The 55,000-nt window shown below is 32.9% G+C and overlaps 1 protein-coding gene across 1 annotated transcript; it reads right to left on the bottom strand.

The window, feature by feature from the left end:
• Positions 1–12,149: 12,149 nt before the first annotated feature.
• LOC130447099 (zinc finger protein 62 homolog) lies at positions 12,150–28,250 on the bottom strand. Its single transcript, XM_056783756.1, has 3 exons — positions 28,139–28,250; positions 18,238–18,959; positions 12,150–15,910 (listed from the first exon to the last, which is right to left on the bottom strand). The coding sequence occupies exons 1-3, from the start codon at positions 28,248–28,250 to the stop codon at positions 15,338–15,340; spliced, it is 1,407 nt and encodes a 468-aa protein (XP_056639734.1). The 3' UTR covers positions 12,150–15,337.
• Between the last annotated feature and the right edge of the window lie 26,750 nt (positions 28,251–55,000).

Genomic DNA, 55,000 nt, shown 5'->3' with positions numbered 1-55,000 from the left:
CGATAATAGATGAAACTAACGAAAAAAGGAATAATAACAGAAGTTAACATTGAAAAGAGCATTATTGGATCTTCTTGTAGTTTTTTTTTTTATAAAATAAGGAATAAATATATACACAGAGACAGATTAAAAATATTTTATTGCTTCTGGGACTAATGTGAACGTATAATGATATAATATATAGATGCTCTAAATAAATAACATGCATACGCTATGCTATCTAATTTTCCTAATATGAAAACTACAAGTAAAATTTATTTCCAAAAACGTTATTGCTTCATTTCAGCGCCAAAAATATACAGCAGCGTGGTCCAAAACTAATTTTACATATAAAAATTTTAAACATACTTTTTTTGATTTATTATTTAGACCAGTCAAACTAGATTTTTACCTTTCAATGAATTCCATATATCGGATATGAATTTTTTTATTTTTTTTTGTTTTGTTAGGTAAAAAATAAATATTGTTATATGACGTTTCGATAAATCGTATTGCTTACATCTGCAGAAGTAGCCGGATTCGGTAACTCCTGAAGATAACAACCACACAAGTTGACGAAACGTCGAAAGAAATAGTTTATAATCGTATTTTTTTATTCACACATATTATTTTTGATGAAATACAATATAATAAAAATCATTGAATCATTGAAATTTCGTCAAAATTCTAGTCATACAAAGTGTATGTGCAGTTTTGCTCACCCAATTAAAAATAAATGACAGGAGAAACGTAAATCGAATCGAAAATAAGGGGTATGGATATAATTAGAGTGAATAAAGGAGAATAGAATTTCTTAAAATTATCCTTTAATTCAATTAATTGAAACCAGTAAAAAAATATTATATTTTAGACGCAATATTCATTCATAAACACTAGCGGGAATCAATTGCACTCGAGATTTTTTAGATTTGATAAATTTATATTGAGACTGCTACATTTTCAATTGTTGAAAGCTGAATGTACATGAAAATAATCATTTGGAAAAAGTGTCATACTTATTTTCTATATTTTTCCAATTAGTTTTATCAGAAATTGACTTTTCTTAACATACTTTTTAAAGATTATGTATTATTTATCTTTAAGGATATTTGCAACAACAAATCTTACAACTTTATAATTCCTTTTTCGAAAAGATGTTTCTCAATAGTAGTTTATTTGCTTCTTCTTAGAATTTTTATTTTATGAAAAGTTTCACCACACAAAAAACAAATCCACCATCCAACGAAAGATTCGAATAAGGTTGAATCCACTTCAATATTTTCAAACTCAAATGCTCAAACTCATTCATATGTTAAATAACTACTCTTGTGGATGATCGTTTTGTAAAATCATTAAGAAGAAGAAGCTCCGTTCATCCCTCTTACAATTTGAAAATGTTTAATTCCAAATTCAATATTATTTTCAATTCACAATCTTCTTTTTATGACGGTTTTCCTCTCTAAACCAAAAGCACTACGTTCATTAAGCTCAATGTACCACGACCTTAAGACTTACTGCAACTTGTTGGATTTTGAGGTTATAAACATCATGTCACGTGGCTCATTTACTCAAGGTATCTCCACAAAAGCTTGCAGCGTAGAATATCAATTTTCTTCCATTGGAGAAGTGCAAGACTGTGGAATCGGCTACAAAGACACGTGTTTGCTTTTTACATTGGTTTATGTTCCTGGAAATTACTAGGTTAGGTTTGTATGTGATGAATTGACGTCAAAACGTCGTCTCATGAATTTCGGTAGATTCTTTAATATTCAGGTCACAGAAAATAAGCAAAAATTGCTTAAAATATGTACGTTTTGGAATAAATTCATGACTGTACACATGTAGCATATCTCAATACAATATTTCGAATTTAGAATCCACAAATCTTCCTTTCGGCGTTCATATACTTTTAATCCACACCGTATATTCATAATTTTGACAGATGTCTATGATTTATCATAAAAAAAAAACAATATAAATATAGGTATTACGGTTTTTTGTTGTTTTTATTTTAATACAACACACATTGAAAAAAATATAAAATCTATCACATTGTTTTTATTTTTATAAAAAATTTTAATTTCATATTCAACCTTATTGACTTTATCTCTCAAATAGAGTATGCATGTCTTACAAAAATGTTTCGGGAACCCATTTATCATTTAATTAAGGTTATTATCATCATGTATAGATATATCAAAAAAACAATTTTTCAACTAAATATGGATAATTATTAATTATTATTCAAAAACGAATCTAAATAACTCAGAGATAAAAATGATTAGTTGAGTAAAAATAGCTGGGAATGGGCATGAACACCATAGAAATTTCTTCATCTAGACAAGCATCGAAAGGAGTTTACTCATAGTAAAATTATTGATTGTTGTTAAGTATACAACAGTCGCAGTAGCTCAAACAGTCTTAGTTAAGCATCCTCCATATACTCCAGATTCGGTATCCATCTATCTATTATTGTATTGATTTAGATATGTCGACCAAGCAATAGAACGATCGACTGCTTATTACTTTATGTTATCATAAAGAAGATGTTTGTACTGTAAGTGATTTGCTCGTACTGAAACATTGCTGAAAAAACGTACCAAATAAGGTGGGTTACGTCTATTTTCATCCATCATCCATTCCAACATCTAATCCTTCCAGAAAAAGTTCCACTGAGATCATCTACATCGTATTAAAGGCTCAAACCTAGAGAGCAGCTTGAACCAGAACCAGAAAATCTATTAAATAACCAGTCATTTGACTGATGATTGTGTTCACCAGGATAAGAGAGATTTGCTGTAAACCTGTAACACCAATTAAGGGAGGTTTAGGAATGGATTTCATCTAGTTTTCGAAAAAACATAAGCAATTTGCTTAGTTGCTAGTGATTCGAAGAGGATGCGGATGCGCGTTTTTTCCTCTTTTTCAGCCAGGACAGCACAACCCCACGCAACCACTACAACTCCAGCTCTGCGGAAGAGCAACTCCTATATCAGGGCTCCAACGAACCTTTCTCCTATAGACATTTTCCATTATTTTACTTAAAAATCATTCAACGAATCTCTCTTTTAATAGTATGAATCACTTATTGTGCTTGTGGATCATTAGTCCAGTCATTTAAGCTTGAATTAGGTAAGAATCTCGGAATTCGAGATACCCAGATGTAAGTCTGTAAATACTTGTATATTGACACCCTAAAAGTTTTCTCAAAACCTACATATGGTAGAGTGTAAGCAACTATTAAATTTCAAGGTCAAAGGTCACAAAAAACGGTTTTTGCGCTTTTTTTGGAAATATCTCATTTCCTATGGGTTTTTTGCTATTTATATCCATGATCAATATTGTAGAATATAAAATTCTCTTCAAATTTTGTTTAAAAAAAATTTTTATACGGTGAACCGTTTTCGAGATAGAGGGCGGAGAGCGCATCACTTCAGGTGCCTCCGGTCGAAAACGCGCCATATATAGTTGATGAACTATCGATAAATCAATGATTATAAATATTTGTTAATTTTTATTAATTATTATATTATATTTTATCATTTTTTTCCTAACTTATCCATTTTTTATTGAGTATTAATCTATTTAACAACACTGACCTGCCCATGTAATTGCAGAATTGTTAATGAAAATATAGGAATTATATTTGAATTTTAACCTAATTAATATTAATAACTTCTTACATGATGAAAAAAAAACAAATAAATTATGAATTAATCTTTTTATTAAAAATACCATTGAATACATTTATTTTTATTGAAAGTAATGAAATGGAATAAAGGGTACAAAAACTACAATTTATAATTTTAATCATCTTCTTTCTCTTCATTATCGTCGACATTTGTCTCCCATGATTTCGGGGTCAAAGGTTCCATCTTCGTTAATGTCGCTCTGATATGGTAGAGCATTGAGACAAGCTTGCCCATTACATTGGCCACAAGCTAAAGAGCATTGCAAGCCCGCTCTCCTGCATCCGCATCGCGAACCACAACCACTCTTGCAGTTGCAGAAAATTGTATTTAGCAAATCTTCTGGAGCAGGTGGTGAAGTTGTCATGATAGGCTCCAGAAAATCGTTTCGCATTGCCCAACCCCATACCTGGGGTTCCTAATCATGTCCTAACCAAGTTTGAACTTGATAATATACACGGTTGAAATGTTGAATGGCAGCTGCACTTGTTGATGGAATATTTGAAAGCTGCACAGGTTTATTAAGTTTTGTAGACTTGACGTAATGCAATATAACGAAGATGATCGAGACTTTTCACAGATTTCGGAGCATTATAGACTGCCAATAAGGTTTGAGTTCCACTCTCTAATTATCTCTGGGCCATTTCTTCCTCAAATGCTGCAGCTAGTTCATCCAATTTTGTCAGTTTCTCAAAAACTTTTAAAAATGATTTTTTTCCCTTTTTAAAAAGTGCAGAAGTTGTGTCACAGCCACTTAATGCGTGCAGAAATAAAATATGTTTTTTAGAATGAGGATAATTATCAAAACTTTTAGTCGAGTATATCTTCGTTTTTACATTACCTTTTCCAACTTTTTTAAAGAAAATTTCTTGTTCGTAAGACAGTGTACGCCCAATTAAAATGACAAGTAAATCAATATCTTGTCCTATTATAACTGCAGCTTTTTTAAACTTTGATTCTTCAATTGCAGTTTCAACAATAAGAATATCCGCATCATCTATGACTTGTTTAGTAGTAATATTTGCAGCTTGTAATTTTTCAATTAACATATTAATGAACTTATCTTTGTTATTATAATTATATTATGATTTAAGTTTTTCTCTTAATTATTTTTTAATTTTAGTAAACGGTTATCAGTATTATTGAATATAGATTTAATGCATGAAGAAAATGATAAAATATAATATAATAGTTGATAAAAATTAACAAATATTTATAATCATTGATTTATCGATAGTACATCAACTATATATGGCGCGTTTTCGACCGGAGGCACCTGAAGTGATGCTGTGACCGCGCGCTCTCCGCCCTCTATCTCGAAAACGGTTCACCGTATAAAAATTTTTTTTAAACAAAATTTGTAGAGAATTTTGTATTCTAAAATATTGATAATAAATACAATTAGCAAAAAACCCATAGGAAATGAGACATTTCCAAAAAAAGCGCAAAAACCTTTTTTTGTGACCTTTGACCTTGAAATTTAATAGTTGCTTACACCCTACCATATGCAGGTTTTGAGAAAACTTTTAGGGTGTCAATATACAAGTATTTACAGACTTACAGCTGGGTATCTCGAATTCCGAGGTGAACTTACTATAATGACTGGACTACATTAAGACGGTTCAAAATTGAAGTTATGTCTGTTACTAGTGCTAAATTGGCACTTTAATAGACAGTACATGAGAATTGACTGCTCGCAAGACCAGAAATTGGGAAGATTATTGGGTAATTGTTCGCTCCATATTCAATTCCTAGCGCCTTTGTACTCTGTTCCGAGTAGCGCTCTAAGTATGCGTGTAAATCACATTCCCAAAAGAACGGTTTCTTTAAGGATCTCGAAACGTTGTCCTCAAAATAACGGGAGGAAATTACGTGGTAGAAATCTAAGTATTGGGATGGATTAAGTTTTCGGGTATAGTGAGTGCTCTTCAATTACCCAGTACCAATTTGAAATTTAATTGAGCAGATTTTGGGATCGAACGTGGGAAAGAGGCGGAAGCTTAAGAGCTAGAGTTGTTTCATGTATAGGTGCCAAGTGGGGGCTCTTCGTATCGACTTAACTTACCTGCACCTTCCATAGCAAAAACTTGGACCTAGTAATTGAGGGGGCTAACTTAGCAGTTTAATACTGGACTTCAAAATAAACAGCTAAGTAAGTATCTTCTGGTTTTAGCAGCAAGAAAAACGTGTATCTGGTTTTTGGAGGAAGACCAATGAATATTTTTGAGAGGAAACTGATTAACAACAGAAGCTTCAAAAACAAGAGTCATTCCACAACTCTCTGGTGAAGTAAAAATGTTTTTTTGGAATTCCACTGGTAGATTTTCGATAATTTGGTTGTGTATGATTCATGTATTAAGCAATCCATGGCTTTTTTTACGAAAATTAGACTGTTTAGAGCTAGAAATAGTTATAATACGACTGATCGCCTTTATACAATGAATATCGTTTTGATATTTTTGTACTTTCAAGATATGTTTAGAAATATCGTTAACTCATAATTATTATTTGGTCCCATGTGTTTTTTTTTATTACAAAAAAATTATTAGGATTCGTTTTTGAATAACGTAATTAGTGAAAAGATCGAATGCTTTCCACCACGCTTATAAATGGTTATTCATTTTAATATTCAATGTTTTTTTTTAAATGGATCCGATTTTATAATACATTGAAAGTTCGTTGTTATAAATACTTACAACTAATAAAACAAAATGTTTTTATTAATATTATTATGGCGTTTTTTCGCATAATCAAATATTCTTTTTTCTTATGTCTACCAGACAAGAGAAATGTGTTACAAAAACTCACAATAAATTGAAAAATATGTTGATAAAACAATCTAATAACGATTCTGATGAGATGATAAGTAAAATTGAAATATTTTTTTTATTATTTAATAGACAACAGACAAGCTAGTCCGGTTTTTTGCTTAGAAATTCTCAGGGAAAGTTATGACCTTTTTAACTAACCTTAAAAATAGACGATTGAGTTAATTCTAAGGAAAAAATTTTCTATGGATATTCCACGGTTGAAACTGCATCCAAAATAACACTACATCAAAAACGGCGGTTGAAACTATAAATTTTTTGAATATTCATATCTCAGAAACGGTACCTCTTTTAGAAAATGTATTAAATAGTTATTAATGTAACAAATATACAGGGTGTTTCTATATTTGACCGACAACGCTCTAGTACATGCGGCGGGTGTAATTTGGGCACTAACCATCCTTCTTTACCTGTCTGACCAAGAAGGGTAGATAATCCGACATGTATTTTCGGCGCTAAGAAGTGCAGGTAGGTCGAGTCATAAAATAACCCAATAGAGGGAAAGTTGATAGATTTTTAAGTAGGCTAGGCTAGGTTAGGTTATGTAAATCTCTTATTTTATATCTAATATGTACTTAAGTACTAAATAATATAAAGAAAATATAAAGAAATATAAAATTTACTTTATTCTGTAGAGTGTTACAAAAATGTTGCGAGGAAACTTTATTCAGGGCAGATTTTTCATTTAAAAAAAGTGCAAAGTAGCCCTCTCTAACGGTAAATTTTTTTCAGACCTCAAGTGATAATAGATCATTTCTCTTATAGGAAAATCTAAAAATACCAAAATATATCGGCGATTTAATAAATAACTGTATTTCATAAATCATGTACTTCAGTCGGTTAGCGCCCAAAATACACATAGGATTAAACTGACCCTTCGGTCTTGGCGCCTAGTTTACATGTTGTAAAAAGTTCATTAATCCTTTAGCGCCCAAATTACATTTGCCCAGTACATGGAGATCTCAATATTAGAGGATGTACCTTTAAATATTAAACGACACATATGGTTCTTGAATTACGGCAAATTTTTGATTTTGATTTGAAATTTTAAGCACCCTATATCTCAGCAAATAGGTCCCGTATTGAGATCTCTCTGTGGTAGAGCGTTGTCGGTCGAATGTTGAAACACCCTGTATAAAGTAGCCTCCTATCGACGAATGTGAATATTGCAGGTGAATGCGACAATCACATGACCTTTACACTCGAATTGCATACAATAATTTTTCTACAGTTGGACATCGTCAATCCGGACTCCTAAAATCTGGACTGATTCGTTCGTATTGTTATTTTTAGCTTCATTATATGACACTAGATGGCGACACCATACTAAACGATAGCATGAAGGTTATGTTTATAAAGTAGTTAATCTTTTTTTATTATTATTATCTTATAAATATGTTTTTTGTGTAATATTCAAGGCAACTTTATTATATTTTATGCATACCCCTGCCTCTGGTTTCATTATTACGTAATGATATATGATTCCTATTTAGCGCGATAGATGGCGCCACAATAAAATGCTTTTTAACTCTTCTTTTCGGTATGTATAAATGTCATCTGCATCTAGAGTAGAGAATTTTTTTATGGGTAATTAACTGATCTACAATATTTGTTATAACTGATTTTATGATAGAATCCACTATTTTGATAGGAATCGTGGATAAGAAAGATAAAATGACTTCTCACTGGTGATTAACGTCTTCATAGAAATTCACAAAAAAATTTTTTTTTGGTAATAAGTCATATCTAGAGTGTTTTCTTTATCCAAAAGAGAAAAATCGATATTAGACTTTAGAAAATAACGACTGCATTTTTTGAGTTTTGTTTGCAATAAACTATCTCATCTATATTCATAAAAATAATGAAATATTTGATTATGACCCTATAAAGCTAATGCGTTATATAAATAAATATCAATAAATTATTTAACTACTAGGACATATTCATATATCTCAGCTGGAGCTTTAGGTTTCCTAATAAATACATTTAATGAGTAAATATTATTTTTTGTCAAAATATTTGGACCTCAACCAGGCGTTTTTCTTTGAAATATTGATAATTTCATTTTTCATAATCAATTTTTGTTTATAGTACTGCACGCGCCAACTAGAATGAAGTAAAACCATGTATTAGAGTTAAGTAATCCAAAACAACCCTTTTAACAACGGCCCATCATCATCAATTACTTATTTATTATTATGAACTCTAACCTCATTAAGTTATCGTTGCTATAAATTGTCTGTGTTTAGTCTTTCTGTCAGTTTTATAGATTCAACTTCAATCCCATTATAGTATATAAAAAAGCCTGTAAAACTAATAATCAGATTGATGTAACTGATCGCGACTAGTTTTGTTACATTATTCAAAGTATTATTGTTATACATTAAAGTGAAAATCATAGATAAATCGACTTACTGTACGTCAAAAAACAAAAAACTATTTAACTATGTATAAAAGTCTCGTTCAAATATTTGTAATGACACATTATCAACGTAATTTCTTACTAGTTAGCGTGTGCGATACAAATATTTTATAGTATAAAGAATTAAATAGAATTTCAACACGTTCGCTGCCGTTAATAGGCCAAGCAATTAATTTATTTCATAAATAAGTGAAATCATCAATAAAAAAATAAATTCGGTTGAGTTTAAAATTGACATCTACCACTAGTTTCGTTGCTGTCTCTAAATTCTTCATTTGAATTTTTGCTCCATCATCAGGTTATAGTTTACGTAGGGATATAAGCGCTTTATAATATATCTTTTTTGTATTGCTTTTTATTGCCGGTGTCAGAAACAAGTCTTCTGTTTTATTAAAATCAATCAATGATGTATTTTAAGTAAACTAATATGAAAATTAAACTACAAAATATGTTTTAGATGAATGTATGAGATGACGTAACGAAAATTATGCTTTATTTCAATACTACATTCTACATTTGACGTTCTCTAGTTAAAAAACATGTTTTTACTAATTTTAATTTAGTGTTAGTAGAAAATTTCATGACTGAGATGAAATCAGTGCTTAAAATTATTGTAAAATATTGATATTTTCTAGTTTTGTGAAAATATTTCATAAAAAATGGAATGAAATGGAATTATGGAACAAATCAAGTTTATTTCAAACGATTTACATCTTGAAATTCGAGCAAGATTGGTAGTCGGTCTGCTGAAGTTGATGATAACCAAATCAAAGTCTTGATTGAAGAGGATCGTCTATCGTATAACACTACAATAAGTTGCGAACTGACTCTTTCATGAAAAAAATCATCACTGGTGACAGTGACCATGACATAGTTTGATAAAGATCATGGATCACCAGCACCAGCACCAGCAAACCACAAGCTGTCATATTGTTGGAGATTTTTTGAGCTGCTTCCAAGGAACCAAACCATCAATTGTTTATAGTCAGCAATTGATGAAAATGGATGAGGGAATCAAAGAAAAACTGTCAGAATTGTCAATCAAATTAGTGTTCCACCATGATAATGCACACATCTTTGGCAACTCGTGGGAAACTATTTGAGCTTGGTTGGGAAGTTATGCTACATCCTTCATACACCCCCGATCTCGTACCATCTGATTACCATTTATTTCGAACTTTGCAGAAATCTTTGATTGGTTAAACTCTCACAAATCTTGATGACCTAGTTCAGTTGTTTGCTGATAAAGACAAGACAGGTAGTCGGTCTACTGAAGTTGATGATGACCATATCAGAGTATTAATTGAAAAGAATCGTCTTATAATGGTTCTAGAGGTTGCGAACTGACCCTATCTTGAAAAAAATCATCACTGGTGACAGTGACCATCACATAGTTTCATAAAGATCATGGATCACCAGCACGAACCACATCGAAAGTTGAAAAGCAAAAAAAACTCAAGCTGTCAGTTTGGTGGGTGTTTTTTGAGCTACTTCCAAGGAACCAAACGATCAATTCTGATGTTTATAGTCTACAATTAATGAAAATGGATGAGGGAATCAAAGAAAAACCGTCAGAATTGTCAATCAAATTAGTGTTTCACCATGATAATAAACACATCTTCGGCAACTCGTGGAAAACTATTTGCAGAAATCTTTAATTGGTCAAATGCTCACAAATCTTGATGAAGAAAGATGCCAAAAGATTATGAAGCAAAATGGAAAATATATAATTGATTAAATTGATTGAACCAATAATAATTTGAAAAAAACTCGACTATACAAGAACGTGGAGTCGCTCGGTGGGAGTGAATGTCAATCCCTACGTGGTCATCTTCACTAAGAAGACAAAACTCAACACAATTTCTAACCTACGGAGTGGAAAACATTGTGGAAATATCTAGCATTAACCCTGGATACTAATCTCATCTGGAAAATTATGGAAAGCTCTGATGGTGTACAGAAACTTCGCAGGAACTGGGGTTGACCCAAAATCTTCACATATGGGGTTTCAACACCAGAAGGATCAGCGTTTTGAAGTTACAATCAGGTCCTGCGCTAGAAGTGATTTGATGTCTTCTATTTTCTTATAATTTGTCATATTGTCAAATTTCATATTTTTTCATAATTTAAATGGCAAATCGTAGCATCTAGCATCTAGCAAAACATAATTTTCTGAGTCATCAATTAACAGAAAAAGTTTATTGTAACTGTGTTAATGTTGTCATTTGCTAAAAGAAATTAAACGAAAATTCTGAGCATTTTTGGCATACTGAAACATATTTTTGGTAAAATCGTGACCAAATATAAAAAATAAATATAATGGACCTTGTACTAATCACGAGTTTGGTATGTAGAAACAATCTTACGGATTTTCAAATGAGAGAAATTGGTCGATGACAAAACCACGTGAACCAAAGAGATCAAAGAATGAGGAACAAACATAAAAAATTCAAATCAAGTGAAGAAACTTCGAAGTGAAAGGGTTTCAGTGAGTCGTACAAATATAGAAGGGTCCCTCCTTGGATGATGATTACTAGAAAACCTCATCAGCTCCTTTGCTCGTTGCTTCAGTTGGTAGCACGTAAGATGAATTTGCAATTTACCGCAGACTATTTGCCCAGTTCGGGAAAACCTTTCATTGCAAAAATTGTACTTTAAATTTCGGAAAAATTTGGTGTTAGATATAAAAGCAGCTGAGCTTCAGCACATTGATTTCGAAATTAAGCCACACGAAATAGTTTTCTTAATTTCCTCGAATGGGTTTTGGGAAAAAAGAGAGGAGAGTTTCTTTGCATGGAATAGTCTTTATTTCCAAAGGGTGGGAGTGTATAATGGAGAAGCGAAGATTGTCAATTGGTTTCTTGGATAAAATTGTGCTCTATATCCAAAATTTTAAGTTGCAACAGAGCAAAACTGATTGAAATTCAATGAAAACCATTTTATTACAATGCAGATTTATCGATACGTATTATTCACTTGTTTGGACGTCTAAAAACAGTATCAATCTAGTAGAAATACGAAGCGAGATTTTATTTTTTATTGTTAGATATATAAAATGTTCTACGAATCTAAAAGATACGAAATTTATATATTTTTTATATTGGTCACTATTAACAAAAACAAAATACGAGGTGTGTTTCCAAAATATCCTTTATACGTCATATCTTTATACAAATTTCAACTTCCAGTTCCGGTTCCTTTTACAGAATTTTTTTTTATGAGTAATATTGAAAGTGTTAAGTTATATAAGAAATTTGAAAGTTTAAATCAATCGATTGAGGATGAATAATACTCGAAACGTCATCACGATCATCAAAAATTGATGAAAACATTGAAGGAAAATTTTTGGAATATTATTGTTTAATAAAATAATTTTTTCATCACACCTCGTTTAATATTGAACAAACTATCAAGTTTCCAATTACCAAACGATATTTTTTTGTATAAATCGAATAAATAGGGTGTAATGACAAGCTAGTAATAATTTCTACCATATAATTAATATCTTTCTTCAATCCGCTTCTTACTTCACTTTCTTAGGCAATTTCTCATTTTCTTTTTATAAACTTGACAGTCTCTTGTGACTTAAGTCATTATACGAGAGTTGTTTAGAAGATTATCGTATACAAAAACGCATTTTTTAAAGAGAAAACTAGCAGATAATATTTGAAAGGGTTCATGTCAGGCCCGCTTCTTTTAGAAAAAAAAATAGACACTTACTTAGGCAATTCCTCATTTTCTTTCTATAAACTGGACAGTCTTTTGTGACTTAAGTCACTATACGAGAGTTGTTTAGAAGATTATCGTATACAAAAACGCATTTTTTTAAGAGAAAACCAGCAGATAATATTTGAAAGGATTGATGTCAGGGCTGCTTCTTTTAGAAAAAAAAAATAGACACTTATTTAGGCAATTCCTCATTTTCTTTCTATAAACTGGACAGTCTTTTGTGACTTAAGTCACTATACGAGAGTTGTTTAGAAGATTATCGTATACAAAAACGCATTTTTTTAAGAGAAAACCAGCAGATAATATTTGAAAGGATTGATGTCAGGGCTGCTTCTTTTAGAAAAAAAAAAATAGACACTTATTTAGGCAATTCCTCATTTTCTTTCTATAAACTGGACAGTCTCTTGTGACTTTAGTCACTATACGAGAGTTGTTTAGAAGATTATCGTATACAAAAACGCATTTTTTTAAGAGAAAACCAGCAGATAATATTTGAAAGGATTGATGTCAGGGCTGCTTCTTTTAGAAAAAAAAATAGACACTTACTTAGGCAATTCCTCATTTTCTTTCTATAAACTGGACAGTCTCTTGTGACTTTAGTCACTATACGAGAGTTGTTTAGAAGATTATCGTATACAAAAACGCATTTTTTTAAGAGAAAACCAGCAGATAATATTTGAAAGGATTGATGTCAGGGCTGCTTCTTTTAGAAAAAAAAAATAGACACTTATTTAGGCAATTCCTCATTTTCTTTCTATAAACTGGACAGTCTTTTGTGACTTAAGTCACTATACGAGAGTTGTTTAGAAGATTATCGTATACAAAAACGCATTTTTTTAAGAGAAAACCAGCAGATAATATTTGAAAGGATTGATGTCAGGGCTGCTTCTTTTAGAAAAAAAAAATAGACACTTATTTAGGCAATTCCTCATTTTCTTTCTATAAACTGGACAGTCTCTTGTGACTTTAGTCACTATACGAGAGTTGTTTAGAAGATTATCGTATACAAAAACGCTTTTTTTGAAGAGAAAACTAGCGGATAATATTTAAAAGGGTTGATGTCAGGCCCGCTTCTTTTAGAAAAAAAAATAGACTTTATTAGGCAATGCCTCATTTTCTTTTTATAAATTGGACAGCCCCTTGTGACTTAAATCATTATACGAGAGTTGTTCAGAAGATTATCGTATACAAAAACGCATTTTTTGAAGAGAAAACTAGCAGATAATATTTGAAAGGGTTGATGTGAGGCCCGCTTCTTTTAGAAAAAAAATAGACATTTTCTTAGGCAATTTCTCATTTTCTTTCTATAAACTTGACAGTCCCTTGTGACTTAAATCATTATACAAGATTTGTTTCAACAGTTTCCAAACTCAATCTAAGATATTATAATATAGAAAGTGGCTAATCTGCAATGAAGAAGCACATTTGGTATGCACTTACCTAGAATCAAAAGTGCATTCGAACGAATATTGACGCCGTTCATGCAAAATAATTCAAAAAAGCCCAATTGCTTGATGATGTAGAGGGAGAATCAACAAAAAAAAATACCAAAAGCAATAAAAAAAGACAATAATGTTACACTAGGGGAACGCACTCTATTATACTTAAGTGGATTGATTAACCACTGAACATATTCACTAGATCTGGTGCTAACGACTCTATAGTAGTTCTTAACCTCAAAGTTTCAATTGTAAAACAAAATTTATCATCAGAACATTTTTTGAAGAGAAAACCAACAGCTTATATTTGAAAAGGAATATCCACACATAAAAGTTCATGAATATTTAAAAAAGAGAACTTGAAAAACCTTGCATACCAACATAAAACGTTGTAGAAACAAAAATTTAACTATTTATAAATGTTTAAAACAAAGATAGAAGGCACAAAACTTACTATAACTTTAAATGAAGTTGGTATCATCGTGCTTTCACTGGACTTACTTTCTAATCCGACATAGTTGACGACACCCAATTAATTCTCGTTCTCACCACCATACGCGCACCCCCAGAGGTCAGTTGGTGCGTAGAGTTAGCAGCAAATATAAATGAAGGGCGGTAACAAAACCCTGTCTCCTGGACCAGCACGAACTTGGTTACTGTATAGACTCAAAAGAAGTTTTGCTTCTTTGTTAGGTCGGAAACTTTTCATACAAACCTCGTATCTCGATTTTTAGCAGCCTTGGGTATTCCCGAATAACGATGGTTCATAAATTATTGTGTTTGTCGAACTATAAATGGATCTACATGATGAAATTAAAAACTATATTTTCCTCTTCAGTTTCTTTTACGAATTTTCTTTGATTCTAATTTCGTATCAGTGTTTCAAATCGATGAAAATGAGTCTTGTTCTTCAATTTTCCTATTCTATCATCAATTTTAGTGGCTATAGCCACTTCGCAAGGCACATTTCACAGTCTTCTTTACCAAACCTTATTGCTTTTAATTTTGTTATACATATAAATTACTTCCACTACTGTTTTAGTCCAATATAGGGAATAAATGTAGGTAAAGTTGCAAAAAATGGTGTGTGATTGAGCATTTTTAACACAATTGAGTTTTAGTTAGCATACACTCTAAGTCTAATGTTTTAATTTGGAAAAAAAACTTTTTTGGTTATTAAAATCTCAATAGATTGTTCAATATCTTTCAAAATATCATAAGAACTTATAAAAAAGTACGAAACGTACAAGTTTAGTCGACGGTAATGGCGAAAGTTTGCGTTTCAGCGTGTACAGTCCTTTTATACCGTTGCGTTTTCGAATCCCACATCGTACAAGAAGATTCGAGATGTTTATTTAGATAAGATTTCAACGCGAACGTTTTATGACATTTATTACAACTATAATTCTTATCGTTCGAATGCGTTTGCATGTGCGCTCTCAAATTCGATCTATCTGCGAAAGCTTTACCGCAATGCGCGCAACCGTACGGTTTTTCGCCGGTGTGCGATCTCAAATGACCTTGGAGTAGCCAAGGACGTGAAAATTGCTTACCGCATATGTCGCAACTGTGCGCCAATTTGTGTGTGAGCAGGTGCATCGCTAAAGCTGGCATGCTGACGTAAGCTTTACCGCACGTCATACATTTTTTAGCCGATTGGGAATCTAGACTTCTGTGGGTTTGTTTGTGTCTCGAAAGATTGCTCGACGTGGCGTATTGCTTACCGCATTCCACGCAAACGTAACGGTTTTTTTGTAGATCGTCTGTTGTGGTTTCTACGTCTATTTCTTGATCTTCGTCATCTTCAACCACTTTATAGAATTTCTGTAAATAAAAAAAGTATGAAACAAAATTGTAACCAAAAGAAATGAACGAACTATAAATATTCGATCCCTATTTTCCCCGCGTCACTACCCTCAAGGAATAATTCCCGGGAAGATGATCTAGTAATCATCCTCTTCCTTCAGGTTCTTGTAGTCCACAGCTTCTGTTTCTTCAACCTTTAAGCTGCACGTTCCATTTTAAACAAATTTTTTGAGAATCTTAGTTGCAAAAAGGTACTTCTATGGTGAGTGCTTGATAGACACCGAGGTTTCTGGACGAAGAAGCTTCCCAAGTACTGCGTGATGACTCAAAACAAAAAGTACATGCCCAGCATCTTCATTTGCACCGAAACAAGATGGACATTTGGGAAATGTGTCGTGTTTAAAACGATACAGGTATTCCAGGAAGTATCCATATCCTGATATCATCCGCGTCAAGTGATAATGCTCATAGTTCACCAAGGTGGATATTTATGGAATAAGACAATAATTCCTTCGGTCATTTTCCGAGGAATTCCTCTGTTTTTGTCTTGGTTATGGGCTGTTTTGCGCTCTTCACACGTGAATACTGCTTGGGTTAATTCTTTATAAACTTTTCACCGGTAGAGTGCATTTTTCTTTTCAGCAAGGAAGCTTATAAGCAGCATACACATCGCATCTTGAGACACAGTGCGGAAAGCACTTGCAATTCTCAATTACCTTCCTCCCATAAAGGTTACTGCAGATGATAGTAGTTCCTTCTTTTTTCTGCTGTTGATACTGATTGACCTTCGTCGCTTTGTCGCTAAAATGTTTTACTTGCTGATTGTAGTTAACCCGATCGTCCATCATTACACAAAGATAGAAAATAAAACGCTTAGATGGTATTTCATGCGCACCGATGTGTTGTGTGCTCGTTTCCAGCTGCTTTATACTAGTAAAAAGCATTGGATCACTAAGTTTGATTGAGTTCCCCTCCCTCCCTCCTGTACACTTTTGGACCGGTCTTGGAGTCATTTTCATGGATACTACCACATAAGTAGCTTGACATCATCTCCAGCAGGTATTTCGGTACGTTTTTGTTGCTTAGATCTCTCCATATACAATTCCATTTAGCAAAATTGAAAGCGTTCTTGATATCAAGTATTGCCACCAAGCAGTACCATCTATTTCCTACAATGTGGGGTGTGTGTTTGTGTGTGGTACCCCTCCAGAGATTCTGTACTTTTTTGGACCGGTATTGGTGTCGTTTTCTTGGATACTACCACATAAGTAGCTTGACATCATCTCCAGCAAGTATTTCGGTACGTTAATGTCGCTGAAGTCTCTCGATATACAATCCCATTTAGCAAAATTGAGAGCGTTCTTGATATCAAGTATCGCCACCAAGCAGTACCATCTATCTCCTACAATGTCGGGTGTGTGTTTGTTTGTGGTACCCCTCCAGAGATCCTGTAAAGTTTTGGACCGGTCTTGGTGTCATTTTCATGGATACTACCACATAAGTAGCTTGACATCATCTCCAGCAGGTATTTCGGTCCATTTTTATTGCTTAGATCTCTCCATATACAATTCCATTTAGCAAAATTGAGAGCATTCTTGATATCAAGTATTGCCACCAAGCAGTACCATCTATTCCCTACTATGTTATGTGTATGTGTTTATGGTACCCCTCCAGAGATCCTGTACTCTTTTGGACCGGTCATGGTGTCATATTCCTAGGTACTACCATAGAAGTCACTTGACACCATCTTCGGCAGGTATCTTGGTACGTTCATGTTGCTGAAGTCTCTTGATATACAATCCCATTTAGAGAAATTAAGAACGTTCTTGATATCAAGTATTGCCACCAAGCAGTACCATCTATTCCCTACAATGTCGGGTGTTTGTTTGTGGCCTGGAAATATTGCAAGAGCTGTAAGGTCATTAGGGAAACAGGAAGACCAAAATATTTTTCTGAAAAGCATCCCTAGAACTTGCTTCAAAACCTTTCTTTTGTGTAGAAAAATTAATCTACAAAAAAGAATTCTAGAAGAAGGAAATTTTCGGAAGATAATTACCCTTCCAGTGAGTTTATTGGAAACTTTAGTACTGATAGATTTAATAAACCTGTAGTACATTTCTTCACTAGCGTTTTTGTAGAAGATTACCGCCGTAGGAAAAAAATATTGAGACTAGATTTATTGGAAATTGCAGATTTTATCAAAAGGAAAAGGAAGCTTCTCATCAACTAGTTATAGATTTTTCTGTTATCTCTAGTCAACGTAGAAGAAATTTTTAACGATAAGAAACTATTAAATAAATAATTTTTTATATAAATTGTGGTAGAGAAGTCAAAATTCCACTTACCGTCTTTGTATTACTAGTTTCGAAAACAAATTCGTTCCCCGAATTCTCGATCGATTCATTCGATTCTCCTCGATTCTTATTACACATTTTATTCTTCTTTTTCCGCCTATCGGGTATATTCATATGAGACGCAGCTACCGTCGTTCTACCGTTATTCTGATCCGAAGTTTCCGGTTCCGGCGATAGCGGAAGTATAATAATATCATCGGTTTGCTCTTGTACCACGGCGACGTCTTGATGTAGCCTTTCCATTGTACACAACTGCACGTTTTCCACGTCCGAAGAACATTCGGATATCGGCGGGGTAGGCGCCGTCGCCGGTACTTGTACCACGTATACTATAGGCGAAGCAGTGTAGCACGGTAGTACTACTTGTTGGGGTACTATCACAGGTTGTGTGGGTTGCGAAACTGGAGCATGTTGGATCACAGATACGTGTCGTTTTTCTATTGGTTCCGGTTTTACTTGGCGTACGGTAGTTTCCGGTGACGTAGGTCGATAATTATGTTTCGGACTCGGAGGATCGTTGTCGGGAGTTACGGTATGATGTATCATGACAACGCTAGGCGCCGGTAGAGGTGGCAGACTTTGGGATAAGGAGAGAAGATCGTGAGCGGCTTCGGTTTCCTCAGCGCTGCGCTTTGAAGGACAATGCGCCGTCGGATCATCGTTATCTTTTTTTCCTAGTGTGGTACCGTTTGAAATGAATTCTTGGAATGAACCTGGAACATAAAAAAATTGTTGTAAATCATATATTGCCAAGATACTTGGAATAAATTAGTCAACTGTGTCCTAGGAAGAATTCAACTTCAATAAGAATCAGCTGAAGCTTGAAATGTAAGAATAACATCACTAACCGTTAGAAATGTTTCAAGATATGCTGCATTTAGAGTTAGAATAGTTCCTCAACTAACCATTGAATAATCTGCAGCTAGGTTAATCTACTTTTTACGAACCAGACGCTTCATCATCAATTTCAATAAAAATCAACTCTGTTTTAGATTCCATTGAAATTCCCGTTCAAACCATCCAAGAAACTCTTCTGAAATCCAAGTTTTTCTTTATGCAACACTGCACGAAACCCTCTCCAAGTCGACTATAAGCTCGTTTTCTTCTATAACTACCATACAGATACCTTCTGCTTTCGTCCAAGAAAAGAACGGATCCCCATTGTTATTTACTCCATTAAACGTATTCTAGAATTAATTTGAGGTAAGTAGCTGGTATTTTTGGCTCACGATTAGCTGCTTTAAGTCTTCTTCTAACTGTTCAGCCACAGCAACTCCTCGCGTTTCTCTGCGCTCTTGTTGTACTTGAACACCATTGAAAACCCGACTTCTCGTCAATGAATCGATCATCTCTTTCGGATGCGCATATTTTTCTCATGGTTACCAGTTTCTCGACAGTAAACTATGGCAACAGCAAATTGACTTATGATTATCGCTAACTCTGGCCTTGTCGCAATAGGACGACTGTTTGAACAGCTTAATCACTTGTTGAATTAAAAAAAAAATGAAATTTGATTATATGATTTATTTTATATGTTTGAGATATATCGAACTGGAGGAGAAAATATGATGTTACTAACTAAAATATGAGAAAACTAGAAATATATAGAGAAAGACACTTTATCTATTGAAACGTTGGGTAAGTCTCGAGAGAATATTCCACTATTTTAGTCCCGTCTACGTGGAACGTTTACGTCAAATTACATGACATTTCACGTCTTTCTTAGATCGGAAAATGTACTATATATTTCTAATTCCAGAGAGTGATAAATTAATTGGTTACTGGTTGTCAGTGTTAAGTTATTATGTTTATGAAAAACATTGATTTAAAAAGAAAAAACCATGAAAGGTTCACTATAAAATCAACACAAGAAAAATCAACAAATATATTAATGTATGAATGAATAAATCTCGAAAAACAATTGAATTAAGAAGGTGATAAACTCGAAAAATCGCCAGAAATACTTCACTTGTCAATGTTTATTGTGTATATATCCGAATCCATCCGAAGCAACATCAGTTTTTGTATGGCGTTTAACGCAGTTAAATAGTTATTGAAATGTCAGTTTCTTTGGATTCGGAGGGTGGTTCAAGTATAAACCTCTTTTAATGGATCAAATAAATAATAGTCGCATGGTGACATGATATCTCGACAAAAGGAAATCACGTTGTATCCATATTTGAATCAAGTGTAGCGAAGGAGCATCAACGCGAAAAATCGCCAGAAATACTTCACATGTCGGATATACCCGAAACCATCCGAGGAAACATCGGTTTTTGTATGGGGTTTAACGTCAGATAGTAAGATAGTTTCTTTTGGGTTTTTTATTTAAACAAATTGCTTGTCAAAACTTTTCAGAAACTCCTTTATTAGTTCTCATTTGAAAGAACTTACTTGTCTTTGTTCAGAGCTACTAGATTGGCAAATATCAGCTCGTTAAACATAATTTTGAACATATTTTGAGGTTAGTTACTCAATAAAGATATTCGGTAATACAAATTGAAAAATATTTCAACTTATTTTAGTGGATAAAACTATAAGTAACATCATATGTTGATATAACCTCATTCTTTCAAGTACCTCAATCTCTATACTACTTTCAGTCTGGCAATGTTGAAATATGATCTATAATAATTAATATTTTAATTTTGGAAGAATAATACTAACATAACCTCATAATTATTTCATATTGTTTGTTTACGAACTGGCCTATATTCTGTGCAACCCTCTTGAGAATAGTCACCCACCACTAGTATCAAACAGCAAATTTGGACCTTTTCAGGGCTATTCAAAGGCGCAACAAGAAGCTAAATTGAACGGAAATTTCTCCATGCCTGTAATCGAGCGAGGCAAATGCCAAGAGTTGCGTAAAATACAGTAACAGTCTCTAGATTGGTTGGAACTTTGTAATAAAAACTTGTTAATGTTATTTTTCAATAAATGTTCTTGATTTTCAGTTGAAATCAATGAATAAAGGTTTTTTCTTTTAAATATAAATGATGTTTTATTTAGGTCTTTATATTTATGGGGAAATTTTGTTTTTTATTGCTAATCGATGACGTGGTGCTTTCCCTTCAAGACACAACCTCTTGACGACGTCCCAGCCGAGTAGTTTCTCAGTTGAATATACTAGAAGTTGATCATAGTTAAATAAGTATAAGGAAATTTTGATAAAAAAGCTGCTAATCGGATATATTTGGTCCTTCGAGCCGGATTATCTTATATCTACTTTTATATTCATGAAGTTTTGTTTTCTGTACGTCAATTTATCTTATTTCAGTTGGTTATATTAGCAGTTAATGATAACTCAATAAATATAAGCAACTTTTGATAAAAAATTAGTTAGTACAGTCTGTCAACAGAAGAAATCCACATATTTGGTCCTTCGAACCGGATTATCTATTTTCTTGTATATTTATGAACAAATTTTGCCTTTTTTATAGCCATTCGGTAACATGATGCTTCTCCCTTGAAAATTGAATAGTTGACGGGGTCGAAGCTAATATGAATCAATAGTAAATAAAAAAATCCCATAATTTAGCTCAGACACAGAAAAAATATGGATGAATGAATATGGATATGAGCAAAGTTTGATGAAAAAAGAGTTAGTACATTCTGTAAAACGAAACATTCCCATATTTGGTCCTTCGAGCCGGATAATGTTATAATTTTTTCATATTTATATAGAAGTTTTGCTATTTTTATATCCATTATATTTTTTCATTAGAAGTTTTGGGTTTATCAACGTATAAGCCAATATGAAATTGAAATTAAATCAAAAAAATCTTATTACACAGCTTAGTCACACAATAAATTGTGTATTTATACATATATTTATCTCATTTTAGTTTAATATACTAGCAGTTAATCATAGTTCAAAAAATATAAGTAAAGTTTGATAATAAAAACAGTTCATTCAGCTCTCAAATCAAAAACAAACACATTTTGGTCCTTCGAGCCGGATTATGCTCTAGTTTTTACATATTTATGTAGAAATTTTGCTATTTTAATATCCATTATACTTTCTCATTAGAAGTTGAATGCTTATCAACGTATCAGCCAAAATGAAACGAAATTTATCAAAAAAAATCATTATCTAGCTTACCCACAAAATAAATTGGGTATTTATACAGATATTCATCTTGTTTCAGTTTAATATACTAGCAGTTATTCATAGTTCAAAAAATATAAGTGAAGTTTGATAATAAAAACAGTTGATACACACCTCAAATCGAAAACAAACACATATTTGGTCCTTCGAGCCGGATTATGTTATAATTTTTTCATATTTATATAGAAGTTTTGTTATTTTTATATCCTTTATACTTTCTCATTAGAAGTCGAATACTTATCAACGTATCAGTCAATATGAAACGAAATTTATTAAAAAAAAATCATTATCTAGCTTAGCCACAGAATAAATTGGGTATTTATACAGATATTCATCTTGTTTTAGTTTAATATACTAGTAGTTATTCATAGTTCAAAAAATATAAGTGAAGTTTGATAATAAAAACAGTTCATTCAGCCCTTAAATCAAAAACAAACACATTTTGGTCCTTCGAGCCGGATTATGCTCTAGTTTTTACATATTTATGTAGAAATTTTGCTATTTTAATAGCTATTATACTTTCTTATTAGAAGTTTAGCGTTTATCAGCGTATCAGCCAATATGAAAGGAAATTCAATAAAAAAAATCATTATCTAGCTTAGCCACAGAATAAATTGGGTATTTATACATATATTCATCTTATTTTAGTTTAATATACTAGCAGTTATTCATAGTTCAAAAAATATAAGTGAAGTTTGATAATAAAAACAGTTCATTCAGCCCTCAAATCAAAAACAAACACATTTTGGTCCTTCGAGCCGGATTATGCTCTAGTTTTTACATATTTATGTAGAAATTTTGCTATTTTAATAGCTATTATACTTTCTTATTAGAAGTTTAGCGTTTACCAGCGTATCAGCCAATATGAAAGGAAATTCAATAAAAAAAATCATTATCTAGCTTAGCCACAGAATAAATTGGGTATTTATACAGATATTCATCTTGTTTCAGTTTAATATACTAGCAGTTATTCATAGTTCAAAAAATATAAGTGAAGTTTGATAATGAAAACAGTTCATTCAGCCCTCAAATGAAAAACAAACACATTTTGGTCCTTCGAGCCGGATTATGCTCTAGTTTTTACATATTTATGTAGAAATTTTGCTATTTTAATAGCTATTATACTTTCTTATTGGAAGTTTAGCGTTTATCATCGTATCAGCCAATATGAAAGGAAATTCAATAAAAAAAATCATTATCTAGCTTACTCACAAAATAAATTGGGTATTTATACATATATTCATCTTATTTTAGTTTAATATACTAGCAGTTATTCATAGTTCAAAAAATATAAGTGAAGTTTGATAATAAAAACAGTTCATTCAGCCCTCAAATCAAAAACAAACACATTTTGGTCCTTCGAGCCGGATTATGCTCTAGTTTTTACATATTTATGTAGAAATTTTGCTATTTTAATAGCTATTATACTTTCTTATTAGAAGTTTAGCGTTTACCAGCGTATCAGCCAATATGAAAGGAAATTCAATAAAAAAAATCATTATCTAGCTTAGCCACAGAATAAATTGGGTATTTATACAGATATTCATCTTGTTTCAGTTTAATATACTAGCAGTTATTCATAGTTCAAAAAATATAAGTGAAGTTTGATAATGAAAACAGTTCATTCAGCCCTCAAATGAAAAACAAACACATTTTGGTCCTTCGAGCCGGATTATGCTCTAGTTTTTACATATTTATGTAGAAATTTTGCTATTTTAATAGCTATTATACTTTCTTATTGGAAGTTTAGCGTTTATCATCGTATCAGCCAATATGAAAGGAAATTCAATAAAAAAAATCATTATCTAGCTTACTCACAAAATAAATTGGGTATTTATACATATATTCATCTTATTTTAGTTTAATATACTAGCAGTTATTCATAGTTCAAAAAATATAAGTGAAGTTTGATAATAAAAACAGTTCATTCAGCCCTCAAATCAAAAACAAACACATTTTGGTCCTTCGAGCCGGATTATGCTCTAGTTTTTACATATTTATGTAGAAATTTTGCTATTTTAATAGCTATTATACTTTCTTATTAGAAGTTTAGCGTTTACCAGCGTATCAGCTAATATGAAAGGAAATTCAATAAAAAAAATCATTATCTAGCTTAGCCACAGAATAAATTGGGTATTTATACAGATATTCATCTTGTTTCAGTTTAATATACTAGCAGTTATTCATAGTTCAAAAAATATAAGTGAAGTTTGATAATAAAAACAGTTCATTCAGCCCTCAAATCAAAAACAAACACATTTTGGTCCTTCGAGCCGGATTATGCTCTAGTTTTTACATATTTATGTAGAAATTTTGCTATTTTAATAGCTATTATACTTTCTTATTAGAAGTTTAGCGTTTACCAGCGTATCAGCTAATATGAAAGGAAATTCAATAAAAAAAATCATTATCTAGCTTATCCACAGAATTAATTGGGTATTTATACAGATATTCATCTTGTTTCAGTCTAATATACTAGCAGTTATTCATAGTTCAAAAAATATAAGTGAAGTTTGATAATAAAAACAGTTCATTCAGCCCTCAAATCAAAAACAAACACTTATTTGGTCTTTCGAGCCGGATTATGTTATAATTTTTTCATATTTATATAGAAGTTTTGTTATTTTTATATCCTTTATACTTTCTCATTAGAAGTTGAATGCTTATCAACGTATCAGTCAATATGAAACGAAATTTATTACAAAAAAAACATTATCTAGCTTAGCCACAGAATTAATTGGGTATTTATACAGATATTCATCTTGTTTCAGTTTAATATACTAGCAGTTATTCATAGTTCAAAAAATATAAGTTAAGTTTGATATAAAAACAGTTAATACAGCCCTCAAATCGAAAATAAACACATTTCTGGTCCTTCGAGCCGTATTATACTGCCTTTTAGCAAATCAACACTTTTAAATGTCAAATAACTGATGATTAACAACAAGAAAGTTGATTTATCAAAATATTACTTGTAGCAAAACGATCGACGAAATTCAAAACCGGTTAAAGTAATTACAAACTCGGTGTGAAACGATTTATTTACGAGGGAATGAATAAAATGTGTACGAGTATTTAACAAATCAGTCTAGTTCGTATAAATCACGGTATTTGTTGGGAATTAATTGTGAATTGGAACCTATTCATTTCGTCGAAATACGAGGCATGCACAATATACAGAATTTTAAATGAAAATCGCTTATGCGACATATATTGAATGATATGACAATAGACTGAAAATGGCATACTGTCAACTGGAAATTGTTCATTAAACGAATTCCACTTGTTTATCGCTGACTAGAGCTACAACGAAATCATCGAAACAGTCAAAGGTTACAATTATATAGATCCAAAAAAATGTAGAAGCTGCTGTTAGAAGAAAAAACTTAATTGCAGATATTCTTTGATTTTTGTTCTTCCTCTCTTGTTTGAGGGATTTTGAGAGCGAAAATTTCACTAGAATAAGCTGATGTATACCTTGTATAATTTCACTTAATCCCCGAGCTTTGAATGCTTGTTGGTCAACACAAAATTTCTCTACCAATCGTCTTTTTGATACGTCCTGGTAGGATCCAAGGAAATTATCCACCTGACAGGATATTCAAGGTAGCCAAATACCCCAGCAGAAAGAGGACTGAAGGATAGATTCGGAAAGATGAAAACTGGTTAGAACAGGAGTAGATCTAGTGATACAGCAAGTGGAATTCCTATTCCTAGTTAGATACTAATCGACCAGATTCTTGATTGGTATTTAAATTGCGTAGAAAATGAATTCGGAGCTCACTTTACAAATTACACCTGTTCGTAATCGGGGTTGGGTCTCTAGTTCATTTATAATATATTCTAACAAATGTTGAAGTTGCCGGGTTTCTCACTTATATCAGCCGAGAAGGTTAAGTACTTAAACTTGTTTCTCTTAAAATTAAGGGATGAATGGCTTGGAATACGGGTAAAGTTTTAAGCTCTCGGTACAGTAATCTGACAATATTAAACAAGAGACTTTCTAAAGGAAATGATGGCGTCCCGTTATCTTTATAACGAAAAGAAGCTTGAAGGAAATGCGTACATCCGTTCTAGACAAAAAATTTTTTATGTAAACTTTTTTATGAAACAGATCCGGTTTCATCGGCGAATTTATTTAATGATAAATTTATTCTTCGTGTTATATAAATGGAAAAAAAAATTGTAGGCGCAGTAAACTGCCAAAATCTCGCCAAAGTGAAAAGATTACGTGAATTGTCACACCAGATTTGTCTAGTCAACGTCTGGGTTCATCTAAAATTTTATACTGAGGAGAGGACAGCGTTTCCTATCTTCCAGTATATCTAAACATAGTTTTCTTTTCCATCACCTTATCTTTCAGAATTTTCTGAACCATATTGTATGCTGAATGTATCTTTATTTTATAGTGTCTTCCTCTTCATTGTTTCCTTTATTATTTGAACTCTAAATGGGGTATTTCTACATACATTCATCTTATTTTAGTTACAAATACTAGCAGTTGATGCGAGTTCAACAAATATAGGCGAAGTTTCATAGAAGAACAGTTATTTCAATATACAAATCGAAAACATTTACGTATTTGGTCTTTCGAGCCGGATTCTGTGGTCTTTTTGTATATTTATGGGTAAATTTCGATTTTTTCTATCCTTCTGTATATCTAAACATCGTTCCCTGTTTCACCTCTACCTTTCAGGATTTTCTTAATCATATTGTATGCTGAATGTATCTTTATTTTATAGTGTCTTCCTCTTCATTGTTTCCTCTATTATTTGAACTCTAAATGGGGTATTTCTACACACATTTATCTTATTTTAGTTAAAAATACTAGCAGTTGATGCGAGTTCAACAAATATAGGCGAAGTTTCATAGAAGAACAGTTATTTCAATATACAAATCGAAAACATTTACGTATTTGGTCTTTCGAGCCGGATTCTGTGGTCTTTTTGTATATTTATGGATAAATTTCGATTTTTTCTATCCTTCTGTATATCTAAACATCGTTCCCTTTTTCACCTCTACCTTTCAGGATTTTCTTAATCATATTGTATGCTGAATGTATCTTTATTTTATAGTGTCTTCCTCTTCATTGTTTCCTCTATTATTTGAACTCTAAATGGGGTATTTCTACATACATTCATCTTATTTTAGTTACAAATACTAGCAGTTGATGCGAGTTCAACAAATATAGGCGAAGTTTCATAGAAGAACAGTTATTTCAATATACAAATCGAAAACATTTAGGTATTTGGTCTTTCGAGCCGGATTCTGTGGTCTTTTTGTATATTTATGGGTAAATTTCGATTTTTTCTATCCTTCTGTATATCTAAACATCGTTCCATTTTTTCACCTCTACATTTACGTATTTGGTCCTTCGAGCCGGATTCTGTGGTTTTTTTTTATATTTATGAAGAAAATTTGCTTTTTCTATGGTAATATGATGAGACGATGCTTATTTCTTGAAATATGACCATTTTACGATGCCTCAATCGATATTATATTATTTAAAAAATCTCTTTATTTGGTTCTGGTATGGAATAACTCGATATATAAACACATATTCATTTTATTTCAGTTAAATATAATAGCAGTTGATGCAATTTCAATAAATATAAGCAAAGTTTAAAAAAAAAGAAACAGTTAGTACAGTATACAAATCGAAAAACCTACAAATTTGGTCCTTCGAGCCGGATTCTGTGGTCTTTTTGTATATTTATGGATAAATTTCGCTTTTTTCTATCCTTCTGTATATCTAAACATCGTTCCCTTTTCCACCTCTACCTTTCAGGATTTTCTTAACCATACTAAATGTATCTTTATTTTGTTGTGTCTTCATAGCCACTGTTTCTTTTATTATTTGAACTCTAAATGGGGTATTCCCACACATATTCATCTTATTTTAGTTGAATATACTAGCAGTTGATGCAAGTTCAATAAATATAAGTTAAATTTCATAAAAGAATAGTTATTTCAGTATAAAAATAAAAAATCTACATTTTTGGTCCTTCGAGCCGGATTCTGTGGTTTTCTCTTTTATATTCATTAAAAAATTTTGCTTTTTCATGGCAATTCGATGGCATCATGCTTCTATCTTCAAAAATGAACATTTGACGCTGCCTCACTCATTTTATATTATTTAAAAAGTTTAATCATTTGGGGCTCTGGTATAGAATATATGGATTTATATACACATAATCATCTTGAATTTACTAACAATTGATAAAAGTTCAATAAATATAGGCAAAGTTTCATAAAAGAACAGTTAATACAGTATACAAATCGAGAAAATCTACATATATGGTCCTTCGAGCTGGATTCTGTGATCTTTTTTTATATTTATGAGGAAATTTATCTTTTGTTTGAATTTTAAATTCAAATTTGTCCTCCTGTTTAGCTTCTGATACCGTCCCACATTCCAGAATGCATTTTCCGTTGTGTCCTCTTCCTTAGTTTTCAATCTTCAGTCTTTCCAACACTTTTTGCATATGCTCTGAAGAATACATGCGCTGTTACTGTTTAAGCTTGTCTTTAAAGGCCGAAAGTCATCAATCATGGACAATTTCTTCCTAAATCTGAAGTCACAACAATCAAATTAGTTTACATTAGCCATTCGGTTTGGAAATCAGATAACTGGGAATTTGTAGCTGATTTATCATATAATTCATTTCTAGGATTGTAAGTCCAAAGTTTCTAGTGCTTTTACTGCTTCGCGTTTAGAAATTTTTACTAAATTTACTTCCGCGCTCATTTCATCGTCTTCTTCTTCATTTTCCAATGAAGAAGACGAGAAGGCATGAACAATGTCGCTTTCATTAAGTTCTCCTGAAACTATTAAACCGTCATCGACGTTTATAAAATCTTGGAAAGTTGGCTGTTGATTATTGTCGTTGCTGATGGCTAAGTTCCAATCTTCAGGATCGGTTTCTAAATTTTCGTCCTCCTCTTGTAAGCTTCCAGCTTCAGTTACTTCAGATTTAAATCCAGATTTTTTAAAGCAGTTTGCTATAGTAGTTTTGGTCACAGAAAACCAAGCTTTCCTAGCAAACCTCATCGCCTGAAGAACATCGATTTGTGGGCACTGATTGTCTTCTATAGATTTAATAACATGTCGAACAACTTCTTTTCTGTGATCAATTTTCAGGGGGTATTATTGTGAGCAGTACAATTGTCCATAAACATTAAAATTTTTCGCTTCTGGGCTTTCATTTCTTGGTTTAAATTCTTCAACCAATCAGAAAAAATAATGGATGTCATCCATGCCTTTTTATTATTTTGGTAATTCACAGGCAAAGTTTTAACACCTTTGAAACATCGCGGAGACTTGGATTTTCCGATTAATAGGATAGGCAACTTTTCAGTTCCTGATATGTTAGCACCTAGAAGTATTGTAATGCGCTCTTTACTGAGTTTCCCGCCATGACAAGACTCACCTTTTAAGGTAAAAGTTTTATCGGGTAGACACTTGTAAAATAAACCCGTTTCGTCTGCGTTCAAAATATCATCAGCAGAATAATTGCGTAATAGAAGTAGAAGAATACCGTTTATTTTCTTAAACCCTTCCATCCAACCATTGCTGCTACAAAAATTATGAAAACGAGCCTTCGCGCGAAATCTTATGCCTTTTCTTTAATCATCGGTTCACTTACCGGAACGTTTTTGTTTCGAAGTTGCTTGACCATGTTAGCAAACACTGTTCAAGTTCAGGATATTCTGATAAACGTACAAGTTTTAGTTTTCCTTGTCCTTCAGAACATTGTGATTCAATTTTATGTTTACTCTGAATTATTCTACAAAGAGTAGATTAAATTCGGCACAAACTTCTTCGCGTGTCTACCCACTTTCATAAACGGATATTAACTTCAGTTTTTCACGTAATGATAACGATTGTAGCTTTCGTTTTGGCATTTTTCAAATAAACATCTGTATGATAGTAAAGCGAAACTAAAACTGAAGGTAATTGAAGCTCAAAATTTGTCTTATGTACTTGAAATTATGTGTGGAATTTGTGGGTAGAATAAGAATGAGTAAACAAACAATGTTATCTCAGTAAAATTTACTCGCTGTGTCAGTTATAGAGGTAACTATAATGATAAATCGAAAGAACAAATCCCAGATATAGAGGCTTACCTCGTCCCACTAACAGAGGTAATTCAGTGCCAAAGTGTTGAGACCTCAGCATGAGTTCCAGTTATGGAGGTTTCTCACTTATCCAGGTCCCACTTAACCGAGTTTCACTGTATATACTGGTTTGATATGGCGGTCATTAATTTTAAAAATAAATGAGAGTTGAGTTAAATCAACAAGCTCGTTAGGAGAATCGTTTATTTTTTGTTTAGGTTAAATTGCTTAACTTTGTTACAAATGTAACGCAGGTATTAGCGTTATAAATTATTCTAGACGTTTTCTCTTATTTTTCTCGCAGATCGAGAACTTTTCCGAGTGCTAAGTCCTTTTCCATTTGTTAAAGTTTGAGGATTTGCTTTCCTGTTAACTACTTGTGACCAACGAACCCACCTGCATATTTATTGAATCTTCTACTAAGGCTGGAAACTTTTTCCATTATATTCGTATGAAAAAAATCTTTTTTGTTCATATTATACGAGGTATATCAACTATGTAAGTTCTGTTTATATTTCCATCAGAAATAACACAGCGATGGAAGTTCCTAACAAGTTCGATAGACTGAACTGACATTTTTAACAATTCTCTTGTATATACTGCTCTGACGATGCTACTTCCAAATATCTGCTGCTGAAAATACTGAAAAGAAGAAGATCTATACCTAAAAATCCACCAAACACTCTACTAAACCTGAATTTCATCGCCCCATATCGCCCATCAACGTTTTGGTGTCTTAGAACATCTAAACCAAGACAGAATTTTGCACTTTTGTACCAAGCAAAATCTTCATGGATCTGCAGAGGGATTTCGATCAGATCTGGTACGTCGGACTCGTTAAGAAGTTTCTATTTGTGTCAAAGTCGATTATTGCTTATGTTAATCATTTATTGTATACTTTATCTATACGTATGATACCCCAGCCCGTCGTCACCCAAATATCGAATTGTATATTGAAGAAACCACCATCTCTATAGATACATTATTCAAACATAGAGGTTCTAAATCCGCATAGAAACCGTCTATTTGGGAGTGCCGGGAAAGGCGACTATGCCTCATCAAAGTACTCGGTGTAAAATTGGAAAGAATACATCTTCTTATCTTATTTCATACTCATAAAAGCTAAAAGCAAACACCATATCTAACCGTTTATGTAAATATGTCCGAATTAGACAATTTCTCCGCAAAAAACATTCTTTTAACCTCCTCCAAGCTGAAGAGACTTTCCTAACACCAACAGCGACAGTGACAACCTACGAAGACCTTCCCGAAGACTATCTGGCATTCCCCTATCGCCATAAGATGAAACCCTCTACAATCTCCACATCGCCGATCGTCGTTGTTGCAGGTTTTCTGCGGTTTCCTGTAATCGATTCACCAATTTGTGTCTATGTCATGATGCCATGATGACACGTGTCGTGTAATGTAGTTTTCACAATGAATAACCTAAATAAGTTCACGCTTCAAAAAAAGAGTTCAAAGGTATGGAAAACGTGATAAAAATTCTTGAAAACGGTCTCTGTTGCCGACGCGCCACGTTCTGGATGCAAATCGTCAGGTCTTCATCGACAAAGAATTAAACTTACCACGGAAGCATTTTGTCTTTTACCTTTTTTTTTGTCTAAAGATCTTAATCAACAACAAGGACCCCAATCATCTCTCTCCTCTAACGTAAAACAATACTTTTTTGGTTACAAGGAATACATTTCAATCCATTTACTACTTAACCTCAATGCGGCGTTGTTTTTACTTTTTATTAAAATAATAATTCATCTCTGCTGTTTATAACCATTAAATCTATTTTTCCAATACTGTGTTGATTGTCCTATGTAAACAACACCAAAATTATGACAACGTATTTGATAATATATAATTACATGTAACTTTAGACGACGTAAATTGATTGAAATCCCTTATGATAATAAATGACAAGGAAGTAATATTGATCCGTAAGGTTAAAATCACTTTTGATTATTTCGCGTCGATAGATATCTGATTAATCAAAGTCCATTAAAATTAATTGAGTCACTAAGGGTCTTTGTAGTTTCGTGAAACGGTTAAACGCAAATTCATTAAACTGACACTTTCAGAAGAGGCGTGACTTTAATGTACGCCGATAGGATGGTCTTCAAATCAATTGGGATGATTCTTAACACACATTCATCAACTTTATTTTTCTAATTTTATCTATGGAAGTACAGTTAAGAGAAACGAAACGATATAACAAAAGCTAAGGTTGGTTGGATCAATTTTATGTCAAATTTTATTTCATATTCCTCATTCCCTGCTTATTTTGATTAGTACCAACTACGTTTCAGTGATTTAATTTATGAAAGATTATTTGTTCTATGTTCAATGTATTAATTTCATTTACCTAGTTTTTGTTTGTTAGATACGTTTTGAAAATTCCGAAGGAAAAGCTCGTCCAAAACATCTATATTTCACTATGGAATTTAGAGAACAAATGAAGGATAGAAGGCTAAAACGTGAATGATAAATAATCTTGTCCACTACTAGCAAAAACACATTTATTTCAAAAGGAATATTTATGCCAAAAATGGGGTTACATTCATTGGAATTATTTTGTTTTCCAAAATACGGCGACTGTTCTTGACTGATTCTAATACTATGTTTTTAATAATGTTTTTAAGATATCTACTAATATGTTTTATCTATTCTACAAATATTTTATTCATCAAATATTAATTATTTAGCGAAACGATAAGTTATAAATAAAAATGTGATATTTTATCGAAGTTTCGTTATTGTATCCATTAGAAAGAGGAAAAAAATAAATTTATACTCAAATGCTTGAAGAAATCTAGTAATTATGTTATGTAATAGTATGTAATAATACAGATATTGATATAAGTCCGGCAACGCTGTCGAAAAAGATTAAAACGAAGCTTATTCATTCTACAGACAGTTGTGTCTGTGTCATGATGACACGTGTCATGAAGAGTAGACGCGTTTTCACAATGAATTGTTCACGCTTTAAATAAAGAGTTCAACAGTATGGAAAACGTAAAAGAAAACGGGCTCTGTTGCCGACGCGCCACTTTCTGGACGAAAATCCTCACGTCTTCATTAACAAAGAATTAAACCTGTCTGGTGTGTGTGTGTGTGTGTGGTGTGTGTGTGTGTGTGTGTGTGCAGGTATCCATGCGGAAAGTCTCTTGGATCCGTAGTTTTTTCAAGGTCACGTTATCTGGAAACGCTTGAAGATTAATGTGCGTGAATACGTCATTTTTGATAATGGATACGCAGAAGAGGATTCGTTGAGTGGCTCATACGATTATGTGATCTGACACCTTGTGATTTCTTCTTTTAGGGTCTTCTGAAGGACTATCTAGAAATCCGAAGAAGAATTTGAAACTTTTCACGGACAACTTGACATGCTTCGTCGGACGTGCCTCTCCGTTGAGAAACGTTGCCGCGAATGCATCGATCATCAATTTGAACATTCATAGTAACCCTTCTTCATATCCCTAGTGATTTTTTTTAATAAATTCATTTCGACGCTGCACTTTTATCTCTTAATGAAAATTCACGTGATAAAACTATTGGAAAGAAAACAAGGAAAAGTTATGTGAATTATTTGTAAGTGGTTATCTGATTTTAGAAGTTATTCAGCATTACCATTTCAGGAATGATCGTGTTCCTGTACTTTCTGGAACGTTTTGATTCAGAACTATAAAGAAATGACCTTATTATTTGAACATATATCAAGAGGAACGATAAAAGTGGCTTTTTGGGAAGCTAGAACAGATGTGGAGTCCAAGGAACTCTAAAACAACAGAAATATTTCGAATAGAAGGCTGAATGATACAATTTGGGAAGCTAGAACAAATGGGTAAGACCCAGAAACATAAAAAACCAAGACATGACAAGTACGTGTCAAAATAAAAAGGAATATAGCAATATTGGAATATTAGAACAGCTGGGGAAGATCAAGGAGTCCAAGAAATTCGATAACAACAAAAAATGCCCAAAAGGAACGATAACTCATACAATATGGGAAGCTAGAACAAAAAGGGAAGACCGAGAAGCTCATGAGTGCCAGATACAACAAACATATTTCAAGAGGAATGCAAACGTGGTAATAGAGGAAACTAGAGCAGGTGTAGAGTCCAAGGAACCCTAAAACAAGAGAAATCTTTCGAATAGAAAGCTGAATGATACAATTTGGGAAGCTAGAACAAATGGGTAAGACCCAGAAACATAAAAAACCAAGACATGACAAGTACGTGTCAAAATAAAAAGGAATATAGCAATATTGGAATATTAGAACAGCTGGGGAAGATCAAGGAGTCCAAGAAATTCGATAACAACAAAAAATGCCCAAAAGGAACGATAACTCATACAATATGGGAAGCTAGAACAAAAAGGGAAGACCGAGAAGCTCATGAGTGCCAGATACAACAAACATATTTCAAGAGGAATGCAAACGTGGTAATAGAGGAAACTAGAGCAGGTGTAGAGTCCAAGGAACCCTAAAACAAGAGAAATCTTTCGAATAGAAAGCTGAATGATACAATTTGGGAAGCTAGAACAAATGGGGAAGACCAAGAAGCATACAAAACCAAGACATGACAAGTACATGTCAAAATTAACAAGGAATGTAGCAATATTGGAATCTAGAACAGTTGGGAAAGATCAAGGAGTCCAAGAAATTCGATAACAACAAAAAAATGCCCAAAAGGAACGATAACTCATACAATATGGGAAGCTAAAACAAAAAGGGAAGACCAAGAAGCTTATTGGAGGCAGATACAATAAACATATTTCAAGAGGAATGGAAAACGTGGTAATAGAGGAAGCTAGAGCTGATGTAGAGTCCAACGAACCCTAAAACAAGAGAAATTTTTCGAATAGAAAGCTGAATGATACAATTTGGGAAGCTAGAACAAATGGGGAAGACCAAGAATCACATGGAGCCAACACCTGACAAGTACATACATTATGTATTACTAATTGCAGATTGTGAATTGCCTAGGGGGTCGTTTTGGTATTCCATTACCCCGAGATGCAGGACTCTGCATCTAATTGTTCCACAAGGTGTTAGTTTCTCATTCAATTATGACTCCTTTCTTATAAATTTTTGTTTTTGTTTCGTCAAAAAACTGTGTTTTCCAATTGCTCCAATCCTCTTGCTTCATCTGCCCATAGTTTCTCCGAAATCTAAGTATACATCGTTTTCTTTTACTTCTTTTATTGTTGTTTGCCTTCTTACCTTTAACATAGTTTGTTTTACGTTTATCTAATCTGATTATTGTCATTTCCATGTACTCTTTCGAATGCTTTTTGAACATTTCCAAATAACAGTTGTCTCTTCATCTTTTCCTATTGCTTTTTCATCTATTTATCTAATTAAAGAGTTCAATAAAGTTATTTTTCTGCTAGTTCTTAATCCTTGCTGTAAATACTTTTCTGTAGTTCGTCTCCACGTCTGTTTTCCATATTTTTTTTATATATTTTGCTTTTTTTACTTTTCAATGCGATTCGTCTATGATTGTTTCAGTTTATCGTATCTTACATATTGCTGTATTTATTCCTATCACGTGTTTTGTTCATCAATATTTCTTTTATCTTCTTTTGCTTTATCTAGTTTTAGCTTCTCTATTTCTTGTTACATACTTTATCCTTTGTTGTTTGTGATTATGCTTCTTCTGCTTGTTGTTTAGTAATATTGTTTTCCTCTGGTTCATATCATTATCTTCTAAAAGATCTTCATCTTCTTTTGCTTCTTTTTTTTTTAATGTGTAAGTTACTATTATCATTAGTTGGTTTTAGATAGCTCCTAATAACAATTTTTGATTTTCTCTGTAGGTATTTATCGTCTTATTTTCAAAATCTCATCGTTTTCATCACATTCTCTCACTGCATCTTCTTAATCAAATTATTTTCTCATCGTTTGTTATTATTTCTTCATATTTGTAATTATTTTGAGTTTATCAACTGCTTTTTCTATTTGTTATTTTCGAATTTCGAATATCTTTTGTCGTTAAAAAAATTTTAGTTTCTATGGAAATAACCGATGAAAAATATTCTAGTTATCCTGAAAATGTTCATCCGGTTATGAGGGATTTGGTTTTCATTATTTCAGGAAATTAATATTTGCATTTCGTAACCAGCAATGATTTGATATTGACAATAAGTACTGTACATTTTCAGAAGATTATCATAGATATCGAGACCAATCTAAAACGAGACGGTTTATACCGATTCCCGGAATGCATCTAGAAATGAGAAACTCGCGTTGTTTAGTTAGATCCTATATTATTTTGGATATTAAACTCGCGTTCATCATTTCAACGATTGCCATAAAACAAAATTTCAATTATCTTCTCTACGTTTATTATCATACAGGGTGTTTCAAATAAATATAATCCTATCTCTAGAATTGATAGATAACTAACAAATATTTGGGGTTTGTTCTGTAAAAAATTTTCGTAACGCTCAAATAGAGGGCGTTGAACACAGTTAGATTTATTAAGCAAAATTTCAAGTGAGTTTCATCAAATTTTACACCAAAAAGATACTTTGATAAAACTCGATACTGTATACTAATTTTTGGAATATTTTGATTTGAAAATTATGAAGTAATAATTAGTAAACATTAATCGAATTGAAAAGTATACAATGACAAGTTATTAGCTTTGGCAAGGGATGGAATGTGGCAAGACAAGTCCAAGAGCTCTTGCCAGAACAGTTAAATTGGATTTTTGTCAAACATTACAAGGAAGGACAGCCACCAATCCAAATAATTCCTTTAGAATCCACGTGTCAAAAGGATATCAAATTAATTGGTCTAAGTTGTTCAGAAAACTATCTTTATAATAAGATCCGAAGACAGTATATTTGAAGAGGTACTAAGCTTTGATCAAGGTCCAAGTACTTGAAGAAACTTCTTATTAATACAGACATGTCTAAGACCTCTTGGTAGACGATCCACCGATTTTTTTGATCACTACAACAAAGGACAGCCACCAATCCAAATATTTCCTTTAGAATCCACATGTTAATGTTTGGACAGCAAGTTTAGGTAACAAATTAATTGGTCTAAGTTGTTCAGAAAACTATCTTTATAATAAGAACCGAAGACAGTATATTTGAAGAGGTACTAAGCTTTGATCAAGGTCCAAGTACTTGAAGAAACTTCTTATTACTACAGACATGTCTAAGACCTCTTGGTAGACGATCCGCCGATTTTTTTGATCACTACAACAAAGGACAGCCACCAATCCAAATATTTCCTTTAGAATCCACATGATAATGTTTGGACAGCAAGTTTAGGTAACAAATTAATTGGTCTAAGTTGTTCAGAAAACTATCTTTATAATAAGATCCGAAGACAGTATATTTGAAGAGGTACTAAGCTTTGATCAAGGTCCAAGTACTTGAAGATACTTCTTATTACTACAGACATGTCTAAGACCTCTTGGTAGACGATCCGCCGATTTTTTTGATCACTACAACAAAGGACAGCCACCAATTCAAATATTTCATTTAGAATCCACATGATAATGTTTGGAGAGCAAGTTTAGGTAACAAATTAATTGGTCTAAGTTGTTCAAAAAACTATCTTTATAATAAGATCCGAAGACAGTATATTTGAAGAGGTGCTAAGTTTTGATCAATGTCCAAGTACTTGAAGATACTTCTTATTACTACAGACATGTCTAAGAACTCTTGGTAGACGATCCACCAATTTTTTTGATAATTACAACAGAGGACAGGCACCAATCCAAATATTTCCTTTAGAATCCGCATGTTAATGTTTGGAGAGCAAGTTTAGGTAACAAATTAATTGGTCTAAGTTGTTCAAAAAACTATCTTTATAATAAGATCCGAAGACAGTATATTTGAAGAGGTGCTAAGTTTTGATCAATGTCCAAGTACTTGAAGATACTTCTTATTACTACAGACATGTCTAAGACCTTTTGGTAGACGATCCACCGATTTTTTTGATCATTACAACAAAGGACAGGCACCAATCCAAATATTTCCTTTAGAATCCGCATGTTAATGTTTGGAGAGCAAGTTTAGGTAACAAATTAATTGGTCTAAGTTGTTCAAAAAACTATCTTTATAATAAGATCCGAAGACAGTATATTTGAAGAGGTGCTAAGTTTTGATCAATGTCCAAGTACTTGAAGATACTTCTTATTACTACAGACATGTCTAAGAACTCTTGGTAGACGATCCACCGATTTTTTTGATCACTACAACAAAGGACAGCCACCAATCCATGTATTTCCTTTAGAATTCACATGCTAATGTTTGGACAGCAAGTTTAGGTAACAAATTAATTGGTCTAAGTTGTTCAGAAAACTATCTTTATAATAAGATCCGAAGACAGTATATTTGAAGAGGTGCTAAGTTTTGATCAATGTCCAAGTACTTGAAGATACTTCTTATTACTACAGACATGTCTAAGAACTCTTGGTAGACGATCCACCGATTTTTTTGATCATTACAACAAAGGACAGTTACCAATCCAAATATTTCCTTTAGAATCCGCATGTTAATGTTTGGACAACAAGTTTAGGTAACAAATTAATTGGTCTAAGTTGTTCAGAAAACTATCTTTGTAATAAGATCCGAAGACAGTATATTTGAAGAGGTACTAAGCTTTGATCAAGGTCCAAGTACTTGAAGAAACTTCTTATTACTACAGACATGTCTAAGAACTCTTGGTAGACGATCCATCGATTTTTTTAATCACTACAACAAAGGACAGCACCAATCCAAATATTTCCTTTAGAATCCACATGTTAATGTTTGGACAGTAAGTTTAGGTAACAAATTAATTGGTCTAAATTGTTCAGAAAACTATCTTTATAATATGATCCGAAGACAGTATATTTGAAGAGGTGCTAAGTTTTGATCAAGGTCCAAGTACTTGAAGAAACTTCTTATTACTACAGACATGTCTAAGAACTCTTGGTAGACGATCCATCGATTTTTTTAATCACTACAACAAATGACAGCACCAATCCAAATATTTCCTTTAGAATCCACATGTTAATGTTTGGACAGCAAGTTTAGGTAACAAATTAATTGGTCTAAGTTGTTCAAAAAACTATCTTTATAATAAGATCCAAAGACAGTATATTTGAAGAGGTGCTAAGTTTTGATCAAGGTCCAAGTACTTGAAGATACTTCTTATTACTACAGACATGTCTAAGAACTCTTGGTAGACGATCCACCGATTTTTTTGATCATTACAACAAAGGATAGTCACCAATCGAAATATTTCCTTTAGAATCCACATGTTAATGTTTGGACAGCAAGTTTAGGTAACAAATTAATTGGTCTAAGTTGTTCAAAAACTATCTTTGTAATAAGATCCAAAGACAGTATATTTGAAGGGGTCCTAAGTTTTGATCAAGGTCCAAGTACTTGAAGATACTTCTTATTACTACAGACATGTCTAAGAGCTCTTGGTAGACGATCCACCGATTTTTTTGATCATTACAACAAAGGACAGGCACCAATCCAAATATTTCCTTTAGAATCCAAATGTTAATGTTTGGACAGCAAGTTTAGGTAACAAATTAATTGGTCTAAGTTGTTCAGAAAACTATCTTTGTAATAAGATCCGAAGACAGTATATTTGAAGAGGTGCTAAGTTTTGATCAACGTCCAAGTACTTGAAGATACTTCTTATTACTACAGACATGTCTAAGACCTCTTGGTAGACGATCCACCGATTTTTTTTATCACTACAACAAAGGACAGCCACCAATCCAAATATTTCCTTTAGAATCCACATGTTAATGTTTGGAGAGCAAGTTTAGGTAACAAATTAATTGGTCTAAGTTGTTCAAAAAACTATCTTTATAATAAGATCCGAAGACAGTATATTTGAAGAGGTGCTAAGTTTTGATCAATGTCCAAGTACTTGAAGATACTTCTTATTACTACAGACATGTCTAAGAACTCTTGGTAGACGATCCACCGATTTTTTTGATCACTACAACAAAGGACAGCCACCAATCCATGTATTTCCTTTAGAATTCACATGCTAATGTTTGGACAGCAAGTTTAGGTAACAAATTAATTGGTCTAAGTTGTTCAGAAAACTATCTTTATAATAAGATCCGAAGACAGTATATTTGAAGAGGTGCTAAGTTTTGATCAATGTCCAAGTACTTGAAGATACTTCTTATTACTACAGACATGTCTAAGAACTCTTGGTAGACGATCCACCGATTTTTTTGATCATTACAACAAAGGACAGTTACCAATCCAAATATTTCCTTTAGAATCCGCATGTTAATGTTTGGACAACAAGTTTAGGTAACAAATTAATTGGTCTAAGTTGTTCAGAAAACTATCTTTGTAATAAGATCCGAAGACAGTATATTTGAAGAGGTACTAAGCTTTGATCAAGGTCCAAGTACTTGAAGAAACTTCTTATTACTACAGACATGTCTAAGAACTCTTGGTAGACGATCCATCGATTTTTTTAATCACTACAACAAAGGACAGCACCAATCCAAATATTTCCTTTAGAATCCACATGTTAATGTTTGGACAGTAAGTTTAGGTAACAAATTAATTGGTCTAAATTGTTCAGAAAACTATCTTTATAATATGATCCGAAGACAGTATATTTGAAGAGGTGCTAAGTTTTGATCAAGGTCCAAGTACTTGAAGAAACTTCTTATTACTACAGACATGTCTAAGAACTCTTGGTAGACGATCCATCGATTTTTTTAATCACTACAACAAATGACAGCACCAATCCAAATATTTCCTTTAGAATCCACATGTTAATGTTTGGACAGCAAGTTTAGGTAACAAATTAATTGGTCTAAGTTGTTCAAAAAACTATCTTTATAATAAGATCCAAAGACAGTATATTTGAAGAGGTGCTAAGTTTTGATCAAGGTCCAAGTACTTGAAGATACTTCTTATTACTACAGACATGTCTAAGAACTCTTGGTAGACGATCCACCGATTTTTTTGATCATTACAACAAAGGATAGTCACCAATCGAAATATTTCCTTTAGAATCCACATGTTAATGTTTGGACAGCAAGTTTAGGTAACAAATTAATTGGTCTAAGTTGTTCAAAAACTATCTTTGTAATAAGATCCAAAGACAGTATATTTGAAGGGGTCCTAAGTTTTGATCAAGGTCCAAGTACTTGAAGATACTTCTTATTACTACAGACATGTCTAAGAGCTCTTGGTAGACGATCCACCGATTTTTTTGATCATTACAACAAAGGACAGGCACCAATCCAAATATTTCCTTTAGAATCCAAATGTTAATGTTTGGACAGCAAGTTTAGGTAACAAATTAATTGGTCTAAGTTGTTCAGAAAACTATCTTTGTAATAAGATCCGAAGACAGTATATTTGAAGAGGTGCTAAGTTTTGATCAACGTCCAAGTACTTGAAGATACTTCTTATTACTACAGACATGTCTAAGACCTCTTGGTAGACGATCCACCGATTTTTTTATCACTACAACAAAGGACAGCCACCAATCCAAATATTTCCTTTAGAATCCACATGTTAATGTTTGGACAGTAAGTTTAGGTAACAAATTAATTGGTCTAAATTGTTCAGAAAACTATCTTTATAATAAGATCCGAAGACAGTATATTTGAAGAGGTGCTAAGTTTTGATTAATGTCCAAGTACTTGAAGATACTTCTTATTACTACAGACATGTCTAAGAACTCTTGGTAGACGATCCACCGATTTTTTTGATCATTACAACAAAGGACAGTCACCAATCCAAATATTTCCCTTAGAATCCGCATGTTAATGTTTGGACAGCAAGTTTAGGTAACAAATTAATTGGTCTAAGTTGTTCAGAAAACTATCTTTGTAATAAGATCCGAAGACAGTATATTTGAAGAGGTACTAAGTTTTGATCAAAGTCCAAGTACTTGAAGATACTTCTTATTACTACAGACATGTCTAAGAACTCTTGGTAGACGATCCATCGATTTTTTTAATCACTACAACAAAGGACAGCACCAATCCAAATATTTCCTTTAGAATCCACATGTTAATGTTTGGACAGCAAGTTTAGGTAACAAATTAATTGGTCTAAGTTGTTCAAAAAACTATCTTTATAATAAGATCCAAAGACAGTATATTTGAAGAGGTGCTAAGTTTTGATCAATGTCCAAGTACTTGAAGATACTTCTTATTACTACAGACATGTCTAAGACCTCTTGGTAGACGATCCACCGATTTTTTTGATAATTACAACAAAGGACAGGCACCAATCCAAATATTTCCTTTAGAATCCGCATGTTAATGTTTGGAGAGCAAGTTTAGGTAACAAATTAATTGGTCTAAGTTGTTCAAAAAACTATCTTTATGATAAGATCCGAAGACAGTATATTTGAAGAGGTGCTAAGTTTTGATCAAGGGCCAAGTACTTGAAGATACTTCTTATTACTACAGACATGTCTAAGAGCTCTTGGTAGACGAACCACCGATTTTTTTGATCATTACAACAAAGGACAGGCACCAATCCAAATATTTCCTTTAGAATCCGCATGGTAATGTTTGGACAGCAAGTTTAGGTAACAAATTAATTGGTCTAAGTTGTTCAAAAAACTATCTTTGTAATAAGATCCAAAGACAGTATATTTGAAGGGGTGCTAAGTTTTGATCGAGGTCCAAGTACTTGAAGATACTTCTTATTACTACAGACATGTCTAAGACCTCTTGGTAGACGATCCACCGATTTTTTTGATCATTACAACAAAGGACACATGTTAATGTTTGGACAGCAAGTTTAGGTAACAAATTAATTGGTCTAAGTTGTTCAGAAAACTATCTTTATAATAAGATCCGAAGACAGTATATTTGAAGGGGTGCTAAGTTTTGATCAACGTCCAAGTACTTGAAGATGCTTCTTATTACTACAGACATGTCTAAGACCTCTTGGTAGACGATCCACCGATTTTTTTGATCATTACAACAAAGGACACATGTTAATGTTTGGACAGCAAGTTTAGGTAACAAATTAATTGGTCTAAGTTGTTCAATAAATTATCTTTATAATAAGATCTGAAGACAGTATATTTGAAGAGGTGCTAAGCTTTGCGCGCATCTTAAAAATTATTGGTCAAAAAACTTTCTGTCCTCCTTTAATTAAATAAGAAATTCATGTAGAAAATACCAGATATGAAATGTGACTGATTTCTTACAGTGAATCCATCCTAGCAATCACACAAGCAGAAAGATCAGGTTTTACCAATACAAATCAATTTGATTATCTATTATTTCAAATTTAGTTGATCAAGATCCAAGTACTTGGAGATACTTGAAGACATTTCTTATTAATACAGACATGTCTAAGAGCTCTTGGTAGACGACCTACCGATTTTTGTTAAACATTACACCAAAGATTATCCCTCAATCAAAATTTTTTCTACAGGTATGATGAGAATCCTTGTACCAACACACATTGGATTGGTAGAAGTGCAGAAGGTCTGATTCATTGGAGTTTTTGGTCATGCTATTAGACTACACTTCACTACAGAGGTAAATTCACGTTAAGATTTGGAAGACGGATTCCTCAATATTTAGAAGCAATGTAGAAGAAGAACCGTCACTGTATGTCAGACAATGACCAGACGTAGATCTCAACAAAACTCTTAGAGGCCAAATAAGCTATGGTTTTGTTGCCTGCACGTCTACAAATTCAAAGAAAATATTTTCAATCATCATTATTTTCATTGTGATTATTAATATTTCTATTAGTTTTAATATACGGAGTGCAATCGTGTAGTTGCCTCACTTATAATACAAACTATAAAAATTATTTTATTTTGTTCGATAAAACTTTGAAGAAAATTTCTCTACTTACTTGTACGATTGGTCAAGGCAGTATAGCATAGAGGAGCGACACATCCTTCGGTAGGACTCCCGGGAGCTGCACTCGAGACTTTATTTTGTTCCCAAAAGTCCCTCTGGTGAGATTGATACTTGTTGCTTTGTTTTTTAACCATATAACACCGCGGCATTGTCTTTATTAGATTTTATGTATTTAGAATAGGAAATGAACAAATTACGGATGTGTGCAAAGATGGATTGCGCAGCAACAAGTCGAAAGCCACAGGTAAACAACCTGCAGCACAATAAGTTCTTCGGCAGGTTGATGGATGCTTAATGGGGCTTAATAGAACCGGCATAAAGTGACCCGCATCGTAAGCGCTTCATAACACCCCTATGGACCGTACTTGGTAATATGGACGGTTTCAAGGTATATCACTAATTTTTATCATCACTGTTTTTATATTTAATTTCTTACATCACTATTATTACACCAGGAAGTTATTGAAATTGAATGTTGACATATATCTCACCACTCCCCGATTGGGTATGCGTCGTGACGCTGTTATTTCGCAGAATGCGTGTCGAGGGCGCTTGCGCACACTTCCCACAGGAAGATCGATACATAACGACACCTGTTACCGACTACATACATTCTCCCTCTCTTTTCCGTGGTTTTTTTTCCATAGCAGGGATGCATCTCCCACGCAAATGCATATATACGTCACTATTAAGTTATTTAGAACCAAACGGCGTTTCGATTTGGGTTAATAAAAGTTTAATTATTCACAAAAAAAAATAGAATTATTTGAAATTTGATTTCTCCATGTCCGATTCTTGAATTTTATTATCAGTAGTCATCAAACATTCACTGTAATTACTTAATTTGGTACTAAAAGACTTTTTTTCGGTTCTTCAGCCCGAAGAAACATTAACGTGGTAGATTTTTGCATAGGAACATTCCATTTTAGGTTGTGATATGTTTTCAGTTTCCCTTCATATAAATTTACACTACAGATCACAAGTTTTTGCCCACCTTATAATTCATTCTTAAAATTTCATTAAACAAATTTCTCTTTTATATTATCAAGTAATTACGATAAGTTAAAATTTGAAAATACCGGATTTGTTTATTATTTCTTAACCGTGAATTAATTATAACGGTGTTTATAATTGTAGATTAGTCCTGTGAGTCGTAAAACCGTGCTGTGATCTATACTAGTTGGAACAAGACATCTTTTTGTAAAGTTCGTAGAAAAACTGTTTTCGTTATCGCAAATTGAGATTTGTAAGTTTTAAAATTGATAAAACCAATTGAAATCCCTGCATTAATCGGGAGTTTTTATAATCTAGGGAAAAGAAGGTGTAGAATTGTCATCGAATTGAAAATACCTCGATAGACTATAACGTGAAAAAATATGGTAATTATACACTTTCACGGTCACCTGGTTTTTTGGCTCTAGAAAATCGAAAAATGGATGGATTTTAATGATCTTGGTCTCAAAATGTTCCATTTTACGGCGGATTTATAAAAAAAAATAGTAGAAATAGCTGGAATGAAAATTTCTCATAGTTTTACTGTTTTAAATCGTAAAAAAAACGGTTTTGCAAAATAATCCTTCACAAAAAATTATGGTAATTATAAACTTTCGCGGTCATCTGGTTTTTTGGTTAGGTTAGGTTAGGTTAGGTTAGGTTAGGTTAGGTTAGGTTCGGTTCGGTTAGGTTCGGTTCGGTTCGGTTCGGTTAGGTTAGGTTAGGTTAGGTTAGGTTAGGTTAGGTTAGGTTAGGTTAGGTTAGGTTAGGTTAGGTTAGGTTAGCTCTAGAAAATCGAAAAATGGATGGATTTTAATGATCTTGGTCTCAAAATGTTCCATTTTACGGCGGGTTTATAAAAAATACGAAAATTGAAAAAAATAAATATTTTTTACAGTTTCATGACTTTAAATGCAAAAAAATGACTTTCTACATATAATCCTTCGTAACTGTTTCTGACGTCGTGGAATCAAGTTCGTATATATTTTTTCGCAATTTACATAAAAAAATGAATATTTTGAAAAAAAAAAGTTTTTCTACTATTTAAGGTTTAAAACTATTAAAAACCGCAAATTCAGCCACTACCCCCGTGTTTTTCATAAATTCGTCGTAAAATGGAACATTTTGAGACCAAAATTATAAAATTTATCTATTTTTCGATTTTTAATGGTCCAAAAGCTATTAACATTGAAGAATATAGTACGAAACTATTCACGAAAATAGATTGTTTTACATGGATTTCATTTTAAGCTATAAAAACTGAAAAAATCATTCTTTTTGGATTTTTTTAAAATTGTTTATTAATTTATGTAGAATACAAAAAAATATAAGAACTTTATCTATTTCCTTCGAAAAATTTAAGCCAACCAAAAAGCTGTAATATTTTATGTTTACCTAGCAACGATCAAATTTCAGCGATAATACTGCACTAGTGCAAATTATCGATAATTTGCACTAGTGCCAAATTTTCGTCTAGGATTAATAAACATCATTGGGTTTTAATTTTATATTTTAAGAAAAGGAACAGTTATTGAAAATGCAATTAGAATATACAACTTTACTGGAGGCCAACGATGGTGTTTCTATGCTGCTTCCACCACTTCTTATTGTTACTTCGCTACTGTCATTTCGCATTTTTTGTACAATTTCCTCGTGGTGTTCACTATTTACTTGGAGGTAACTCTTTATCGAGGCCTGATTTGAGTGTCCGGTAACCTTCATAATTTGATTTTCTGAAACCCCAACCTTGGCAAGCTGAGTAACTGTCGCAGCACGGTTCGACTGATTTGTCACTTTTATTCTTTTCGTGTCAATTCCTATAGCTTCCGCTGCATCTCTTGTCCACTTTGAAATTTCATTTCGTCCTACTGGACAATTTTTAAAAAAACCTTTTGATGTTTCTTTCATCCATGATGGGTTTACAGTTAAGAAAAGACGATCGACCGTAATATGTTTTCCTCTTTTTTCTTTCAACATTTTAAAAAGCCTGCAAAATTATAATGATAGATTGTTTGATATCATGCTTTACATTAAATACCTTATTGGGCATTTATCAGGCTCGGTGGTGTTTTGGACTAACCATCTTTTTTCTGTTAACCTATGACTCCCTCCTTGCGCTGTCTTAGAAAAAATAGGATTATAAGCTATGCGTCCTGTAGGGTTGCCGTAGTTGTCAAATTCTTCTTCAAAGTTACTCAAAAGGCAATTACATGCTTCTCCTCCTCTCCACGCCAGTTTCCTATGAAGCAATATGAAAGAACTTGCGTTGAAGTCCGTCCGGAGTCGACTCGTCCCAAATGGCACACATTTTATCAATATCTTGTCCTGATAAGCTAGATGCACTTGTTTTTCTTTTTTCAGGACACTTTTGCAACTGCTTCCTTTTTGCGTCTCTCGCAGTTCTGGTGCATTCAAACGTTACATCTTTAAAAGGATCGAAAATAATGTTAAACTCTCCATAACATTTTTGTTGCAAAATTTTTGCTACTGTATTCCAAAGTGTTTTGACAACACCTTCTTTATATTCTTCCCCATCACTACGTCTCATGTTGAAAGCGAAATCTCTTAGAATTACGGCCAGCTGTGCGACAGAAGTTTCCTTGTTCAAAGTGTATTTTCGTTCATCACAAAATTGTTGAAACTGTCGCCACGCAGAATCTCTCGACTTTTTCGTATTCAGTGGAGTTAGTTTATCCACTGCGGCGTCTATTACTTGCGTGGAATTCTGCCCAAAACGTAAACTCATTTTGAAATATTTTTTCACGAACAAAACTGTTGTCAATAAGTTACCGTAGATACCATTTCAATGCCAATATGATGATCGTCAACTACGGTATAATTTAAAGAATAACAAATTTTAAACGCAGAATTAAGTTTATTTTAAATTAAATTTTTCTCAGGAAATAGTCTGCCAAAATGCCCTCTCGTGCATGTCAAATTGTCTCATAATTTCCTCGAGAAAATTAAAATATCGACAATTTGACATGCACTCGGGACAATAATATTGATAATGAGATAATTTTTTGTAAAGGATTATTTTGCAAAACCGTTTTTTTTTACGATTTAAAACAGTAAAACTATGAGAAATTTTCATTCCAGCTATTTCTACTAATTTTTTTTATAAATCCGCCGTAAAATGGAACATTTTGAGACCAAGATCTTTAATGATCTTGGTCTCAAAATGTTTTTGGATTTGGATTTTAATATCCATCCATTTTTCGATTTTCTAGAGCCAAAAAACCAGGTGACCGTGAAAGTGTATAATTACCAAAAATATATTTCCATCAGGAACTTTGAGTAGAGAAGACCCCAACACAATAAATGTGATTACTTTCTTCGGGGGTTTGATCACCCCTATTTAACCGTCCAGAAACGTTTGATAGCCATCTATTTACAATTATTTAATACCTTCACTGTCTCATATAGTGTATCAAATTTGATATTTTCAAGTTAAAGAGCTGCAAAGAAATTATTTTTTTTTCGAAATTTTGTGTCCTTTCTTATACTGACATCCTGTATAAAAATGAAGACAAGAGATATGGATTTTGATAACAAACACTCTAGTTTATTCCTAAAACTTTTTAAGGAATGTTGTAATACTTTTTCCATTCATAACCTACAAATATATTGTATTTCTTCGTTTCTAATTCAGACCGAATCATGTAGAATTAGTTTTCAGCTACCAGTTCTTATAAATTTATATTTATTTTTATAGTCACTTGATGAAGTACCTGAAAAATTGTTTTATACAAATCTTTTTATAAACAACATCGAATAAAAATTAGTTTCGATTGCTATATATTTTTTTTACTTTGTAGAAATCACCAAGGATAAATTCGAAAATCATTTTGTTTGTCAGGATGTGAAGCGAATAAAGAATGAAGCTCGTCCAGGGAACGGACCGGAGGAAATATTCTAAAAGTCTGTCAAGTCGAGCGGGTGCCGTTAATACGAAGAGGGTGTTCTGCCGAGGAAAAGTTTGATTTAAAACTGAATTGATTGGAAACCTATTCCGAAATAGCAGTTGCACTGTCACGATAGAATGAAAAACGATCTCGGCTTTTAAGACTTCTAATTACGTTGACCTATTTAACTGTTAACTCATTATGAACTGTTTTTATTAAATGGAATCATCTGATGTACGAAGATATTAACGATGTTCCATAGGATTCATCTTAAACAGAAAATACAAATTTAACCCATAATTATTTATTATTTCCTCCCTTGGTACTAATAACAGCTTCCAATAGCTTTTTCATGGACTGAATAAGTTCAATTAATTCCTTCAGTGAGAGCCGTTTTGATTCCAAGACGTGTATAGTTAAAATTTTCAAAATTCTCGACGTTTCGGATACTATCTAGAGGTGGATAGATGTAGGGTGGTTATTGGTAAGAAGGGATCTGATTCCTTGGTCTTCAATTGTCTACTCCACGTAACGAATCACCCATTTTTTAATTGATTAAAGACCTAAATCTGCCTACTCCTTGGACTTTCTTCGAGGAAATTTTAAAATGAAACAAGGAAATATGAAATAATTAAAATAGAAATAAGAGTTTATATGTTTACCATCCAGAGGACTATCGCTACTGGATTTGTGCTTTAACTGCTTACCAATGAACGTTTTACCACCCACACCCCTCACCAACCCTTGATAAAAGCTTTAAAGCGAGAGAATTTTCTTAAATTCCAGTTCAAATTCATCTATAAATTAATAGCATCAGTTTAAGTATCGTGATACCAGATTTCAATCGTCTGCTATCGTAGTTGCATCTATCCCTTTGTTGTAATAAAATAGTCTTGGTCGAGAGACTTGAGTAGGAACTCAAAACTTTCAGCTATGATACAGAGCAGAAACGAATCAACAGCAATCTTCAGGATATAGAACACTAAGAGGTCGGTAAATCTCCAATAGATTGTTGCAAGAGGCCTATGGGGATAATTCTCTATGTCGTGAGCGGTTTTTTGAGTTGTGTAAGCCCTTTAGTGAATGCCGAGAGAGCACTGAAGATAATCAGCGCCCAGATCGCACTATGACTATTTCAACTCCGGAAACAGTGACCAAAATCAACCAAATTGTACTTGCAGATCATCGAATCAGCATCTGGATGATTACCGAGGCTGTAAACACCGATAAAGAAACGGTTAGAAATATTTTACACGAGGAATTACATATCAAAAAAGTCTGTATGAAGTTGGTACAAAAAAATTTGATTCCTAACCAAAAGTTCTTGCTTCAACGGGTCTGCTCAGATTTTCTTGAAAGGTTGGAAAAAGATCTGCTTTGAAAGGCAGTCGATGGAAGCGGGAAAGCAAAATACGGTAGAGCTCCTAACCAAAGGAAACTTCCAGCACTGCTCCGATCAATTTATGTGTCGAAGGGGAGGGGGGTATATTAAGGGAAGTACCAACCTCGAAATTAAACAAAAATGAAATTCGTTCATTATTGAATGGATGAATTATTAACTATGTAATGCCAAAAACATTGTTTTTATTATTAGTAGTGAAAAAAAGTGTTTTTTCTATAAAATTATACAATAATCTGAAATTGCTGGTTGTCTAAGTATGACGTAAATAACAAAAACTATCAACAAGAAGTTTCCGAAGAAGATAAAAATATTTTTATAACTTAAACGAGGGGAAAACTGTGATAAAAATTATTATGCTTTTACGGCGTTTATCTCAATTATGGTAGCCGTTAACGTTTTATATAGTCTCAAATAGAATAAAACGACAATAATAACAATAAATAATTACATGTCAATAGTTTTAACGACGAAAAATGCCTAATTCTATGTCTATAAAAGATTATAAAATTTTCAATGCACAAAACTGGATTGATTATTCCTATAAATTTGAGAAAAAAACTAAAAATAAATGAAATCATTTCATTGTGGTCTTGGAAACAAAAATATATAAATATAAATAATATATATAATAAACAGACTACGAAATCATATTAACAGCGCAATAACGTTAGTTAAAAAAATTGTAATGCAATTTCGAAAAAACGAAATAATGTTAACAATTTTCTTAGCATTTAGTTAAAGAAAGTACAATTCAAATCATACTTAGATGGCCATTCTCTTCAATTACGCGTAATTTTTATTTAACGCATTGTGTTGCGTTTTTTGAAATATTTTGCTCATTTTCGGCTTTCCCACCCATATCAAATACTTTTCTATTCGATATCGCCCAAACTCTACAATACGACAAACCTGGGAAACATTTGGGACATTATCTTTCTTACAAATGGTATTTCTTGAAGCTATGAAGAATCCCTGGTTGTTTTGGCTCAGTAAAACGAGGCTATATACAGCCAAAATATTCTCTCGTCATTGTCATGATGATTATCAATCAAATAGAAAAAATTTGGAGAACATTGCATTGTATAAATCAACACTCAATAAGTCGTGTGACTCACTGCTGCTATTGCCAAATCAATATGACGTTTAAGAAGTGCCAACTTTTAAAAGACTATGTGTGAAATTTCATGACATTTCGCTAAGTCATAAAAAAGTGACAGCCGTTTAAGTGAAGCTACTTTTATTATTTTCAAAACAATGGATCATCACTAGTTGAGTCGTATGAACCACACACAGATGGCGCTGCTAATGTCAAATCAATATGACGTTTAAGAAGCACCAACTTTTAAAAGACTATATGTGAAATTTCATGACATTTCGCTGATTCATAAAAAAGTGAGAACCGTTTAAGTGAAGCTATTTTTGTTATTTTCAAAACAATGGATCATCACTCGATGAGTCGTATGAACCACACACAGATGGCGCTGCTAATGTCAAATCAATATGACGTTTAAGAAGCACCAACTTTTAAAAGACTATGTGTGAAATTTCATGACATTTCGCTAAGTCATAAAAAAGTGAGAGCCGTTTAAGTGAAGCTACTTTTCTTATTTTCAATACAATGAATCATCACTCGATGAGTCGTATGAACCACACACAGATGGCGCTGCCAATGTCAAATCATATGACGTTCAAGGAGCACAAACTTTTAAAAGACTATGTGTGAAATTTCATGACATTTCGCTAAGTCATAAAAAAGTGAGAGCCGTTTAAGTGAAGCTACTTTTCTTATTTTCAATACAATGAATCATCACTCGATGAGTCGTATGAACCACACACAGATGGCGCTGCCAATGTCAAATCATATGACGTTCAAGGAGCACAAACTTTTAAAAGACTATGTGTGAAATTTCATGACATTTCGCTAAGTCATAAAAAAGTGAGAGCCGTTTAAGTGAAGCTACTTTTCTTATTTTCAATACAATGAATCATCACTCGATGAGTCGTATGAACCACACACAGATGGCGCTGCCAATGTCAAATCATATGACGTTCAAGGAGCACAAACTTTTAAAAGACTATGTGTGAAATTTCATGACATTTCGCTAAGTCATAAAAAAGTGAGAGCCGTTTAAGTGAAGCTACTTTTCTTATTTTCAATACAATGAATCATCACTCGATGAGTCGTATGAACCACACACAGATGGCGTTGCCAATGTCAAATCAATATGACGTTCAAGGAGCACCAACTTTTAAAAGACTATGTGTGAAATTTCATGACATTTCGCTAAGTCATAAAAAAGTGAGAGCCGTTTAAGTGAAGCTACTTTTCTTATTTTCAATACAATGAATCATCACTCGATGAGTCGTATGAACCACACACAGATGGCGCTGCTAATGTCAAATCAATATGACGTTCAAGAAGCACAAACTTTTAAAAGACTATGTGTGAAATTTCATGACATTTCGCTAAGTCATAAAAAAGTGACAGCCGTTTAAGTGAAGCTACTTTTGTTATTTTCAAAACAATGGATCATCACTAGTTGAGTCGTATGAACCACACACAGATGGCGATGCTAATGTCAAATCAATATGACGTTCAAGAAGTGCCAACTTTTAAAAGACTATGTGTGAAATTTCATGATATTTCGCTAAGTCATAAAAAAGTGAGAGCCGTTTAAGTGAAGCTACTTTTGTTATTTTCAAAACAATGGATCATCACTAGTTGAGTCGTATGAACCACACACAGATGGCGATGCTAATGTCAAATCAATATGACGTTTAAGAAGTACCAACTTTTAAAAGACTATGTGTGAAATTTCATGATATTTCGCTAAGTCATAAAAAAGTGACAGCCGTTTAAGTGAAGCTACTTTTGTTATTTTCAAAACAATGGATCATCACTCGATGAGTCGTATGAACCACACACAGATGGCGATGCTAATGTCAAATCAATATGACGTTTAAGAAGTACCAACTTTTAAAAGACTATGTGTGAAATTTCATGATATTTCGCTAAGTCATAAAAAAGTGACAGCCGTTTAAGTGAAGCTACTTTTGTTATTTTCAAAACAATGGATCATCACTCGATGAGTCGTATGAACCACACACAGATGGCGATGCTAATGTCAAATCAATATGACGTTTAAGAAGTACCAACTTTTAAAAGACTATGTGAGAAATTTCATGATATTTCGCTAAGTCATAAAAAAGTGACAGCCGTTTAAGTGAAGCTACTTTTGTTATTTTCAAAACAATGGATCATCACTCGATGAGTCGTATGAACCACACACAGATGGCGATGCTAATGTCAAATCAATATGACGTTTAAGAAGTACCAACTTTTAAAAGACTATGTGTGAAATTTCATGATATTTCGCTAAGTCATAAAAAAGTGACAGCCGTTTAAGTGAAGCTACTTTTGTTATTTTCAAAACAATGGATCATCACTCGATGAGTCGTATGAACCACACACAGATGGCGATGCTAATGTCAAATCAATATGACGTTTAAGAAGTACCAACTTTTAAAAGGCTATGTGTGAAATTTCATGATATTTCGCTAAGTCATAAAAAAGTGACAGCCGTTTAAGTGAAGCTACTTTTGTTATTTTCAAAACAATGGATCATCACTCGATGAGTCGTATGAACCACACACAGATGGCGATGCTAATGTCAAATCAATATGACGTTTAAGAAGTACCAACTTTTAAAAGACTATGTGTGAAATTTCATGACATTTCGCTAAGTCATAAAAAAGTGACAGCCGTTTAAGTGAAGCTACTTTTGTTATTTTCAAAACAATGGATCATCACTCGATGAGTCGTATGAACCACACACAGATGGCGATGCTAATGTCAAATCAATATGACGTTTAAGAAGTACCAACTTTTAAAAGACTATGTGTGAAATTTCATGACATTTCGCTAAGTCATAAAAAAGTGACAGCCGTTTAAGTGAAGCTACTTTTGTTATTTTCAAAACAATGGATCATCACTCGATGAGTCGTATGAACCACACACAGATGGCGATGCTAATGTCAAATCAATATGACGGTTGAGAAGTACCAACTTTTAAAAGACTATGTGTGAAATTTCATGATATTTCGCTAAGTCATAAAAAAGTGACAGCCGTTTAAGTGAAGCTACTTTTCTTATTTTCAATACAATGAATCATCACTCGATGAGTCGTATGAACCACACACAGATGGCGTTGCCAATGTCAAATCAATATGACGTTCAAGGAGCACCAACTTTTAAAAGACTATGTGTGAAATTTCATGACATTTCGCTAAGTCATAAAAAAGTGAGAGCCGTTTAAGTGAAGCTACTTTTCTTATTTTCAATACAATGAATCATCACTCGATGAGT

Source organism: Diorhabda sublineata, chromosome 7, assembly GCF_026230105.1.
Source record: "Diorhabda sublineata isolate icDioSubl1.1 chromosome 7, icDioSubl1.1, whole genome shotgun sequence".
Classification (NCBI taxonomy): Eukaryota; Metazoa; Arthropoda; class Insecta; order Coleoptera; family Chrysomelidae; genus Diorhabda; species Diorhabda sublineata.
This window is presented reverse-complemented; position numbering and strand designations above follow the sequence as displayed.

Coding starts and splice junctions, on each gene's coding strand:
- LOC130447099 (XM_056783756.1), bottom strand. CDS start 28,250: ATGAATATGTGTGGGAATACCCCATTTAGAGTTCAAATAATAAAAGAA. Junction 18,960..28,138: donor GGTTAAGAAAATCCTGAAAG/GTAGAGGTGGAA, acceptor TTTATGTTCCAG/GTTCATTCCAAGAATTCATT. Junction 15,911..18,237: donor AAACTAGTAATACAAAGACG/GTAAGTGGAATT, acceptor TTTTATTTACAG/AAATTCTATAAAGTGGTTGA.